Source organism: Carcharodon carcharias, chromosome 6 (genome assembly GCF_017639515.1).
Source record: "Carcharodon carcharias isolate sCarCar2 chromosome 6, sCarCar2.pri, whole genome shotgun sequence".
NCBI lineage: Eukaryota > Metazoa > Chordata > Chondrichthyes > Lamniformes > Lamnidae > Carcharodon > Carcharodon carcharias.
This window is the reverse complement of record NC_054472.1, coordinates 172,369,655-172,441,743: the sequence shown is the minus strand read 5'-3', so window position 1 is coordinate 172,441,743 and position 72,089 is coordinate 172,369,655. Positions and strand designations below refer to the sequence as shown.

General features: G+C 43.2%; 1 protein-coding gene across 1 annotated transcript; it reads left to right on the top strand.

The window, feature by feature from the left end:
• Positions 1–25,473: 25,473 nt before the first annotated feature.
• LOC121278705 (protein APCDD1-like) lies at positions 25,474–61,058 on the top strand. The gene is made up of 5 exons (XM_041189064.1): positions 25,474–26,116; positions 40,161–40,341; positions 44,343–44,874; positions 57,746–58,067; positions 59,684–61,058. The coding sequence occupies exons 1-5, from the start codon at positions 26,017–26,019 to the stop codon at positions 60,127–60,129; spliced, it is 1,581 nt and encodes a 526-aa protein (XP_041044998.1). The 5' UTR covers positions 25,474–26,016; the 3' UTR covers positions 60,130–61,058.
• The last annotated feature ends 11,031 nt before the right edge of the window (positions 61,059–72,089 follow it).

Below are 72,089 nucleotides of genomic sequence, written 5' to 3'. Positions count from 1 at the left end.
TGCTTTGCTGTTAATAGAAATTATTATAGTAGACAGGAATGAATCTGCAATGATTTTGCACTAAGTATTATAAATAGCTTGGCAACCGGCCCTTTTGACAATACAATTTATCCCTAATGGTGAATGGGGGAGGGCGGTGAAGGGGTATTTAAAACCAATATATTTAATATATTTTAATTTACTTAAGCAACTTTGGCCCTGGGCTAATGATACAGTTGATTTGAGTTTTAACTTATGACAGTTTTGAATGCCTATCACTTACACCCTTCAAGGAATGTTTTATTTGACGGACCCTCTATGGGTACAGAATAACAATATCACTCAGCAGTGCCGGGGATGGGGAATGTAATCATTATCAGTGCAAAGTATCAGAAGTGATATTTTCTATTCAGTATCCCAACCCTTCGAATTCCAAACAGTTTTCTAATAGAAATATAATGATATCAATGATGAGCGGGAAGTTTTGAGTTACAGTGTCAAATCGTAAGGAAGAAACTTGATTACAACGGCAGTATTTAACTTTCTGGAGCCGACCTAGCCAAATATAAAACAACAGCCACTGAAGCTGCATCCATGCCTTTGGGGCATTGGAAATAAAAGCTCTTCTTTCTAAACAGAGCGAAGTAACCTCAGCAGACCTAGAGTGCTGATAATTCTACCATTATAATGTACATCTGTAGCTATTTCAGTCATCCAGCTCTATTAAATAATGGAAACGTCTGGAGTTTTGAAGCAAAGGGAAACATTGCATTTGGATTCAATAAAGTAACTTAAATTTTGAAGATTATTCTTTTCATTATCTATCTTTCACGTATCATGTAACAGAAGAAAGCAATCCCACATTGTGTCGACTTACAGGGGGTTTTATTTATGGAAGGGAGTTTGTCCTGACAGCTTTCATGCAACTTTACCCCAATATCAGGTAAAGTGTTTCTCAGTGCTGGACCTGCATTTTACTCATAACATCTGCTTGATATCTTCATCATTTCCTTGAGTTAAATGCAGCCAGTCAGTGGCTGACCGTCCATTGAATTGGAATGTTTTAGACGGCACTGGTTTGAACAACTGCAGTACTGTAATATCTTACATCTGTTCAAACCAGAAGTGAATCCCTCTTGGCGCTGTACAAGGTAAATTAAAGCATAGATTTTATTTTAAGAATGGGAGAACTGCACCACGCAATGCACAATGGGGTTACATTTCGACAGGGCTTCTCACAACTTTCCACCTGAGCATTGACAGACCACAAAATTCCCATAGAAACGCTGTTCTTTGTAGCTTCCAAGGATCTTCTGACACAGTTATGGCAGACAATGGAAAATTCACCCCACTACCCCCATCCCACCCCCTCCTCTCAGGAAATACAATCCCATTGTGCATCACAATAACTGCCGGCCCTCATCCTCATGTTGCCAGGCAACTGTCTGCCTGAAATGGGTGGGAAGCAACAGCCCATTACTGGCAGAATGGGATACTAAGCAGCAGGAAAACTCTGGTCAGCGCCAAAGGAACTGTCACACAGTGGAGATGGTGGCATAGTGGTAATATCACTGGACTAGTAATCCTGCAGCCCAGGCTAATTCAGGCTAATTCTCTGGACCATGGGTTCAAATCCCAACATTGCAGCTGCTGGAATTTGAATTCAATTCATAAATCTGAAATTTAAAGCTAGTCCATAACATGTAGGAGCAGAAGTAGGCCATTCAGCCCATATTGTCTGTTCTACCATTCAATGAGATCATGGCTGATCTGATAATCCTCAACTCCACTTTCATGCCTTTGATTCCCTTACTGATTATAATCTGCCTTGAATATATTTAACGACCCAGCCTCTACAGCCCTGGTAAAGAATTACACAGATTCACTACCCTCAGAGAAAAAAATCCTCCTCATAAACCTCAGTAATGGTGACCATGAAACTATCAACAATTGTCATAAAGATACACCTGGTTTGCTAATGCACTTTAGGGAAGGAAATCTGCCATCTTTACCTGGTCTGGCCTCCATGTGATTCCTGATCCACAACAATATGGCTGACTCTTAGCTGCATTCTGAAATGTTCAGTTCAAGAGCAATTAGGGATGGGCAACAAATGCTGACTATGCCCACATCCCATGAAAGAATAAAGAAAAAAGTGACCTGGAAAAAGGATTTTGGGGAGAGTCTCACAGAAGAGAAAGAGAAGAGGTAACTTGAGGAGGAGAGGGGGACCTAAACCTTGTTTGGATGGGCTTGAGAAGCAATCCTGCTCCTCCTAACTCCACAAGAAATTGTAACAAAACAACTAAAGGAACAGAAACTACTGGAAAAACTCAGCAGGTCTGCCAGCATCTGTGGAGAGAGAAACAGAGTTAACATTTTGAGTCCAATATGACTCTTCTTCGGAACTGGTTCCAAAGTTGCTGCAGCCGTTTCTCTTACTGGAATATACAATCAGTGGATCTATCCCATCCAGATCAAGTTGAGCAGCTTCTGCAGATGTTTGCCATTTATGGTGAAGACCCACCAGTAAAACAAGGGTTGGTTGTATGCTACTGTCTGTTGGGGATCAGGAGCTGAAATTCTTTGTGAGGAAGATAGGCTTTGAAGGATTTTGCGACTGACTGTGGTGACTAAAATCTGAGTGGATTGCCACGCCAATTTGTATGTTCTGTCTTAGTTGTTTTGGCCATTTAACGTGCAATTCATGGTTTATACTCAGCCAAAATTTGCCTGTTAATTCATGTTTAACTCAAATTAATTCTGGCTGTTAGAGAATAGGATAGATAGCATTTAATGTTTTTTTTTCCTATGCAGAAGTCAACAAAAAATGTTCTGTTGTAAAGTTTGGAATGTTGTGGCTTTCATCCTTTTAGTAAATAACTGGAACTTTGAACTTTGTCTACCATTAAAATGGTTACTGATCTCTACCAAGATTGTAATAATCTGGTGACATTATCAGGTCCCAATGTCCAAGAGGGAACCCACAGGATTCAACCTGGTGCCTTCTTAATTTCTCTCAGGTGGGTAGAGTTAAAATGGCCACCTCAGCATTTTAAGATTGTTTTGTAACTAAAAGAATGAGATTTTTGGTGTTAGATATTTGCATTTTGTAGATGCATTGCTGAGGTCCCCAGCATCACAGACGCCTGTCCTCAGCCAATTCAATTCACTCCACGTGATATCAAGAAACGGCTGAAGGCACTGGATATTGCAAAGGCTATGGCCCTGACAACATCCCAGCAATAGTACTGAAGATGTGATGCAGAACTATCCATGCCCTTAGCCAAGCTGTTCCAGTACAGCTCCAACACTGGCATCTACCCAGCAATGTGGAACATTGTCCAAGTACGTCTTGCCCACAGAGAGCAGGACAAATCCAACCCGGCCAATTATCGCCCCATCAGTCTACTCTCAATCATCAGTAAATGAGTGAGAGTCATCAAAAGTGCTATCAGGCAGCACTTGCTCAGAAATAACCTGCTCAATAATGTTCAGTTTAGGTTCAGCCAGGGCCATTCAGCTCCTGACCTCATTACAGCCTTGGTTCAAACATGGCAAAAAGAGGTTAACTCAATAGGTGAGGTTTGAGTGGCTGCCCTTGACATCAAGGCAACATTTGACCAAGTGTGACATCAAGGAGCCCCAGAAAACTGGAGTCAATGGGAACCAGGGAAAACTTTCCACTGCACGGAGTCAACAAAGGAAGTAGCACAAAGGAAGATGATTATAATTTTTGTGGGTTAATCATCTCAGCCCCAGGACACCACTGCAGGAGTTCCTCAGAGTAGTGTCCTAGGCCCAACTATCTTCAGCTGCTCCATCAATGACCTTCCTTCCACTATAAAGTCAGAAGTGGGAATGTTCACTGGTGATAGCACAATGTTCAGCTCCGTTAGCGACTCCTCAGATACTGAAGCAGTCCATGCCCAAATGCAGCAAGGCCTGGACAACATTCAGGTTTGGGTTGATAAGTAGCAAGTAGCAATCGTGCCAGGCAATGACCATCTCCAACAAGAGAGAATCAGACCATCTCCTCTTGACATTCAACCGCATTACCATTGCTGAGTCCCCAACTATCAACATCCTGGGGGGTTACCATTGACCAGAAACTGAACTGGACCAGCCATGTAAATGGCTACAAGAGCAGGTCAGAAGCTAGGAATCTCGCAGCAAGTAATTCATCTCCTGACTCCCCAACACCTATCCACCATCTACAAGGCACAAGCCAGGAGTGTGATGGAATACTCTCCACTTGTCTGGATGAGTGCAGCTCCAACAACACTCCAAATTCCAGGACAAAGCAGCCCGCATGATTGGCACCCCTTCCACCACTTTCAACATTCACTCTCTCTACCACTGACACACAGTAGCAGCAGTGCATACCATCTACAAGATGCACTGCAGCAACTCACCAAGGCTCCTTTGACTGCACCTTCCAAACCTCTACTACACAGAGGGACAAGGACAGCAGATGGGAACACCACCACCTGCAAGATCCCCTCCAAGCCACACACCTTCCTGATTTGGAACAATATCAACGTTCCTTCACTGCCACTGGGTTAATATCCTGAAACTCTCTCCCTAACAGCTCTTATACAAACGGCAATAAGATAATCAGATAATCGGTTCTTAGCAAGGTTGTGGTATAAATGTTGGCCAGGAGGCTGGGGATAACTGTGTTCAAAATAGTGCTACAGGATCTTTTACATCCACCTGAGAGAGCAGACAGAGCCCCTGCGACTTTTAATGTTGCATTCAAAAGATTGCATCTCCGACAGTGCAATGCTCCAGGCCAGATTAATAATTAGATTATGTAACCATGCTCCAACTCAAACTACCACTGAGTAACACCACATGAGACCAGATCTATCTCTATACACACACACGAACAGTATATATGAATTTCTCCATATACAAGAACAAACACAATGAGCCTCCTTCTGCACTCTATCATTCTATGGTGTCACAGTTTTCACAATCTTCTAATGTAAGGATGTTCAAGAATGATTTAATTCTCAAATGTGCCCGCCAGGGCACCCGGCCTGCCCGCCAACCTTAAGGTTGGAATGATTTTAATTAGTTTCTCAATTGCCTCAATAGGCCGTTGACAGGTCGGCGGGCACACAGCTGATTTGACTGTGCCCCCCACCAACCTGAAAATGGAAATGACATGGGGTGATGTCGGAATTTCCACCCAACGTCATCCCGCGTCACTTTACGTGTCAGTGAGCAGGCTCCGCCCTTGCTCACCGACCGGAAGATCCTGCCCTATGTTTCTGGTTGGGTTCTGCAATCGTCTCTTTAAAAGGTTGCCTCTCTCTCCTCCTTTAAGATGCTCGTTAAAACTTATCTCTTTGACTAAGCTTTTGGTCCACGGGCCTAAAATCGCCCTGGTTAGTTGGTGTCAAAGTCCAAGTGCCTTCGAATGTTGTATAAAGATAAAGGCACTATATAAATGCAAGTTATTGTCAGAAACTACAGGGTGAATTTAATGTGAAACGGTAAGTTCTAAGGCATGATGCCCACTTTGGCAAACTGTCTCAAGTAGCATCTTCAGATGATGATTCAGAGGAAACCATTGCCAGACTTTTAGAAGCAAAAAAAATTATTGATTTTGAGCGATACTGAAATGTGAGAAAAGCCAACTGAATTCAAATGGATGGCTACTGAAGTTGAGACATGTTCTGCTGACACCAGTGGGGCAGGCTGTTGGGTAGTTTGACCCCCAGCCTTTTCACAGCCCTGATCTATTTCATATCCTCTAGCCCTTGAAATTCCATCCCTTCAAATGCCTGGAGACAAAATTTTAAAACTAAAACAAAAACATGTCAAGATTTGTCACATTTGAGAGCAAGCGAAGGAGCTGCCCATATCCAAACAAGCCTTTCCATAATTCAGGTTAAGTGGGGAGAGGGAGTTCGGGTGCTAATGTTAATTACCCTCGGACTGAATGGTCGGGAGTTAAAATAGCCTCATTGATCCCCACTCTCGCTTAGCAGTCATGGCACTTTCTACAAAGCAATCCAAGAGTGACCTGTGTGAGTCTGGGAAAGCAACACTTGGCATCGTTTGATAGAATTATTGTCACTATTAATGTGACTGAGGGAAACTGGACAAACTGGAACCTTGCTGGAAAACAACAGACCCGCAAATGGTGTCCACCTGGGAATTGTAGTCTCGCCTTGTGTTCCCTGTTAATTGTTATTACATTTGGGGCTTTCCAAACATTCAATCGCTGTAATAATTCTTTTGAATATCAGATCCTAAAAATAACAGTTTCCTAATCGCTCCGTGTCTTTCTGTAAATACAGGGAGCCTCGACAATCTTCATGTGTGTGTTTTTTTTTTCACAGTATTATTAGTACTTTATTTTTGAAACTGACTTTTTGGTGTTTAATCCAGTCAGAATTAACGGTTAGTATCTGCAGTCTCAGTTTACACTGCACTGCAGATTGGTGCGCAGTTCTGACTGTCCTTAAAATATGTTGTAGTTCAAGATGCCATTTTACAGCAACTTAATCCCTTGTTTGGAAGGAATGATAACACCTATCTTTAGACTGGCTCATTAAGTTATTAAATATTAGTCTGGCACACAATTAGAATATTAGCAACAGTAAGAAAGGAAGCGCATCAGACTTCCATATGCCGGCAATAACTTCACCATTCCTCATTTACTTCTCACTGGTGATACGAGGACTTTCATCGGCATATAATTCTTCTCACTACAGATACCATGTTCAAACTCCAAACTTGATCACTGTGCCTTAAATTCATATATATATAAAAACATAAAGCATTTTTAATACAGCAAAACCTTCCATTGTAAATTTGCACTCAGCTGGGCTGTTGGAAGGAGGTGAGAAGAGTCATTTACAGAAACAGGGGAACTTTAAGTAACACTACTTAAGTCCATCTCCTCCCCATTATACACAGGGAGGCAATGACAAGGGCAGGATTTGGGGATTTGGGCCAGGATCCCAACATTGGGGTCAAATAGATGAAGTCTGATGCGCTTCCTTTCTTGCCGTTGCCAATATTCTAATTGTGTGCCAGACTAATATTTAATAACTTAATGAGCCAGTCTAAAGATAGGTGTTATCATTCCTTCCAAACAAGGGATTAAGTTGCTGTAAAATAGCATCTTGAACTGCAACATATTTTGAGGACAGTCAGAACTGCGCACCAATCTGCAGTGTAGTGTAAACTGAGACTGCAGATACTAATCATATTAATTCTGACTGGATTAGACACCGAAAAGTCAGTTTCAAAAATAAAGTACTAATAATACTGTGGAGAAAAGTGCACTATCTGAGGAACAGTGAACTGACAGTGACTGTCCCCGAATTGGCCAGTTAGTGGCCTGAGGGCGCACTCGCTGCCCAATTAAAGGTGCAGGCGGGTTCCCGAAGCTGGAGGGCTAATGGAGCAGCAGCCTGCGTTTCAGGTAAGAGAGAGGGATTGTCTCCACAACTTCTGAAAATTTGAAATAAAAAATTTGGCCACAGCTCCCAGGCCACCCTTGTGAAAAGAGAATGCCTCCAGAGGGCAGACAGCGGCCACAGCTGTAGCTTGGTAGGCAAGGAGAGCCTCAAAACTTGCCTGGGGCACTGACCCCTGGTCTGCTGCTGGAACAGCCAGGGGAGGAGTGTGTCCCACAGGCCAACTGGAAAAATCCAGTCTGTCTCTGTTAATTGGCCATTAGCTTACTACCCACTACTTTCAGGTGGGTAGAAAGGGCTTCCTACCCCTCAATCCCTTCACCAGGAAAATGGTTCGGGGGCAGGATGGTGCCAGCAAACCAGCACACAACCAGCAGTGTGATTTTTTTGCACCCGCGCATCTCCATACGCGCATCCATATATGGGCAAAAATTCTGCCCCAAGTTTTTGACTGCAAGTTGGGAGTACAAGAGTAAGGAAATGCTGGCAGTGCAGGAATAAGGTAGTCGTGCTGCAATTGTATGGGGCTTTGCTGGGTCCACACCTGAAGTACTGCGTACAGTTTTGGTCTTCGTAGTTTTGAGGGAGAGCCACAAAGGTTTACAAGACTGATTGCTGGGGTGAAGGATTGTCCTATGAGGAGAGACTGAATAGAATAGGCTTATACTCTCTGGAGTTTAGAAGAAACAGAGATGATGAAACATATACGATCGTGAGAGGATTGTTAATGATGGCTGGAGAGTCTAGAACTAGGGGGTGTAATTTCACAATAAGCGGATGGTCATTTAGGACGGAGACGAGGAGAAAAATTTTCACTCAAAGAGCTGTGAATCTTTGTAATTCTCTACCCCAGAGAATTAAGGGATGTGGGGATTGGGCAGAGAAGGGACTCCTTTTGAGGTCGAGGATCAGCCTTGATGTTACTAAATGACGGAGGAGGCTTGAGGGGCCATATGGCCTACTGCTGCTCCTATTTCTTATTTTCTAAATGTAGCCTTCAATGAAGGGCAGTGGATAATTAGATCAAGGCATGCAGTAATGATTCATAACCTATTTTCAAGTCACAATTCCTGACCTCATATTTATATTTCCACTATAACAGATATGTTTCTAGATTTTGAGTGGAAACTTTATCTGTAAACATGATACTCAAAAATGACATCCTCCAGCCAGTACTGCTGCTGCAGTGCCTCCATCGGTGGGAGGGTGTAATTACAGGTTAAAAGGTTGGGTCAGTGCTTTCCATCATAAATATGGATACAGAAATGTAGATTGGAAAAATTGACAGCAAGCATGAGCAAACATACATGTTAAGGGCTTGGAGGGAGTGCAAAGGAGACTTACTGGGATGCCAGGGATGAGGGACATGAGGTAAACGGAGAGACAGCAGAAGCTGTGATTGTTCTCCTTAGAGAGAAAAGGAAAGATGATTTAACAGAGGTGTTCAAAACCATGAAGGGTTTTGTTAGAGTAAGGAAGGAAAAACTGTTTCCACTGGCAGAAGGACCTGTAAACAGAGGACATATTTAAAGTAATTGGCAAAAGAGCCAGAGGTGAGATGAGGATTTTTTTTTGAAGCAGTGAGTTGTTATAATCTGAAAAAAGCTGCTTGAAAGGCTGGTGGAAGCTGATGTAATAATAACTTTCGAATGGGAACTGGACTAACACTTGAAGGAAAGAAAATTGCAGGCTTTGAGGAAGAGCAGTGGATTTGCATTAATTTGATAGCACTTTCAAAGGATGAGTCAAATGGCTTCCTTCTGTGCTGCATGGTTCTATGATTCTACAGGGTCATGTTCCAACAAGTATGTTCCTTTTGATTTATCTCAGTCCCACTTCCTAAATCCCTGCTCGCCTCCCTCCTGAAACACAATTGCCCCTGTCCACTTCATTGTCCCATCATTTTTTGTGTAAATCTGTTCTTTCTCCTAGTTTCCCAATTTTTAACTTGTGTCCCCTGATGTTTGATGAAACTCAAGGAAAAGACAATGCCAGGTTGCTCCAAACGCCTCCAAACATGAGGGACCTTAAAGCATTCCCACCTGTCTTCTAAGTCAACATTTAACTGGCTGTAAAGTGCTTTGACATCCCGAGGTCATTAAATGGCAACACAGTGGTATTCAGTTGGGAAGGAGTTGCACTGGGAGTTCTCAACATCGACTCTGGACCCCATGAAGTCTCATGGCATCAGGTTAAACATGGAGAAGGAAACTTCCTGCTGATTACCACGTACCACCCTCCCTCAGCTGATGAATCAGTGCTCCTCCATGTTGAACATCACTTGGAGGAAGCACTGAAGATGGTAAGGGTGCAGAATGTACTCTGGGTGGGGGACTTCAATGTCCATCGCCAAGAGTAGCTTGGTAGCATCACTGCTGGCTGAGTCTGAAAGGACATAGCTGCTAGACTGGGTCTGCGGCAGGTGGTGAGAGAAAAACATACTTGACCTCATCCTCACCAGCCTGCCACAGATGCATCTGTCCATGACAGTACCGGTAGGAGTGACCACCACACAGTCATTTTGGAGACGAAGTCCTGCCTTCATATTGAAGATACCCCCATTCATGTTATGTGACACTACCACTGTGCTAAATAGGATAGATTTCGAGCAGATCTAGCAACTCAAGACTGGACATCCATGAGGCGCTGTGGGCCATCAACAGCAGCAGAATTGTACTCAAACACAATCTGTAACCTCATGGCCCGGCATATCCCCCACTCTACCATTACCATCAAGCCACGGGATCAACCCTGGTTCAATGAAGAATGCAGGAGGGCATGCCAGGAGCAGCACCAGGCATACCTAAAAATGAAGTGTCAACCTAGTTAAGCTATAAAATAGAACTACTTGCCTGCCAAACAGCATAAAAAGCAAGTGATAGACAGAGCTAAGTGATCCCACAACCAACACATCAGATCTAAGCTCTGCAGCCCTGCCACATCCAGTCATGAATGGCGGTGGACAATTAAGCAACTCACAGGAGGAGGTGGCTCCACAAATATTCCCATCCTCAATGATGAAGGAGCCCAGCATATCAGTGCAAAAGATAAGGCTGAAGCATTCACAACAATCTTCAGCCAGTAGTGCTGAGTGGATGATCCATCTTGGCCTCCTCCAGAGGTCCCCAGTATCACAGATGCCAGTCTTCAGCCAATTCAGTTCACTCACATGATATCAAGAAACAGCTGAAGGCACTGGATAATGCAAAGGCTATGGGCTCTGACAACATTCCGGCAATAACACTGAAGACTTGTACTCCAGAACTTGCCGTGCCCCTAACCAAACTGTTCCAGTCCAGCTACAACACTGGCATCTACCCAGCCATATGGAAAATTGCCCAGGTATGTCCTGTACACAAAAAGCAGGACAAATCGAACTCAGCCAATTACCGCCCCATCAGTCTATTCTCGATCATCAATAAAGTGATGGAAGGGGTCATCAACAGTGCTATCAAGCGGCACTTGCTTAGCAATAACCTGCTCACTGATGCCCAGTTTGGCTTCAGTCAGGTCCACTCAGCTCCTGACCTCATTACAGCCTTGATTCAAACATGGACAAAAGAGCTGAACTCCCGAGGTGAGGTGAGAGTGACTGTCCTTGACATCAAGGCCACATTTGACCAAGTGTGGCGTCAAAGAACCCTAGCAAAACCGGAGTCAATGGGAATCAGGGGGAAAACTCTCCGCTGGTTGGAGTCACACCTAGCACAAAGGAAGATGGTTGTGTTTGTTGGCAGTCAATCATCTCAGCTCCAGGACATCACTGCAGGAGTTCCTTTGGGTAGTGTCCTCGGCCCAACCATCTTCAGCTGCTTCATCAATGACCTTCCTTCCATCAGAAAGTCAGAAGTGGGGATGTTCGCTGATGATTGCACAATGTTCAGCACCATTCGAGACTCCTCAGATACTGAAGCAGACCATGTCCAAATGCAGCAAGACCTGGACAATATTCAGGCTTGAGCTGCCAAGTGGCAAGTAACATTCGCACCACACAAGTGTCAGGCAATGACCATCTGCAACAAGAGAGAATCCAACCATTGCCCCTTGACATTCAATGGCATTGACCAGAAACTGAACTGGACTAGCCATATAAGTACTGTGGCTCCAAGAGCAGGTCAGAGGCTAGAAATCGTGCGACGAGTAACTCAACTCCTGACGCCCCAAAGCCTGTGAATGCCCACATCTCGTGAATGAATAAAAAAAATGCAAATCTTGCTTTTTCCTCAATATTTTGCAATGCTAAAAGATAATTCAGTTTGTGGAGGGTGCAATTGGGAAGGGAGCGGAAAAGAATCCATTAGAATGGTAGAGGGTACTATTCTCAAATCCATTCCTTCCATATTGGTTCCCTGAACGTGTTTCAATTCTCTCATACATTTGATCTGCCTTTCTGTCTCTTCCCATATGATCATTTGTTACCACACATTCCAATGCATCCTAGCATCTGAGTAAACAGGGCAGCTGATACAAATCTGCTTACTGACACTTCAGTGCCTTAAAGGTACTCTCTAAATTGATGTTCTTAAATATATATATGGCTTTTTATTATCCCTTTCAAATAAAGCCTATAATGAAGTAAATGTTGAACAATAATGCCATTTGGCTATCAATCACCTCTACTGCCTCACATGCTGCTGAAGTTTAATATTACCATGAAATATGCATTGGAATAGTTGTGTTGCAGCAAATATAACATTAATAGCATCTGTTATTATAGATACCACATGTGCTTCAGCTTAAATGTTCCTCAGCATCTAACTTGGCTGCTCCAAATTAAACTTTTACAACGAGAGTTCTCCAGAATAAGGACTGCACGAAGAAAATCCCCCAAATCTGAGCAATGTGTCTTTAAAAGTTAAATACGTATTCTACTAAATTGTCACACGATTCTACGTGCCATGATCCACACTTTTACTGCCTTTCAGTGAACTTTTGTGACCATTTTAAAATTGCTGGCTTGAAGCAGGTTAGGAGCAGACATTTTGTGTAGAGCTCCCTCTAGTGTGACAATCATGAACTTCCATTCCACCAACAGGAACAGGGAGATTGTGAGCTGAAAGCCCACTGATTCCCAGTTGTGAAATCACTGGAATAGATGTGCAAGTACACACATAAAGTCCTTTATACTATTTTAAGTTTAAATAACAGTTCAGTGGAATTTGTGTCCTCTTTAACAATGAATCAGTTTTGGATCAGTGCAATAGACGATTATGCAGGGGTGTGGTTACATTACTGGTATAGAGATCAGAGATCTAGGAGCCTGGACTAATAATGCAGATGCCAGTTCAAATCTCCCTATGGCAGTTGAGGAAATTTGAATTCAGTTAGTTAAATAAATCTGGAATTTAAAAGAAAACAGCATTAGTAACCATGAACTGGATAGTCATTTTAAAAATACCCACCCATTTCATTGATGTCCTTTAGGGAAGGAAATTTGCTGTCCTTACCTGCTCTGGCATACATGTGGCTCCAGAACCACAGCAATGCGGTTGACTCTTAACTGCCCTCTAAAATGATCAAGCAAGTCTCCCAATTGTTAAGGTGGGTCGCCATTAAGGTCAATTAAGAATGGGAAATAAATGCTGGCCTTGCTAGCAACACCCACATCCTCTGAATTTTTTAAAAATTAGTTTATAGGACTAAATCCTCTCATAAATCAACTTTGTATTAGCAACATCAACTTGCATTTATATAGCAACCTTAAATGTTGCAAAACCATCCTAAGGCACATTATCAGACAAATATTGACAGTGGGCCACATAAAGAGATATTAGGACATGTTTCCAAAACATGCAGTTTTTAAGAAGAAACTCGAAGGAGTAGAGACAGAGGTAGAGAGGGAGAAAGGATTGGGAGTGTTTTAGAAACCAGCAAAAGGCCACCAAAAAGTTGATTAAAAAGGAAAAAAACTGAATATGAGAGTAAACTAGCCAGGAATATAATAACAGATTGTAAGATCTGTTGCAAGTATATCAAAAGGAAGAGAGTAGCTAAAGTAAAAGTTGGTCCCTTAGAAGCAGGGACGGGAGATATTATCATGAGGAATGAAGAAACATCAGAGGCATTGAACAAATATTTTGTGCCTGTCTTCACAGGAGAAGACACAAGTTCCATACCAGATATAGATGATAACCTCGTGGCTAAATAGAGTGAAGAAATTAGGGAAATTAATATCAGCAGAGAAATTCAAGGGACTAAAATTTGACAAAACCCAGGACATGATGGCCTACACCCTAGGGTTCTGAAAGAGATAGCTCCAGAAATAGTGGATGTTTTAGCTATGATTTTCCAAAATTCCTTAGATTCAAGGACGGTTCCACTAAATTGGAAGTTGGCAAATGTTACACCACTTTTCAAGAAAGGAGGGAGAGAGAGAATAGTGAACTACAGACCAGTTAGCCTAACATCAGTTGTTGGGAAAATGCTGGAATCTATTATTGAGGAAGCCTTAACAATACACTTAGAAAAGCACGGTGTGATTAGAACAAGTCGACATGGTTTTACTAAAGGGAAATCCTTTTTGACAAATTTATAGGAGTTTTTTGAGGATGTAGCTAGTAGGGTAGATAAAGGGGAATCTGTAGATATACCTGGATTTCAAAAAGGCATTCAATAAGGCACTACACAAAAGCTTATAATAGGCAAAATAAGGGCTCATGGAGTTGGAAATAATATATTAGCATGGATAGAGGATTGGTTAATGGATAGAAAACAGAGAGTGGGCACAAACAGGGCTTTTTCAAGCTGGCAGGCAATGAATAGTGGAGTGCCTCAAGGATCAGTGCTAGGGCCTCAGCTATTTACAATCTATATTAATGATTTAGATGAAGAGACAGAGAGTAATGTATCTAAGTTTGCTGATGATATCAAGCTAGGTGTGGGGGACACTGAGAGGCTGCAAAGAGATTCAGGCTTTTAAGTGAGTGGGCAAAACGATGGCAAATGGAATATACTATAGGAATGTATGAAGTTATTCACTTTGGTCGTTAGTATATAAAAAAAATCAGAATATTTTTAAACAGTAGGAAACTTGTAAGTGTGGATACCCAAAGAAACCTGGGTCTGCTTGTACAAGGAATGCAGAAAGTTAGCATATGGGTGCAGCAATCAATTAGGAAGGCAAATAGCTTGTTGGCCTTTATTGCAAGGGGATTGGAGTACAATAATAAAGAAGTCTTGCTACAATTGTACAAGGTCTTTGTGAGACTGCATCTGGAATAGTGTGTGCAGTTTTGGTCTCCACATCTAAGAAAGAATATACCCGTAGTGGAGGTGGTACAGTGAAGGTTCACTAAATTGATCCCTGGGATGAGGGGATTATCCTATGATGAGAGGCTGAGTAACTTGGGTTTATATCCTCTGGAGTTTAGAAGAATGAGAGGCGATCTCATTCACTTATCCAATCAAATCTTGAATTTTTAACATTGATTCTGCTTCAATCACTAACCCAGGAAGTGAATTCCACAACCTCGCTGCTCTGTGTAAAGGAGTTTCTCTTGCTCTTCATTCTAAATCTCTTACATTTGATCTTGTAACAATCGCCCTCATTCTAGGACCTCCACAACTATAGGGAACAATTTGATCTATCAACCCTGTCCCATCCTTTCATAAGTTTAAAGACTTCTATCATATCACCTCGCAACCAGCATTGTTTGACCAATAAAACGAGGTGAGTGAGGCCATAGAGAGATTTATAAATGAAGACAGGGATTTTGAATTTGGTGCTGTGGCATAGACTGCTTAGCAAACAGAAAGGCCTCCGGCAAGGAAGGGCTGCCCATCGAACTGCTCAAGCATGGAAAGTCCCATCTATTGCCGCACCTTTATGACTTTCTCTCTCTCTGCTGGAAAGTAATCTCTGTTCAACAGGAGATGGTGATGCAAAAATCATCACTCTATAAAAAAAACAAAGGTGACAGAGGAGACTGCAACTGCAGGGGTATCTCACTCCTTAGCACGGGGAAGGCCTTTGCTAGGATCATATTTAAAGGATTCCATCTATTTGCAAACCAAGTGTACCCTGAAGCAGGGTGCGTTCAGTTTCTGTGCTGGCAGATCAACTATGGACATGATCATCTCCATACATCAGCTGCAAGAGAAGTGCAGGGAACAGAGTATACCTCTTTACCTTACTTTCATAGATCTCACTAAGGCATTCGACACCGTCAGCAAGCAGGACTTGACAAGATTTTAGGGAAAATTTGCTGTTCACCAAAGCTCCTGTCTCTTCCACTCTTTCCATGACAACTATACAATTTGATGGCTTTACTTCTGACTGTTTCAGAGTGAAGAATGGAGTGAAACAAGGCTCTGTCCTAGCATGGCATCTTCTTCTGCCTTCCCTGCAGATACAGAAGGTGCCTACCTGCACACCAGGCCAGGTGGCAAGCTCTACCATCTATCAAGTCTGAAAGCAAAGGTAAAAACACATCGCACCTTGATCAGTGAAATCCTGTATGCTAATGATTCTGCACTAGTAACCCACACAGAAATTCAGCTACAAAGAATGGTGGATTGTCTCTCCCACACTTGTAACCTGTTCTCCCTGACTATATGTGTCAAGAAAACCGTGGGCATGGAACAATTGTTGCATCTCCAACCCGATCACTTAAATAACACCCCACTGGAAGTGGTTGGCAAATTCTGCTACCTCGGGTCCATGGTGACAGACAATCTGTCCCTTGATGCAGAACCTGATACATGCATAGGGAAGGCAGCTACCACCTTAGGCCAACTCACAAAACAGACATGGGATAACTGCAAGCTGATGGTTTATGGGGCCTGTGTTCTCAGTATCTTGTTGTATGGCTGTGATACATGGACAACTTACAGCAGCCAGGAAAAGAAGCTCAACAGTTTCCATCTTCGCTGTCTGCGGCGCATTATGGATTTATCATGGTCAAAATCATGAATGCAGCAGTTATCTCAAAGGCAGTGCTCCCAAGTTTGTTAGCACTTATTAAACAGAGGTGGCTTCATTGGCTCAGGCATGTCCATAGGATGGAAGATGGTCACATACCCAAGGACTTGCCATATGGTGAGGTAGCTGGAGGCAGATGACCCATATGACACCCAAAGCTCCACTTCTAGAAAGCTTGCAAGCATAATATGAAGGTCTTAGATTATCACACCTGTTGATGGCAGAAGAAAATAGCAACACCTGCTGTGGGCTGGCATGCACCACCACAATGACCAGTGCCTACAGCGACTTAGGCCAACATTGAAAACAACAACCCATAATGACACCTGGTAGCTTCATGTGCAGAACCTGCCTCTCAAAGATTCAGCCATCAGCAAAGGTGCACTATATGAAGACACCCCATCTAAAATGGATTGTTTGCTGCATGTCCATCATCTTTCATAGATGGAAGGATGCCAACAACAATTTTGGGAGAGAGTGGAAACCAATAAGCTAGAAGGGATGAACCTCCAGTCAAGCCAAAACTCAACACTTTCATCAGAGGAAAACACAAAAGGAAAAATACAGCAGTAAAATGAATGTGGAAAAAATCCTTATGAATGGGAAATACGTGGCATTCTGCTTTTCAACAAATGTACGTTCTGTTTATAACATTTACATATGGAAATGGGTGTTAAATACTTTATTATATTTTATGTTGAAAGATAAATACAGGAGTTAATCTGTTTTATAATATATTAGGATGTTGTTTTTGCATTATACAAACATAAGAAGTAAGAGCAGGAGTAAGCCATAGGGCCCCTCGAGCCTGCTCAATACGATCATGGCTGATCTTTTACCTCAACTTCACTTTCCCGCTCTACCCCCAAATCTCTTGATTATTGGGGTGTCCCAAATTTATTTGATTATGCAGGAAAAATTCAAGAATTGTACCTGTAAAAGGGTATTAACATAAATTGCAAAATTCACCATTGTTAAAAGGGAGGCAGTAGCATAGTGGTATTGTCACTGGACTGGTGACCTAGGGTAACTCTCTGGGGACCTAGGTTCAAATCCCATCATGGTAGATGGTGGAATTTAAATTCAATAAACATCTGGAATTAAATGTCTAATTATGGCCATGAAACTATTGCTGTAAAAACCCATCTGGTTCATGAATGTTCTTCAGGGAAGGAAATCTGCTATCCTCACCTGGTCTGGCCTATGTGTGACTCTAAACCCACAGCAATGTGGTTGACCCTTTAAATAAAGGGCAATAAATGCTGGCCTAGTCAGCAATGCCCACATCCTGTAAATGAATTTTTAAAAGTCCACTGAGCCAGGAATTGCAGTTTAAAAGGAAAAAGAAAAGTTTAATATTTTGCAAATGATCCACTCCTGGTTACACCGCCTTTTTATAAAATGATGAATATGCTAAAGTGAAGCTTAAATATATTTCTAACTGCTTTTGCACCACTTCAAACTGACTAATGCATCACACTCCATGCATGTCCCTCTGCAACCTATGATTTACAGAGACTAAGTTAGTTCAGTCATCAGCAACAAAAATTATAATTGCAACACTCTTGAGTAATACACCCTATTCTGCTCAGTTACTTTCTGTACTCCATGTATCCTTTCTGCACTAAAGGTATTTGATACGTTCTGGAACATCGAAATAATAGTTGCATATTCCAGTTCAACATGATATTTATTCGATGATGGGATTACAATATAACAGAACTATTTCTGCTCCCAGTGACTGTAAATTAGCATATCCAGGTGTTCTATATCTATATTACTGGATATGTGGAACTACAGAGGTAGGAATGGGTCTTCTTTGAATTAAAATGGCATTATTATTCAAACCATCTTCAGCTGCTTCACCAATAACCTTCCTTCCATCATAAGGTCAGAAGTGGGGATGTTTGCTGATGATTGCACAATGTTCAGCACCATTCACAACTCCTCAGATACTGAAGCAGTCCATGTCCAAATGCAGCAAGACCTGGACAATATCCAGGCTTGGGCTGACAAGTGGCAAGTAACATTCATGCCACACAAGTGCCAAGCAATGACCATCTCCAACAAAACAGAATCCAACCATCACCCCTTGACATTCAATAGGAATACCATCACTGAATCCCCAGTATCAACATCCTGGGGATCACCATTGACCAGAAACTGAACTGGGCTAGCCATATAAATACCATGGCTACAAGAACAGGTCAGAGGCTAGGAATCGTGTGGCGAGTAACTCACCTCCTGACTCCCCAGAGTCTGTCCATCATCTACAAGGCAGAAGTCAGGAGTGTAATGTAATACTCCGCATTTGCCTGGATGAGTGCAGCTCCCACAACACTCAAGAAGCTTGACACCACCCAGGACAAAGCAGCCCACTTGATTGGCATCACATCCACAAACCCTCTCTCCACCACCGACGCACAGTAGCAGCTGTGCGTACCACGTACAAGATGCACTGCAGAAACTCACCAAGGCTCCTTAGACAGCACCTTCCAAACCCACGACTGCTACCATCTAGAAGGACAAGGGTGGCAGATAGAAGGAACACCACCACCTGGAAGTTGCTCTCCAAGTCACTCCAAATCACTGTTCCTTCACTGTAGCTGGGTCAAAATCCTGGAATTCCCTCCTAACAGAACTGTGGGTGTATTCCCACCACATGGGCTGCAGCGGTTCAAGAAGGCAGCTCACCACTACATTCTCAAGGGCAATTAGGGATGAGCAATAAACGCTTGCCTAGCCAGCGACACCCACATCCCATGAATGAGTAAAAAAAAAATTCATAATGTTCATTTTGAGTATTGCTGTCATGCTATCAAGGCTTTGCAACTTGCACTCATCAGGATAGTTCACAAGAATTTTCCAATAATAACGGGGGAACAACAATTTATACTACATGAGAAGAGAGTGCTGATTGGTAGGCAAGTGGACTCTGATAGATGGAGGCATTGCCATGGAGAATGCAACATGGAACAGTTAACTGCCCAGTTAACATTCGTTTTCATTTAAAATGTTCATTTAAATTGTTCATTTTCTTTTCCATTCTAAATCTTGGGACTAAACATTCAGACTTGCTTCCTGGCATTTTAATGAAGGAAATATTATTTTCGGCTGGCAGTCTGTTAATCTGTTGAAGCGTATTTTTAACATAGTGATTTACATTGAAAGAAGTGAGAAGACACCCAAGTGCAGAACAGGTCATAATATAAAATTCCAAATTATAGGCTTACAACTGAGAGTAAGCATTAACTAGCAACATAGAAGAGTTCACTAATTCCTCTCGATCTCACATACTTACTTCATTGCAAAGACACATCAAGACAACACACACATAAATGTATATGTACTGAGTAGTATAATTAATTTTATCTGACCTGAATAATTTTATCAAGGTCCTCAAAAAGTATCCCATTAACAGTGAAGTGATTTGAACAGCGAAGAATGTCACCTGATCGCCATTTTCAATGAGAACTTTCAACTAAGACAAGCTTAAAGATTATATTTATTATAAATGCATTTTATATATTCTGTACCACAAAGAGACATTTCTCTTGTTACAAAATGAGAAATAAAAGGACCTATGTCAGTGCCTTAACTCAGTTAGAAAGCCCAATAAATTTTATGTAAAAAGGAAAATTGTGTATTACAAGAAATTTGAAATAAAATCAAAAGATGTTGGGAATATGTCCAAAACATTAAACTATCATTCTCCTTCAAGTGTTAATTTACTATCTATACTTTTTCAGCATTGTTTTCTCCTACTTTTTTTTTAATTCATTCTTGGGATATGGGCGTAACTAGCTAGACCAGCATTTATTGCCCATTCCTAATTGCCCTTGAGAAGGTAGTGGTGAGCTGCCTTCTTGAATCGCTGCAGTCCATGTGGTGTAGGTACACCCACAGCGCTGTTGGGAAGGCAGATCCAGGATTTTGACCCAGTGACTATAAAGGAACAGCGATATATTTCCAAGTCAGGTTGGTGAGTGGCTTGGAGGGAAACTTGCAAGTGGTGGTGTTACCATGCATCTGCTGCCCTTGTCCTTCTAGATGGTAGCAGTCATGGGTTTGGAAGGTGCTATCTAAGGAGGCTTGGTGAGTTCCTGCAGTGCATCTTGTAGATGGTACATACTGCTGTCACTGTTTGTCAGTGGTGGAGGGAGTGAATATTTGTGGATGGGGTGCCAATCTAGCAAGCTGCTTTGTCCTGGGTGGTGTCAAGCTTCTTGAGTGTTGCTGGAGCTGCACTCATCCAGGCAAGTGGCGAGTATACCATCACACTCATGACTTGTGCCTTGTTGATGGTGGGCAGGCTCTGGGGAGCCAGGAGGTGAGTTACTCATTGCAGAATTCCTTGCCTCTGACCTGTTCTTGTAGGCATAGTATTTATATGGCCAGTCCAGTTCAGTTCTGGTCAATGGTAACCACCACCCCCCCCCACTGCCCCCCCCCCCACCCCACCCCTCCCAGAATGTTGATACTGGGGGATTCAGCAATGGTAATGCTATTGAGTATCAAGGGGTGATGGTTAGATTCTCAATTTGCAAGTGCAGCCTAAATTTTCATTCAAAATGAAATGATCCAATACATATGATATGAGCAAATTGACAATGGTGAAAATTGAAATGGCCAATTCATTATACTGACAAGAAACGTTTTCATACATAACCATTGTCACTCACAAATTCTCTTCTCATTATTTAATAAACTAAGTATGCTCCTGTCTCCTCACTCTGGAGTGAGATTCTTCCTTTGGATGTTTTAGTTTTTCAGTAAAATTATCAACAAGAGAAATGTAAGTTCTTAAATATCCCATAATAATTACCCTTATCTGTGATATAACCCTTGCTATGATTGCTTGAGTTTTTCAAAGAAAAACAACAGCTTTATGAGAAATGTGAATTATTCTGGGAATGTAATTTTGTAATACGTACTAGGATGTTTTACGCAATTGAGGTAGATGTTTTCTTAATGGTGGCAATGGTAATGGGAAAAGATGGTTAGTTGGGAACATTCAGGGGCTGTCCTACATTGTCTTTAGCTAATGTTGGGTCAAGTAAATGCTACTGAAGTGGATGTGGCAGAAGTGGTAGTGTTCCCATCTTCTCTGTCACTCCTGCCAGTCCCTCCTTGAAGCCGTGCTAAAATGTGTGCAGATGTGTGCGTGTGACTGTAAATATTACATCAGTGAAATGAAGAATGAAAAAGTTGCATTGACACGATGCTTGTCGTAACCTCAGGATATCCCAAATCACCTTACAGCCAATGAAGTACTTTTGGAGTGCAGTCTCTTTTGTAATGTAGAAAACATAACCACGAATTTGTGCACACACAATGACGAGATAATAACCAGATAAGATGTTTAGGTAATGTTCATTGAGGGATAAATATTGGACAGTGCAACAGAATTCCTTTATTCTTCTTTAACCAGTACCATGGGTTTTTTTTATGTTTACCTGAGAGGGTAGACAACCCTGGTTTAACATCAGTTATGGTTCATTGGTAGTACTCTTGTCTCTGATATCACAAGGTTCTGAGTTCAAGTCCTGCTCCAGGACTTGAGAACAAAAATCAAAGCAGATATTCCAGTGCTGGACTGAGGGAACACTGCACTGTTGAAGGTGCTGTGTTAGAGATGTTAAACTGAGGCCTAATCTACCTGCTTGGATAGATGTAAAGGACCCCATAATATTATTTCAAAAAGCAGGGGAGTTATCCCTGGTGTCCTGGCCAATATTTATCCCTCAATTAAAAACAGATAACATGGTTGTTATTACGTAGCTGTCTGTGGGAGTTTGCTGTCACCAATGTTTCCTATGCTGCAATAGCGACTACACTTCAAAAAGTATGTACTTGGCTGTAAAGAGCTTTGAGACCTCCAGTGGTTGTGAAAAGCATTATATAAATGCAAGTCTTTCATTTTTCTTTCTTTATCTCATCCACAGAGAGAATCTCACAATATCAAAATGGGAATAGTTTTAGTGCATTCTTTGTGCTCACAAAATGGTGTCCATGACAGATTTTTTTTTTTATACCTCTTGCCAGGATCATGATTTTAGCATAACTTAAAAAAAACTCACAGAAATGGAGAAGCATTTCAGGTTTTGGAGTTGTCACTGCTGTAAACCAAGATCGGAAATAGTAAGTAAGCGTGTAGGCTGATTGAACAGCAGGATAGTTCAGCTGATTAAGTCAGGACCCTGACAGTTGACTTCTTCATGAAGACTGATTACAATATTTAGACTGACATGTAAAAAAGCTGCAGTGCTTGAGAACCCAACTGTAGGGAAATTCAGGATAATTTGGACAACAACTGTCAGTCAAACCCATACTATCAGGTTAGGTTGTCAGTGAGGTGAATTCATGCAACATCTCCCTATCTTTTACAGTACAGTATAAGCTTGCCTCCAATAACAAACTCATGTTAGAGGCAACATCCTGGCAGAAATAACATGGCAGAGAAAGCTCTGAGGAAGGGTCATACAAACTCGAAATGTTAACTCTGTTTCTCTCTCCGCAGATGCTGCCAGACCTGCTAAGTTTTTCCAGCATTTTCTGTTTTTGTGACAGAGAAACCCTCCTCAGTGGTGGACTGTATGCCTCAAAAAGACAAATGCTATTCGCAGGATTTCTAACATGGTAGCATCAAGTTCTAGGAACATAGGGACATAGGTTTTAGGAGCAGGAGTAGGCCATTCAGCCCATTGATCCTGCTGCACTATTCAATAAGATCATGGCTGACCTTGTTGTGGTCTCAGCTTCACTTCCCGGTCTGCTCCCCACCCACCCTCCCCATAAATCTTGACTTCCTTGTCTAACAAAAATCCATCTAACTCAGCCTTGAATAAATTTAAAGACCCAGCCTCCACTACCTGCTGGGGAAGAGAGTTCCAAAGACTAACCACCCTCTGAGGGGAAAAAATTCTCCTCACCTCTGTTTTAAAAGGGAGACCTCTTATTCTGAAACCATGTTCCCAAGTTCTGGTCTCCCCCACAAGAAGAAACATCCCCCCGCTACCCAGTCCCCTCAGGGTCTTACATGTTTCAATCAGGTCACCTCTCATTCTTCTAAACACCAATGGGTATACCTATTCAAGCTTTCTCCATCATTCCAGGGATGAGTTGAGTGAACCTTCTGTGACTACTTCTAAAGCAATTATGTCTTTTGGCAAATAAGGAGAACAAAACTGTACAAAGTACTTTAGGTGTGATCTCACCTGTACAGCTGCAGTAAAACTTCCCACCTTTATATCCATTCCTCTTGAAATAAATACCAACATCCCATTTGCCTTCCTACTCACATGCTGTACCTGCATACTAACTTCATGTGATTAATGACTCAAGAAGTTTGACACCATCCAGGACAAAGCAGCCCACTTGACTGGCACCACATCCACAAACATTCACTCCCTCCACCACTAACACACAGCAGCAGCAGTGTGTATCATCTACCAGATGCACTGCAGGAATTCACCAAGGCTCCTTCAACAGCACCTTCCAAACCCATGACCACTGCCATCTAGAAGGACAATGGCAGCGGACACATGGGAACACCACCAACTGGAAGTTCCCCTCCAAGCCACTCACCATCCTGACTTGGAAATATATCACTGTTCCTTCACTGTCGTTGGGTCAAAACCTGGAACTCCCTTTCTAGCAGCACTGTGGGTATTCCTACACCACATGGACTGCAGCAGTTCAAGTAAGGAGCTCTCCACCAGCTTCTCAAGGGCAATTATGGGTTGGTAATAAATGCCCACATGCCATGAATGAATAAAAAAAGTACCAGGGCACCCAGATCCTTCTGTAACACCGAGTTCTGCAATCTCTCTCCATTTAAATAGTATACTGGTTTACTATTCTTCCTGCCTAAGTGGTCAAGTTCATTTCTTCATCTGATGGATTTGTCAGGTTACTTGTGTGTTCTGGCATATGAATATATGAAATAGGAGCAGGAGTAGGCCATTTGGCCCCTCGAGTCTGCTCTACCATTCAACTAGATCATGGCTGATCTTTTACCTCAGTGCCATTTTCCCACACTATCCCCATTCCTCTTGATATTTTTAATAACTAGAAATCTGTGATCGCAGGCTTGAACATACTGGATGAACTGAGCCTCTGGAGCAGAGAATTCCAAAGATTCACCACCCTCTGAGTGAAGAAATTCCTCCTCAACTCAGTCCTAGGTGGCCTGTTTCTTATTCTGAGACTGTGTCCCCTGATTCTAGACCCTCCAACCAGGGGAGAAACCCTTCCTACATTCACCCTGCAAGAAATTTCTGTGTCTACTTTGTAACCGAAGCTCTGCCTTCACCCGGTTAAACGGGTGAGAGATTCCGTCCTGGAATGAGCGTTCTCATTTCCTGGTCTCATTTTGAGGGGAGTCAGGTCAGAACGTGAATCCTGAATTATACTGACATCAGTGGCGAGCAGTTGCGGGTGCGCATCAACATGAAAGTGGCGGTATAACTGTGTCTTGAACGTAGTTTGAAATTGGCTCCAAGTCTCAGATATTATCCTTATCACTGCTGCCACCTAGCCTTTTATGGAGATATGTGTTATAATATGGATTGAATTGAAATTACCTTTTCAGTAATAACGAAGCAATGTGTGTTTGTGTGGGGTGAAAGGGGAATTGGTTGTTCTACTCCGAATGTGTTGGAGGCAGGCACCTGAAGAGAACATTGCAGGTCTCCGGGGTGAAAGCGGCAGAGTGGGACTAGGTGGGGGTTGCTTTCTGCAGAGAGCGATGGGCCGGACGGCCTCCTTCTGTACTCTGGCTATTCTGTGATTTTGAGTGACTTGCCACCTGGTGCCTTTCGCCAAATATTGCTGTGGGGACGGAAGAACCTGCTTTGAGAAGCGATTCGATTCATCGGAGGTTAGAGGGGACGTTTGGGAAAGCGGTGGCACATCGTGAGGGGTTAGGATTTAGACCTGGGGGGAAAAAAAATGAAAGAACGCTTCATGGAGAGGTGACTTGATAGAGAAAAAAGGAGCCCCTTTCTCAGTGTGCCACAAGGATGATCGTCATAAAGCCAAGCCTTTGATGCAGCGCTGAAGAGGCAGAGTCTCCACCTCCTGACCCTGAGCCAGTGCTGATGTGCTTGGGAACTGAGAGGCCTCTCATCAGAGAGAGAGAGAGAGACACACACACACACAAACTCAAAGCAGCTGAGCGGGGCAATAACTGGAGCAAGTCTGGGAGCGAACACTCTTCAGCCACGACTCCAGCTACTCTGGATGCGCTCTCTCAGACGCAAGGGCTCTTCCAGACAAAACAACCAGTTTGTTTTCACAAACACTCCGATTTCTTGAAAACTTGAAAATATATATATGTACACACACACAGTGAGGGACTTGTGCAGTTTATCTGATCGAGTTCAGCCGGTCGTTTACTGAACCACAACCGGCTGGAAGTTGAAGAGCAGCAGAGCGAGAGAGACGAGACAGCCACGGAGTCCAGAATATAGTCGCAGTGTGAAGACGCCCACACACCCAGTGACAAATATCATCCTCTTGATTTCACCCCCCTCCCCTCCCTTCCTTCCCTCCGACCTCTCTCCCTCCAGTCCGGGTTTGCTAGGTCTAAAGCACAGGAGGAGGGACTTTTCAGTACAATTCACAACGGTCTTTTTGGACGGAGCAACATCTCGGGACCTTTGCGAGCACCGAATGCCGAATTCTGCTGAACTGCACCACAACAGGAAAGCCATGTATTCACACCGCCTCCCATCGGTCTTCAGATACCTGCTGCTGACACTGATCCTCCCGGGTGAGTTCTCAGTAAATCTTTTGTTTCCTGGTCTATGTTTGTGTGTGTGTGTGTGTGTGTGTGTGTGTGTATATATATATATATGTGCGTGTGTATGTATGTATATGAGCATGTTACACACACTGATGCTCCTTGCAATTGGCACTGTCGCTTTTACCTTGTCTTCAGATGGTTCCGTTTAATGGTATGTGTGGCAAGTGCCTTTGCCAACACTGGCCAGGGTGAATCTGTATTTCTTAATGGCTAACCCATTTTTCCAGTGACACTTTTTCTCTCTCTCTGTCAGCGGCGACCCGCAGTTGGCGCTGGATTAAACTTCAACTGCCTGTCCTTTAGCGAAAGTTGCGCCGCTTCTCAGTGGTGAACCGGAATTGCCCCCGAACTGTCAAAAAAATGGTGTCAACACTGAAATGTGTCCTCCAGGGTGTGGTGGATAAATGCATGGCCGTGTGTGGAGGTATTTTTAAAAGTGTATGGAACAAATACTGGGGTTTTTTTTCAGTGGTGGAGATTATTAATCGTGATTTTTTTTGACCGTTCCGGGCTCTCTATGAAATTCAAACATGCCTTAATTCTTTCATTTTACAAAGTGCAATTAGACAGCAGGTAAGGCGGCGGAGTTTGAAATGTCCCTGTTTTGTGTTGGTGGGCTGCCTTTCACAAAGTTGAAGAGCTGATTGGCTTTAAACCTCAGGATGGCTTTCTCCCCGTTTGTCAATATCGCGTCAGTTCCATTGCTTGAAGAGCCGCTGACCTTTGCCTTGGGTCTGTACTTCCCTCCGCAACCAACAAAGTAACCCTCCAGTAAGTGTCAGAGAGAGAATTGTACATCTCCCCGCGGAGTTAGGGAAATTCACCCAGGATGTAACTAGTCTGGAGCTGTGAACCATTGAAGGGCTGATTATAGACAGAGGAGGAGGCGGGGGGGGGGGGGGGGGGGGGAGAACATCTGTTTGAAATTATAGAGCAACTTTTAAAAAAAATCTCGTTCATACCAGTGAATTAAATTAAGGCTGATGAAGAGAATGAGCTGCCTCTGACGTGAAGATGATTGCCCTAACAAGTTAAAGCAAAGCAGATCATTGCACAATTATTTTCCACCCCTTTCTGATTTTAACCAACTTCAAACCTTAACGGAATTTTTCACTCTGATACTTGCCATAGTTAATTGGACTATTATCATTGTGGAAAATTGGCAGTTTTCTGTTTTGTATAAGTAAGTGGGCAGAGGGCTTCGGTACTGGTGGATATGTTAGTAATGCAGGAAAACAGCTTCTTGTCGAGTCCCGTTAACTGCATTTCAATTAGCATTTGAATTCAGTTTGCCGCATCTTGTTCCCTTTCTTAAAGCAGTTTATTTGTTCACAATGTCAACAAACTGGACTGGTGCCATAGTAAAGGCTTATCTCCCAGGATCCCACTTTTTAAAAAGATGTTTATTCTTTAATTATTTATTGATCTTTTTACACATAATTTAAGGTTTATTAATTTTATTTATTTAAATTTAGTTTATTAGTTTTAAAAAGGCTGATCATTTCTCCCCAAACCCACCCCACCCCCCCCCCCCCCCCCCCCCCCCCCCACGCATTTTCTCTCCAGGGCTCATTACTGGAGGAGCGTGTGTATACAGATATCGTGCAGTTTTGTCTGACCGCATTTGGGGTGTGAAGGAGAGAGACTTGGTGGACTTTTTCCCCCTCACCATGTGTGGGAATAAGTGGTGGAGCCTCTGCTAGATTGTCCCGGGCCTGAGGAGGGAATCGGCTGGATGAGTGGATTAGTGGCTACTGATTCTATGCTCTCCTATGCTCTCTAACTCATCTGTTATATTCTGTATTTTCTGTGCTTTATGCCCTCATCTCTGTCTTTGTTCTGTCTTGAGTTTTTCTTTCTATCCCCATAACCTCCTAGCTCTATTATCCAATTCCAGTCTGTGGCCTCACGCCCTCTAACTTTGACCATATCTCCTCAGCACAAGCTTTGCTTTCAAAGCTCCTGCAACAGCCTGTACTTCTGTGTACAAAAACAGAATTACCTGGAAAAACCGCATCGGCGGAGAAGAAAAGAGTTGACGTTTCGACTCCTCATGACCCTTCAGCGATGCTGCCAGACCTGCTGAGTTTTTCCAGGTAATTCTGTTTTTGTTTTGGATTTCCAGCATCCGTAGTTTTTTGTTTTTATCTCTGTACTTCTGTGTAGCACATGTAGAGTGAAAATCACAATCTTAGGCACTTGACAGAAATGCATGCTAAGCCAAAAAAAAAATTACAAAACATGACCAATAGCTCGATAAAATAAATGTATTTTAAGGAGTGCTTTTGCAAGTCATTATAATAGTCAAGTTAATGAAGGCATGGATGCTTATTTCAAATATAATAGAATGACTGAGCCACATCATATTCAGCAAGACAGCATTACCTACTGAGAGATAATATGTCTTTCTTTATCCTCTGGTTGGGAAGTCAACAACAAGGGGTCATCAATTTAAAAGTGTTGCTAAGGAGAGAGGTTGGACGAAATGTCTTTACAAGGTAGTTTCCTGGAGCACGTAATGCTTTGCCACAGGGAGTAGTTATATCTTCTATGGGGAAAAATAAATATTTGAAGCTGAGCGCTTTATGGAGAGAGCAGGGCAGTGCAATTAGTTCTAGGCTGTGTATACTTGTTCTTTGCTGGAACAAAGAGGGCTGGAAATATTTTAAGGCTCAAAATTAAATCTTTAATGATGCACTTAATGAATCTGAGATTGCTACTTACAGTGCATCAGGTTAAGGCTGCAAAAATGCTAATGATAGGGTTTATTGCAAGATGTAGAATATAAAAGGCAATGACAAACCTCTATAAAACCTTAAAAAGACCTCAGTTGAGAGTTCTCTGAGTATATTCTACACTGTAGAAAGGATATTGGGACATTAAAGAAGCATTCAACACATTCAGTAGCATGCTGGGATAAAAGCAAAATACTGCGGATGCTGGAAATCTGAAACAAAAATAAAAATAGCTGGAAAAACTCAGCAGGTCTGACAGAATCTGCGGAGAGGAATGCAGTTAATGTTTCGAGTCCGTATGACTCTTCATCAGAACTGAGGAAAAATAGAAAAGAGGTGAAATATAAGCTGGTGGAGGGGTGTGGGATAGGCAGAGCTGGATAGAGGGCCAGTGATAGGTGGAGGCAAAGAAGAGATTGTCAAAGATGTCATAGACTAAAGGACAAAGGGCTGTTGATGGTGGTGATATTATCTAAGAATGGTGCTAATGGGGACATTAAGGGTAGAAAGCAGGACGAGCAAGTGTCAGATGGCCCTAGTGGGGGTGGGGTGGGGTTGGGGGAAGGGGTCAAAATAGGCTAAAGGGTGGAGATGAAACAATAGATGGGAATACATTTAAAAATAATGGAAATAGGTAGGAAAAGAAAAATATGTTTAAAAAATATAAATAATTAGAAAAAGGGGGATCGGAAATGAGGGGGATGGATGAGAGAGTTCATGATCTGAAGTTGTTGAACTCAACATTAAGTCCAGCAGGCTGTAAAGTGCCTAGTAAAGTGCCAGTGAAGAGCTCAATGCAAACTGGAGGAGCAGCACCTCATCTTCCGACTAGGCACTTTACAGCCTGCTGGACTTAATATTGAGTCCTCAACATGGACTCTGGACCTACTAAATTCTCATGGCATCAGATCAAACATGGGTAAGGAAACATCCTGCTGATTACCACATACCACCACTCCACCTGCTCTGCCTCAGATGATGAGGGTGGCAAGGGTGCAGAATGTACTCTGGTTGGGGGACTTCAGTGTCCATCACCAAGAGTGGCTCGGTAGCACCACTACTGGCCAAGTCCGAAAGGACACATCTGCTAGACTGGGTCTGCAGCAGGTGGTGGGGGAATCAACAAGAGGGAAAACCATACTTTGCCTCATCCTCAGCAACCTGCCTGCCGCAGATGCATCTGTCCATGACAGTATTGGTAGGAGTGACCACCGCACAGTCCTTGTGGAGATGAAGTACCGCCTTCACAATGAGGATACCCTCCATCATATTGTGTGGCACTACCACTGTGCTAAATAGGATAGATTTTGAACAGATCCAGCAACTCAAGACAGGGCATCCATAAGGTGCTGTGGGACATCAGCAGCAGCAGAATCATACTCAACCACAACCTGTAAACTCATATCCCCCACTCTATCATTACCATCAAGCCAGGGGATCAACCCTGGTTCAATGAGTGCCTGAGGGCATGCCAGGAGCAGTGTCAGGCATACCTAAAAATGAGGTGTCAACCTGGTGAAGCTGCAACACAAGATTACTTGCATGCAAAACAGCATAAGCAGCAAGTGATTGTGCAATTGCTTAGCTCTATCATGAGATCAGATCTAAGCTCTGCAGTCCTGCCACGTCCAATCATGAATGCTGGTGGACAAGTAAACAACTCACTGGAGGAAGAGGCTCCACAAATATCCCCACCCTCAATAATGGGGGAAGCCAGAGCATCACTACAAAAGATAAGGCTGAAGCATTTGCTACAATCTTCAGCGAGAAGTGCCAAGTGGATGATCCATCCCTGCCTCCTCCAGAGGTTCCCAGCATCTCAGATGCCAGTTTTGAGTTAATTTGGTTCACTCCACCAGATGAAAAGAAATGGCTGAGGGCACTGGATACTGCAAAGGCTGTGGGCCCTGAAAATATTCCGGCAATAGTACTGAAGACTTGTGCTCCAGAACTTGCCGCACCCCTGGCCAAGCTGTTCCAGTACAGCTACAAAACTGGCATCTACCCGGCTGTGTGGAAAATTGTCCAAGAATGTCCTGTACACAAAAAGCGGGACAAATTCAACCCGGCCAATTACCGCCCCATCAGTCTACTCCCAATCATCAGTAGTGATGGAAGGGGTCATCAACAGTGCTATCAAGTGACGCTTGCTTAGCAATAACCTGCTCAATAACGTTCAGTTTGGGTTCCGCCAGGGCCACTCAGCTCCTGACCTCATTAAAACTTTGCCTCAAACACGAACAAATGAGCTGATCTCCAGAGATGAGGTGAGGATGACTGCCCTTGACATCAAGGCAGCATGTGACCGAATGTGGCATCAAGGAGCCCTAGCAAAACTGGAGTCAGTGGGAATAAGGGAGAAAACTCTCCACTGGTTGGAGTGCTACCTAGCACAAAAGAAGATGGTTGTTGGAGGTCCATCATCTCAGCTCCAGGATATCACTGCAAGTGTTCCTCAGGATAGTGTCCTAAGCCCAGCCATTTCAGCTGCTTCATCAATGGCCTTCCTTCCATCATAAGGTCAGAAGTGGGAATGTTCGCTGATGATTGCACAATGTTCAGCACCATTTGCGACTCCTCAAATACTGAAGCAGTCCGTGTCCAAATGCAGCAAGACCTGGAAGATATGCAGGGTTGGGCTGACAAGTGGCAAGTAACATTCGCACCACACAAGTACCGGGCAATTACTATATCCAACAAGAGAGAATCTAACCATCGCCCCTTGATGTTCAATCGATGGCATTAACATTGTTGAATCCTCACTATCAATATCGTGGGGGCTACTGAATTGGACTAGCCATATGAATACTGTGGCTACAAGAGCAGGTCAGAGGCTAGGAATCCTACAGCAAGTAACTCACCTCCTGACGCCCCAAAGCCTGTCCACCATCTACAAGGAACAAATCAGGAGTGTAATGGAATACTCTCCACTTGCTTGTATGAGTGCAGCTCCAACAACATTCAAGAAGTTTGGCATCATCCAGGAGAAAGCAGCCTGCTTGATTGACATCCTATCCACTAACATTCACCCCCCTCCTCCACCAGTGCACAGTACCATCTCCAAGATGTGCTGCAGAAACTCACCAAGCCTCCACTAACAGCACCTTCCAAACCCACAACCGCCACCATCAAGAAGGACAAGGGCAGCAGCTGTACGGGAGCACCACCATCTGGAAATTCCTCTCCTAGTCACTCACCATCGCGACTTGGAAATATATCGCCGTTCCTTCACTGTTGCTGGGTCGAAATCCTAGAACTCCCTCCCTAACAGCACTGTGGGTGTACCTACACCACATGGACTGCAGTGGTTCAAGAAGGCAGCTCACCACCACCTTTTCAGGGCAATCAGCGATGGGCAATAAATGCTGGCCCAGCCAGCAATGCTCACATCCCATGAATGAATTTCAAAGACAAGCTCCAATCTCCAGTGGGAGTCCTCCTGTCTGGAGAAGGTAATGTCTTGCCCTGTATTGCATGTCACTTTAATAAGAGCTGAAGCCACTAAAAGTGCTGGACCTGAAGTTTTTAATTGGTTCTGAATGAACCCAACTGAAAAGGAACAGGCATTTTGAAGTATTAGGAGTATACACGGAAAGGAGATCTACCTTTTGAGTCAGAGAATCGTTTAGCTTTGCTCTCGCCGCCATTGCCCCCAGCCCCAATGTCACTACCTCCCATCTCTCTGACCTTCTCCATCAGTAATGCAGTGGCAGGGAAGTCCTGAGTCCTGTTCTCTCATCTTCATTTACAGGCACGTAGTAATTCAGAATGGAGGAAAATCTCAGCTGATAAGCTTAGGGGTGAGGATTTGGAGGGAGGACGTTATCTTACAATTTCCCCACTTCTTCACCCAGCAACAGGCTCAGCAACTGGAAGAATCTGAGAGCAATCCTTCCTATGGTATTGTGTTAAGTATGCATTAGGCACAACTTGTATTATTTCAGCAAGGAGCTGAGCTAAATAGTTTACCATGTTATCAGTGTTGCTTCAGCCTGAGAGAACCATGCTGCCTTGAAACAGTCTGCTTTGTTGGTGTTTAAAGGGTTAACATTAATTACATATCTTTATGACTTTCTGCTTTTTCTTTTTGGCGGCCGGGAATAAGTGCCACAGCAGCAGTGATGCACTATTGGCTCGTACAATCAAATAACTTGAATTGAACAGAAGAGGCATTGTATTGCATGATCTGAAGAGCAGCAAATTCAGAATTATTCCACTGCATATTGTAAAAGAACACGATAGCAGAGATAAATGTTATGTCATTGCAAAATACTGTATTCCAGCTGTGAACTAACCAAGATTAATTAAAGAATTATCAGATATATCTTTTTTGTGATAAGAATTGTTCTGAGAGACTATGACCTGCTCCAATGCAAGTCTAAACTTCTCGTATTAATAGTAGGAATATGCTACAAGAGTTCACTACAATCAATGAGCCCCTTTTAACTTTTCACTATTTTGCTGAAAGAAATACTAATAACAAAAAAACAAAACAAATCAAATATAAGAAGTAAACAGATTTTCCTCTACCGCTCTCAACAGCTTCTCAGTGCTAATGGTTTCCAGATTCAGATTCCTCCAGCTGCAGTCAAAGACAGCTACCAAATGGTGGTTGACCTGGTATCCTTTGCTGGCCTACAGAAGCCTCCAGTTCAGTGGTGCTCGGAAGGAACTAGGTGCAACCCACATTGCTCATTATCATTGTGTGATGTTAACTAGTGTTTACTCACCTTGGAGAGACCCAATGGCTTTTCCCTCTCTGACAGAGGCCCAGGAAAATGCCAGAGGTTGTACTGTCACAACCCCTGCATCATTAATATGTACTATACTCCCATAAATGCATGTGGGATGTGGCTCGGTGACTTGGCATGATAGATCTCTGCACCTGCTTTCCTGCATTTCGCCTTGGAAATTGCTATTGACCAGGTGCAAAGCCGAGGGAAATCAGCCCCAAATAGCTCAAATTTCCTTAGAGCTAGAAAGAAATAGACGACAAAGTGGCCGGACAGTCAAACCTTCCGCGGAGAATGTTGCATGGGTTTCTGAGTGAATAGTTAGGTGAGGATATTTGTGATCAGCTGAGCAGTGAGAATATTAACCAATTATCAGTGCTGCCTTTGAGAAGTAGTAACTAGCAAGTTCTTCTAGGAGGGCGGTTGTTTGCACAACAATTTTTTATGAATCTCAACAGAAAGTCAATGTGTGAAATAGTGTTTCTGAAACTACTTGGATTCTGTAGTTCGGTGTGCTTAAAGGCAGGTTGTGGTTTCCCTGGTGAAGTAAAGTGACCTATTTGTTTTATCCAAAATGATTGAGTCAACCAGCAAGTTGAAACAACAGAACATAACTAAATTGCAAAATATCAATCATATCAGGCAATCCAATTTTTAATATCAACATTATATGTGTGCACAGGATAGAGGAGCTAGTGTAGGCCCGATGTGTGCAGAGAGTGACTAGAACTACCTCCAGGGTATATCCCCATCATTGGAAACCATGGGCAGAATTTTATACTTGGTGTGCGGGCACGTGTGTGAAATAAAGCGCATTGACGTCAAATAAGTGTCCCGATGTCAATGCGCACTCTCGCAACATTTTGCTAGGTGGGTGCGTGATGAAGATAGAGGTGTGCCCGCCATTAATTAAGTGACCAGTTAAGGTCCTTGAGAGACCAATTGACTCCAAGTTTACGTACCCTGTGCGATTTTCAGGCCATCGCATGGGCAAAACGGGCAGGCTATAATTTGCAAAACCTCATCCATGGGCGGGATAAGAGGTGTCAGTGGGCTTCACAAAGCGAATCATGAGTAATTTTAGTTATCACTAGCTGCTGCTTGCTTCTGTGAACAGGACAGCTTCATTTCGTTTCAGAGCTGCATTCAGAGCATTTAGAAGCTGCAGTTCAGGACTCAGTGTTGTCTTCCAGGCCCCCGGAGGTTTCACACCACGTGGGACCTTTCAGGTATCAGACAGCCTCCTGTTACCCTGGTAATAGGGATTGTGGGGTCCGCTGGAGGCAGCTCGTCTGAGGAAGAGAGGGCCAGAAGGCCAGGTGTCCCTATTCAGCTTCCAGGGGAGCGGCCTTTGGGAGGAGAGGCACACTCACAAGGGGTGAAGGGCCAACAGAAAGGCCAAGGCGGAAGACATCACTATCCTGCTGCCAGGGTTTACAGGCGGCGATGCAACTGCCTCAATATGTCTGAGGTGCAATGCCGAAGGAGGGTCCGTCTCTCAAGGGAGACAGTCACCTCCATCTGTCAGAGGATCGGCCCTGAGATTAGCTCTGACTGTATGGGTGGACAGTCCATGCCAATTGCTCTGAAGGTCATGGTGGCCCTAAACTTCTATGCCTCAGGCTCTTTCCAGAGCTCAGTGGGGGATCTGTGTGGAATTTCACAATCAGTTGTCCACGCTTGCATCAAACTGGTGACAGAATCTCTGTTCAGGCGGGCATTGACTTTCATTCATTACCGTATGGATAAGGCCAGCCAGACAGAACGAGCCAGAGACTTCGCGGCCATTGCTGGCTTCCCCCGTGTCCAGGGTGCAATAGACTGGACACATGTGGCCATCAAGGCACCAGCAAGTGAGTCCGGTGCCTTCGTCAACAGGAAGGGCTTCCATTCCATGAATGCTCAGTGTGTGATCACAGGATGCAGATTCTACAAGACTATGCAAGGTACCTTGGCAGCTCCCATGAAACCTACATCCTGAGACATTCACTGGTGCCGGGTTTCTTCAGTGCTCCAGCCTGGTTGGATGAATGGCTGCTGGGTGATAAGGGCTATCCCCTCAAAAGGTGGCTCATGACGCCTCTCCGCCATTCACGAACAGGAGCTGAGCAGCGGTATAATAGGAGCCACGCCTCCACAAGGGCATTGGCAGAGAGAACCATCGGTCTTCTCAAGATGCGCTTCCGATGCCTGGACCGCTCAGGGGGCGCACTCCAATACCTTCAGATCGTGTGTTGGTGATAGTGGTTGCATGCTGCACTCTCCACAATCTGGCACTGGAAAGGGGGGATGTAGTAGAGGAAGAAGATCTTGATGCAGCTGCTCTGGCAACAGACGATGAGTCCAGTAGTGAGTCAGAGGACGAGCACAGTTAGGAGAATGTTGAGGGCATAGATGCTGTCCTGGGCAACCTCCAGGGAGGCAAGTACACCCAGGATGCTTTGATTCAACACTTCTTCAGCTAGCCTACCAAATAAGAGCCACCACCACATTCCAGGGCTGCAGGCTCCATACTCAATACCTGACAGGAGCAAATAAAAGAAAAATATTGCGGATGCTGGAAATCAAACAAAAACAAAAATTGCTGGAAAAACTCAGCAGTCTAGCAGCATCTGTGGAGAGAAAGACAGAGTTAACGTTTCGAATCCGTATGACTCTTCTTCAGAGCTACAGAGAAGTAAAAATGTGATGAAATATATACTGTTTAAGGGAGGTGGGACAGGTGAACCTGGATAGAAGGCCAGTGATAGGTGGAGGCAAAGGAGAGATTGTGAAAGATGTCATAAGCAAAAGGTCGAAGGGGTATTGATGATGGTGATACTGGCTAAAGGAGGTGCTAATGGTGACATTAAGAGTAGAAACAGGATGAGCAAGCAACAGATGGCCCTGGTGGGGTGGGGGGGAGGGGATGGTGTGAGACAAAAGATCAAAATAGGCTAAAAGGTGGGGATAAAATAATGAATGGAAATAAATTTTTAAAAAATAATAATAGAAATAGGTGGGAAAATATATATATAAAAATTAAAAAATAAATATATGAAAAAAGGGGATCAAAAAGGGGTGAGGATGGAGGTGAGAGTTCATATTCTGAAGTTGCTGAACTTGATGTTAAGTCCGGAAGGCTGTAAAGTGCCTGGTCGGAAGATGAGGTGCTGTTCCTCCAGTTTGCGTTGAGCTTCACTGGAACATTGCAGCAGGCCAAGGACGGACATGTGGGCATGAGAGCAGGGTGGAGTGTTTAAGTGGCAAGCAACAGGGAGATCTGGGTAATGCTTGTGGACAGACCGAAGGTGTTCTGCAAAACGGTCACCCAGTCTGCGTTTGGTCTCTCCAATGTAGAGGAAACCGCATTGGGAGCAGAGAATGCAGTAGACTAAGTTGGGGGAAGTGCAAGGGAAATGCTGCTTCACTTGAAAGGAGTGTTTGGGCCCTTGGACGATGAGGAGGGGGGAAGTAAAGGGGCAGGTATTGCACCTTATGCAATAGCATGGGAAGAGGTTGAGGTGTAGGGGATGATGGAGGAGTGGACCAGGGTGTCCCGGAGGGAATAACCCCTTCGGAATGCTGATGGGGGATGAAGGGAAGATGTGTTTGGTAGTGGCATCATGCTGGAGTTGGCGGAAATGGTGGAGGATGATCCTTTGAATGCGGAGGCTGGTGGGATGATAAGTGAGGACAATGGGGACCCTATCATGGTTCTGGGAGAGAGCGGAAGTTGTGAGTGCGGATGTGCGGGAGATGGGCCGGACACAGTTGAGGGCTCTGTCAATCACCGTGGGTGGGAAACCTCAGTTAGGGAAGAAGGAGCTCATGTCAGAGGAACTGTTTTGGAAAGTGGCATCATTGGAACAGGTGCAATGGATGCGAAGGAACTGAGAGAATGGGATGGAGTCCTTACAGGAAGCGGGGTGTGAGGAGTTATAGCTGAGGTAGCTGTGGGAGTTGGTAGGCTTGTAATGAATATTGGTGGACAGTCTATCACCAGAAAGTGAGACAGAGAGGTCAAGGGAGGGGAGGGAAGTGTCAGTGATGGACCATTTAAAAAAAAAAACAGAAAAATGGGGGAAACTAATGTCACCTGCGATCAGGCCAATGTGCATTTAAGGTGCTTTAAGTTTTTGCTTGCGAGTGCTATGTCTAGGTGCTCCCCCCTCGCCGGCAGTGGTATTGGAGACAACCTGCTCACTCTGCTGTCCTGTTGGCCTTGATGAACTTGGCGGGCGTCCTCTGGCTCGTAGAACCTGTGCTGGTCCCGCCTGGGAGGGAGCAGCCAGTGCCGTGGCTGGCATCTCCCAGTTGCCGCAGTCTCGTCAGATGCCACGGTCACTGGCAGAGGGGTGGAGGAACTGCTGCCATCATGAGAGGAGCCTGTAGAGATGACAAGCAGCGAGTGTGCCAATGTCAGGTCGCTCGGGACCTCCCTGCTCACCATTGATGGGCGGGCGCCTAGCTGGGATACTAGGTGACCAACCCATTTCCCACACTGACATTGACCAGCTAAGGTCATTGCCAGTGGGAGACCTTGCAGGTTCGAGCACATCCCCAGGAACCCCTGATTGAGTCCCTGGAGGAGCCTGTCCACAAGAGTCGCCACTCTCTCCATGGAGGAGGCATTGCACTCGGCCATGAGGGTCAACACAGTGTTAATGCTCTGCAGGGACTCCTCTACAATGGACGCCATGGCAGGCATTCCCTCATGTATCGCCACCAGATCCTCACACACACCCTGCTGGACTTCCAGCATCTGCTGTCTCAGGGGCGACTCCAGAGGCCCATCATCAGCCATCGACTGAGCATCGTCCTGTTCTTCAGCAGTCCTCCGACTGCTGGTGCCCTGGGCACTCTCTGCCTCTGCCTGCACCTCAAGCGAGTGTGAAGTGCCCTCACCAATGTGCACTGAGATACTAGACTCCAATCTTATGGCCGCCAAGGTGCTGGTATCTGCACTGGTACCTGCTTGATAGAGGGTGTGATGCTGGTGTATGCTCAGCATGCTGGTCGTCAGGGTCGGGGTGGGCCTTCAGGCTCCTCACAACAAGGGGCTGCTGGTGAGTCTAAAAGGGAGAAGAAGGACATGTCATTAGTTAAGTTCATTAGACTGTCAGTGTGCATGCCTGGCACCCTGATGAGACAGAGATCTGCATGATGGTGCCCTCGTCTTTCCATTATCAATGGGTTTTCCAAGTTCGAGGCTCACATCAATATACAGACTACACTGCAATGGTTGCAAAAAGCCACAACCTCACCTCAGTGAACTGAACTCTTACCTCCCTCTGGCACCCCAACCTCACCGCGGCTGCTTGACCGAGGTGCATGGCGCTTCTCCAGCTCAAGTGTCTCCTGCTCGTATCTACTGAGGAGGAGGAGGAGGTATGGGGGTCCCCCGCCAGTCCGTGACCTCTCTGCATTGTTTTGGGGCATTTTCTCCTGTAAGGACAGAGGAGCATTGATTAGTGCCCCCTGTACCTGCAGCGCCCTTGCAGCCTGGCCAATCGCACCTGAGGAACACCTCAGCTGATTCCTGACCCTGGAGCCACAAGACACTCAGTCCAAGCAGCCAGGGCTCACCCCCTTGGACAGATCCTGCCTCATTGACTTTTGCCGCTCACATTGTAACATGTCTGAGGACCATGGGTGGGAAGGGCAGCTCTTAACTGTTCTGCAAAGTGACCCATGTCAACACGGTACTCACCCTTCCCGATCGCAGATCATTGAAGCGCTTCTGGCACTGCACCCATGTGTGCCTCACCATGTTGTGGCTGCTGACCCTGGATGCCACCTCCTCCCAGGCCTTTTTGGTGGGGCCGTGGGCCTCCTCCTCCTGTCACTGGGGATAAGTGTTTCTCTCCTTGCTCCAGGAGGGCAGCGAGGCACTCATCTGAGAAACGTGGGGCTGACTGCCCCGCCAACCTGCCCTCCCGCCTACTGTGTCCACCCGCTGGGGCATCCAGGCGCACGACTTTCGCATCCTTCGGTGGCAACTTTCCAGGGGCTGCCGAGGCTGCGTTTGAATTGGCCGCTGGGTCGCCATTGGTCCCAGTGGACATTAAACCCCTGCCCCTGTGCACTCATTCAAAGGCCACGTCTTACGCTGGGCAGGCCTTACTTGGCTCGCCCGTGTAAAATCGCAGTACGCTGCCGATTGCAGGCGGCAGTCTGCTTCCCACCCACCCCCGCTGAGCACCCCCACCAAGGGTAAAATTCTGCCCCATGCCTTTTAACATACTGAAAATTATCAAAGCATATTCAGAAGACAAGGCAAGCTTTCCAGGTCCCTTCATTACAAAAAGACAAACATAAATTTAATTTGAAATTGTAGATGCAGAAAATTGGATAAAAAAGGACGTTAATACACAACTTAAATTTAACCATTTTATTTCTGAAAAGTCATGCTAAGTTCCTTTTTTAAATATTCATAAATCTGAAATCATTCCTATTAATCTCTAATAGCCTATATTGAAGAGTTCAATTATTAGGACTGTACTTTAGGTTCACTTATGTTTATATGTTATAAATTAAGTCACATGTGTCTTTTAATTCCAGGACTAGGTGGCGCTTCATCTCTCCACTACTCAGAGGGAACATCAAGCAGGTCCATCGAGAAGATCCTGGGCAAATTTAGCAAAGATTTTCAATGCCATCACATGTTGAAACACCTGTACAATGGAGCCAGGATCACTGTCCAAATGCCACCTCAGGTGGAGAGCCATTGGGTCTCTACGAGGTCAGTAAACAACAGTCAACTCCACTTATATAGTAACTGATAAGCAGATAATTCTATTGTGTGAGTACAAATTGAAAATTCAAGGCCATTTTGTATTTATATCTATTCTGCTCCACCTCAAGATGCAAGAAAACATTATCCTTCTCTTCCAACCTCCCTTCGTTGCAATCTTTCTCTAATTAATCAATCCTTTTATGATAAATGCTTCTCTCAGCTTTCTTCTCTTGTTCCTCCTTTACACCTTCACTGTTTTGAAATGAAGGCACTTTGTGCCATTTCATACTCCTCATACTTTCATTCACAGGATCGCTAAGCTCTGAACTTCTATTTCTTGATCTTCTATTCCTCTTACAATCTACCAGTTTTTAAAACATCCCATCACCTACTTGCTACTCCCTGACTGATTCAGTCTTTTCACCTACTCTTTTCATACTTGGTCACTTCCTCATAACTCCCTCAATAACAAAAATAATTCAGAACAATTTCAGCTCCACCCAGTGTTAAATGAATATAGTTCATGGGATCCCTCATTGTTGATCATGCAGCTCACATTATACACAGTTATCTGTGGCATGACTTATATTACATCAACAATTTACTTAACGCACGAATATCAAGAACAGCAGTCCGAACAATTTGAACCTTCTTGATGTTCCTTCTGCGTAGTGGAGAGATGAAGCACTACTCAGTCCTGGAATTAAAGGACATATGTAACTTAATTTATAACATATGAACATAAGTTAACCTAGGCTAAACAACTGTCAGTTAATTATTGCACATGCACTTAACAGTACTGTCCCAAATTTATCTCTGCCCTATTTCATCAGAGCCGTTAACCCATGGGGAGAGAAATTTGGAATGGGCATGTTAGTTGTTCGTACAATACGTTACAGTCAGTATCTTCTATCATTTTAATGTGCCCACAGCATGTTTAGCTGACAATTAAATGTAAAAAAATCGTGCTACAGACAACACCACAAATATATAAAACAGAGACACTTCAGTGAGTAAATAAAATGCAGAACATAGGCTACTCATTTTAACAGGATTTAACCAAACTTGGAATGGCAATATAATCAAAATAAAATGCACCCTAACTATTCTGTGATTCTGAAAAGAGGCAGCTCAGGAATTGGAGAATGAATTTGATAAAATATGTAAAGAGTGCTGCACAATTTCAGATTAAGTTTAATGCAGACAAATGTAACCTGTTGCATTTAGATAGGATGAAAAAATAGATGTCTTCTGTACTCCAGAAATGATGTTGGAATAGTCAAGGATGAAGTATAAAGAGGGCTAGGATGCTTAGTACGCTCAACACTAAACATATCGAACCAAAGGCAGAGCAGCAATTGACAAAAATAGTCGAATATATTTGAGAAAGTTATAATTAAACTGTACAATGCTCTGGTCAGAACAGATCTTGTTCTGGTCATCAAGACACAATTTCTAGAAGCATTGTAGATGTGTTTGATCCCTAGTGCCAAGTCTGGTTAATGTGGAAGGACTGAAGTGACTTGGGCTTTTCAACTAGTCTGAAAAGTGATCTTATGTACAAAATGGTTAAGGGAAAGGAAGAAGTAAACTAAGAAAACTGCTTAAAAATTCAATTGTTGGATAAGGAGTCACAGATTCAAACTAGTAAAAGTAATTTTAGGGTTGTCATCAGGATTTTTTTCAGAATAGCAAAGGGAAAAACATTGGAATTGTTTAAGAAACAGGGGAGTGCTCTAGGACGTCTGAATTCAGTAGAACCAAATGGTCTTCGCTATCTATAACCATTGTAATCTCGTAAAAATCCTCCAGCTAACTCACCTAAACATGTTTCTTTGTTCAGTTAATGTGTTCGTTAGTACTCTCTAGATGACCTTTTGTTGGGCTAGGGATTGTGAACTTCACGCTGTAGAGAATGGAAGGTTTTCCTATGTTCTGTACAGTAACAGTATGAGTTACTTAGGGTCAGGTATAACACAGGCATCATTCAGATTAATTGCACTCAAGCTGACTGTTGGGTTTGGGTCTTCTTGGCGACTGCAACAAGTGCAGTGTAAAGCTTGACTTCAACGATATTAAGGAGACTGTCTCAAAAGGACTTTTGTTGAACTCATTGCTATTCTGCAATATAACAATCTGACACGAGGGTCACCACAAGTTTCATTTATATAGCACCGTTAATATCATAAAATATGCCAAGGTGCTTCACAGGAGCATTGTCAAACAAGATTTGACACTGAGCTGCAGTATATTTGGTTGGATGACCGATAGCTTGATCAAAAAGGTAGGTTTTAAGGTTTATTTTATAGAAGCAGAACAAAGTAGTGAAGTGGAGAGATTTCGGGAAGGAATTCCAGGACTTAGGGCCTAGGCAGCCGAAGGCACAGCCACCATTGCTGGAGCAACTAAAATCGGGGATGTGCAAGAGCTCTGAATTGGAGGAGCTCTGAGTTCTCAGAGGGCTGTAGGGCTGGAACGCATCAACTGAACAAAGAAATATGTTTAGGTGAGCTAGCTGGAGGATTTTTACGAGATTGCAATGATTATAGATAGCAAAGACCATTTGGTTCTACTGAATTCAGCCGTCCTAGAGCATTCCACTGTTTCTTAAACAATTCCAATGTTTTTCCCTTTGCTTTTCTACCTGGGTATCCAGTCTTTGTTTTTTTTAAAAAAAAATCCTGATGACAATCCTAAAATAGATAGAAAGGGGTGAGGCCATGATGGAATTTGAAAAGATGAGAATTTTAAAATCGAGGTATTGCCAGACCAAAACCCAATATAGGTCAGCAAACACAGGGGTGCCGAATAAATGGGACTTGGTGTGAGTTAGGATATGAGAAGCTTGTTTTTTAATTCATTCATGGGATGTGGGTGTTGCTGGCTAGGCCAGCATTTATTGCCCTAATTTATTGTCCTTGTTCAGAGGGCTTTTAAGAGTCAACCACATTGCTGTGGGTCTGGAGTCGCATGTAGGCCAGACCGGTGAGGACAGCACTAAGGCCCTTTAGGGAAGGAAACCAGATTTTTTTTAAAAAAACGGGGTTTTTAATGACAATTGGCAATGGTTCTTTAATTCCAGATTTTATTTTTATTGAATTCAAACTCCACCACCTGCCCTGGTGATGAGCTAAAATTTATGTAGAGTGGAAGATGGGAGGCCAGCCAGCTGAGTGTTGGAATAGCCAAGTCTAGAGGGTTTCAGCATCAGCTGAGCTGAGGCAGGGACAGGATTGGATGATGGAACAGAGGGAAGTAGGCGGTCTTGGTGATGAGGCAGACTTGTGTCAGAAGCTATTCCAAGTCCATTACAACACCAAGTTTACAATTGTTTTGGTTCGTCTTCAAAGAGTTGCCAGGGAGAGGGATAGAGATGGTTCATTTTAGTCAGTGATAATTTATTGTTTGTGAATATAAACTGTTTTACCACTCCATTTGGTATTAAGTGAAGAGAATTCATTGTATTATTGGCCCCATTCAATTAGTCAGACCTAGACATGCAATATAGATGACCAGGACTGTGCTCTCTAGATGCTTCATGTAACTGAAGTATAAAGCTTCTTTCATCTGCACAATCCATGAGTGTTTTTAAACTACCCTCTCCTTCCATACTCTTCTATGGCAAAATAGAATACAGCTCTGTACTGAGTCAGCTGCTGACTGCATTGTTGGTAGGACAAGTGAGTAGGGGCTTGGGTAATCTCAAAAAGGAGTGTAAAGTCATCTGGAGCTTTGTCGCAGATTCCTCCAATTAACCAGTTAGTGAAACACTAAAGAAACAGGAACAGATTTTACTCTCAAACTCATGACTGATGTAGATGGACAATGTAGGTGAAGACCTTAAAAGAGAGAAAATGTAACTTTGATTCTCAAGGCTCATGCTGAAAATACTGTCTATGGTTCAAGCAACTATCTATGGTTCAAACAACTATTAAACTTTATATATTATGCTAAAACCAAATATTATTGCCTTGCTGGTTGTGAAGCTAATTATCATCTCTTTACAGTTGCGAGGTGAGACCAGGTCCTGAGTTCGTCACCAGATCCTACAAATTTTACTCCAATAACACATTCAAAGCTTATCAGTTTAATTATGGAGACAATCATTGTACACACCCCACCTACACCTTAGTGATCAAAGGGAAACTCCGCTTGCGCCAGGCTTCCTGGATCATTCGAGGAGGGACCGAGGCTGAATACCATCTTCACAAGGTTCAGATCATCTGTCATAACAAGGTGATAGCTGAGGAGATGAGCCTGAAATTGAACAGGTCGTGCCCCGGGTTTGTGCCAGGACAGAAGATGTGGGAGCCTAACGTAAAGTACGACATATGGAGTGACGAGACAGGCTGCAACTGTTTCCGGGCTCTGAATTTTGCCATGCACGAATTGCAGCTCCTCAGGGTCGAAAAACAGCACCTGCACCACAATCCTGAGCATGTGGTACAAGAGCTCTTCCTGGGGGATATCCACACAGATTGGTCCCAGAGGATGTATTACAGACCTTCCAGCTATCAACCTGCACTGCAGAATGCTAAGGTAACTCTAATATTCTGACTAATATTATTGAAAGCAGTTGATGATGGAATTGTCCTCTGTTACCCTAAGTATAATTTCTTTATTGGCACACAAAGAGATTCCTCTGCAGTTAGCCATCTTTATCATTTATTTGTTACTGTTGTTCTTAATTATTGAGCTTTGGCACAAAAGAAATCATGAAAGCCAACAGTAAGGCATTAACATGTGGTAGTGTGCAGACATGTCTGACACTGACATTATCAGCCCAACCCCCATATCTCAAATTACCCAGAACCTCCAGAAGTAATCATTTGGATCCAAAAGCTACTGTGTAACATTCAATTGTTATTTATAACTTTGGATAAAAACCTGAAAGGAAAAACATTACAGGGCTGTGGGGAAAGAGCAGGATAGTGAGATTAATTGGATAGCTATCTCTACATTGGCACAAACATGATGGGCCAAATGGCCTCCTGTGCTATGATCCTCTATGATTCTATCATCTTACTTTGTTTCTTCCTTGTGGGGCAGGTAGGAGATGACAGGAGTGGGGCAAGTAGGAGATGGCAGGAGCGTGACAGAGAGAAATGGCAGGAAAGAGGCAGAGTAGGAGATAGCAGGAGAGGGGGGAAGCACAGGAAATACAAGATACAGGCAAGGTAGGAGATGGCAGAAGTGGTGCAGGAAAATGTTGGGATCATCACTTAGAAGTTGTGAAATGAGTTGAAGCCCAATAATTCCATGATACAGAGCGAATAAAATATTGGATTTTTATTTGAAATACCTGGACTTTTGATGTCTCTGAATTGCATGGTAGAAATTCAAAGACAATTCATCAAAAACTGAACTGGCTTCAAAATCAGGCCTAAACCCAATACAGATTTGTGTCAGAGGCAGCCAGCGGCCACTTAACTTTTGTTTGGGTGTAGAAATAAATTATGTATTGTTCATCAACCATGCACCATGTCTCGAAATATAATTTGGGTTCAGATTTGTCAAGTCAGTTGTGACTACACACACACATATGTATCACATATAGACCATGTAATCTTTATTTGTGACAAGCTTTTAAGTATATCAGTAAATCAGGGGGAGTTTAAATGTGAAACTGCGGCATAGATGTAATGTCGCTAGGCTAGTAATCTAGAGGCCTAGGCTAATGTTCTGGGGCACGGGTTCAAATCTCACCATGGCAGCTGGTGGAATTTAAATTAAATTCATAAAAATCTGGAATTTTAAAAAAAGCTAGTCTCAGTAATGTTGACAATGGCAGGAGGGGTGCAGGTAGTGATGGCAGGATACAGGCAGAGTAGGAGAGGGCAGTCCTTCAGGGAAGGAAACCTGCCATCCTTACCTCCTACATGTGACACTAAATCCACAGCAATGTGGTTGGCTCTTAAATACCTCCTGAAATGGCCACTCAGTTGAAGGGCAATTAGGATGGGCAACAAATGCTGGCCCTGCCAGCGATGCCCACATCCATGAGAGAATAAAGAAAAAAAACACAAACCTCATTCGGTATGAGGTAACCTTATCAATCAGGACAAGTGATTATCTCTGGTATAAGAGCTGCACCAACTGAAGTTTCTTCTACTATGAAGGGTTCATCATAGCTCCAAGTCTAGGTGCAAACCACCTCCCTTTATATCCTTTCTCGCCATTATTACGTCACATTCAGTATCATGCTCCTACTATAATTTTCTTTTGCCTCTAAAACTTTATATAAACTTAATTGCCTGACAACAGGTTGCCATATTTTACCCAAATGGTTTTATCTACTGCTTTAACACCCTGGTACCCTTACAAGTTGTGTCAGTAAGTACCGGTTATCCCATGGCATAGCATATGTGTCATGCAGTTCAAGCAGCTAAATCTGTTGTATATAAGTCTGGTTACTATTTGGCTTGGGAACTTGTCAACTTCCAAGTTTGCCTGTATTATCCCCTGTAATTTCAATACAGATACATAACCTTCTTGTTTTACCAACCTCAACAATTATATCATCTCTGAACCACACACTTCATTTCCGTATCCATTTATCCACTCCACAATGAGCTGCTTAAACATTTCCTTACACAAATGGCAAAACCCTAATCAGGCACTTATTTGTTACTTGAAGACATTGTGGCTTAAGTTAGTCAATAAAATTTACTTTTGAAACAGAGCAATGTTAAACTAGCAGATTCCCTCATCCGTCAGCCACAGGATTTGCTGTTACTGTTTCAGATACCCACTTCCAAATTGGTCTCTCACATTGTCAGAGCTTATTATCCATCCTGCATGCAGCCAAAGAATTTTAGCAACTTCTGCAATTAAAAATGGATCAATACAACAAGCAGAATTGTCACTAATTCAGCTGAGGGATGATAGAGGTAGCAGGAAAGGTGATTGTTTTTTTCATATATGGCCAGTTAGAGCTCCCAGATACTTAATGAAATTTTATTCTCTTGGCCCAGATACAAAAAACTGAAATCATAGGGGAAGTTAACATTTTATTTCCATGGTGCCTCATTTTTAACTTTTGTATGTCCTGATTAAGCCTTTCCATTTACGTGTCCCAATATAAGTTAGATGGACATGCTTAGAGGCAAATTTCTAAAGGAGCCTTTGTCAAACCTAAATATTCCTAAGAGGAGACATTCCCAGTAATTAACTGAGATGCATTTCCCCATCATATTGAAAGAACAATGGGCTCTCTCAATGGCTCAAGGAATGAATGCACCATGTAGTACGGAATAGGAAAGTCCAGATTCCATGCATGGTGCATGCCGAATTAGTTGAACTAATCCTGAGTTACAATTGGAATATAAGACCTAGCCTTAGAAGCCCAGGTTGTGAGAGAAAAAAAATGAAAATAATTTAAGACTTATGCTTTTACTTATTACTGACTGACCATTAATCGGGAATTGGATTCAGTTTGAGGACAAAATCAGCCTCGGCTGCAAATTCACATCTGCAGCCTTCCACATCTTAAAAGATGCTTCAAAGAAAAGCAAATAAATAGTAAAGGAGATTCGGCTGAGTAAGTCTCTTGTTCAGGCTGGCTATGGCTGTATCAATTAATGGAAGAAACAAATCTTGATTAAATCTCTCCTCCGGGCATTTGACAGTATCATCTGGACATTCATAGTCAAGCATTACTTTATTCCCACCGCTTCTCTCTTCAGGAAATGTTATCTCCCTGTCCATCTGACCTACGATCTCAGTGCAGAAATATGAGCTGATGCAAAACCCATTTTCTCTAGACAAATTACATAAAGTTAAGCAGACAACGAGACATGCAAGGAAGGGTCCTGAAGAGATCCTTCATGCACGGCTTCATGCCTTTGATGAACCCAGCCTGCCCTTTTACTGAACTGCATAAATTATCAGTACTTTGAGACCATCATGCACTTCATTAATTTAAAGCACTTTAGCGTTTTTAATACAGCATTTCCAGCATGTGCCTGACAGTCACTTAACAGAAGGTTGGGTAAGTTACTGTTTGAGTACGGACCAACAATGCATGGAAGTACTGAAGATATGTTGTATCACATCAAAAAATGTCATGGACAATTTAGTAACTATCAAAACAACTGAATTCAGTATATGACTACTGCTGGGCTTTATTTTGTCATTGTCCAGCATGCTTTGCTGTGCACCCTGCTTTTTGCCTTTCATATAGTTTCAAGTGTCATATCCCTGTCCTCTGCCATCCACAGTGTTGACTAGGATTGGAGGAAGCTCGTGTGGAGCATAAAGCTGGCACAGACCTGTTGGGTCGAATGGCCTGGTTGTGTCCTGTAAAGCCACGTAATTCTACTTAGTTAAGCTCCTCAAGGTAACCGGAAAAGATATGACATGGTGCCTCACCGCTCATCACCTCAACAGCATTGAAAAGTTAACTCTTTTTCTCTTTCCACAGATGCTGCCTGAACTGCTGAGTATTTCCAGCAATTTCTGTTTTTATTTCAGGTGTCAAAGTGGGCAATATTTTGGTTTTGTAATCACTTTTTGGTGTTGGTTGAGAGATGAATTTTGGCCAAGACACTAGGAGAACTCCCTGCTGGTTTTCAAATAGTTTCATAGAACCCTTAACATCTACCTGATCAAACAGTTGGGACCTTGTTTTAATAGATCATCTAAATTTATATTTAAATATATATATAAGCAATATCTACACTGTATTCATGAAAGACATCACTGCATTCTGGACATGATGCGTTGAGCATAAAAAGATCCAGTAGCACTGCCTGGTATGCATTTTAACTCAGTTATATGACTCTTTTATCTGTTTTTAATATATACATTGTCACATGAAATATATTTCCAGGTTAAAAAACAATCTTCTCTCCCCATAGCTATGTAACACCCCATGCTTCAAATTTAACAATGTGTACTACGAATGGGAATGGTAGCATACTGGTTATATTAGTGGCCTAGTAATCCTTAGGACTGGACTATTGCATAAGAGTCATGAGCTCAAATCCAACCAAGGCAGCTGCAGGAATTTAAATTCAATTCATTAAATTTATATGGAATAAAAATCTAACACAGTAATAATGGCCATGAAGCTACTGGATTATCATTAAAAAAGCATTTAGTTCACTTATGTCCTTCAGGGAAGGAAATCTGCCATCCTTACCTAGTCTGGCCTACTTTGTGACTCAAGACCCCCACAGCAAACTGGTTGACTCTCAATTGCCCTCTGAAATGGCCTGGAACCAATGTGGTTATATCAAACTGCTGTGAAAAAGCCTATAAAAAATAGCTCCCTATCTCGTACCATTACACCATAAACTCACCAGTATCTTCTTGCTAGCGTTTATGGATGGCCAATAAATGCTGGCCTTGCTAGCTATGTCCACATCCCAAGAACTGAATAAAATGATATTTTTATGTTTGATATTGGAATGATGCAGAATAGAGTAAAAGAGTGAAGAAACACCTTACTTCACTGCTTTGTGCAAAGCATCTATGATACATCTATGGTATAGATTAAACAGTGTCAATGTTCATGGATATAGAAAGCTTTTAGTGAGACAGTTAAAAGATTTGAAGAACCTGAACAACAACAACTTATATTTATATAGCACCTTTAATGTAATGAAACGGCCCAAGGCACTTTACAGGAATATTATAAAAAAAAAGTATTACACTGAGCCACATAAGGAGATATTAGGTGTCAGATGATCAAAAGCTTGGTCAAAGCTGTAGACTTTCAAGAGTGTCTTAAAGGAGAACAATGATGTAAAGAGGCAGAGAGGTGCAGGGAGGATATTTCAGAGTTTAGGGCCTAGGTATAACTGAAAGCACAGCCATCAATGATGGAAAAATTAAAATTGGGGATGTACAATAGGCCAGAATTTGAGGAGCTCTGATATCTCGGTGGGTTGTGGGGCTGGAGGAGATTGCAGAGAAAGGGAGGGGTGAAGTCATGGAGAGATTTAAAAACAAGGATGAGAATTTTAAAATCAAGATGTTGCTTGACTGGGGGCCAGTGTAGGTCAGTGAGCACAGGGGTGACTGGGGAACAGAACTTGCTGAATGGCTTATTGACAAGCAAAGCCACATACACTACTTATCCTGTACTTTCCCAGACGCTGAATTCTTAATCTCAAGACCATCAGGGGAAATGCCGTACTCTCCAGCAGAGACTCTTGAAGAGTGGAAAGCCAGGATAGTTTGCCTGTCCATTTATTTGGTTGCTGTGCGATTTGCAGTTTGATTACCGGAATTGGGGGGGGAAAATGCATTTAAAAAGTCAAGTGGAATGGAAATTTAATCAATTGAACTAATCCGATCACTACCGACCTAGGGGCAGGATTTTTACCTTGTCAGGTGGACGTGGTGGGCGGGCCCAAGAGCGGCCATGAAAACAACCGCTGCCCGTGGTTGGGGCCTGACCACGATTTCGCACTGGCCAGTTAATGTCCAGCCAGCATGAAAGGCGCACTCAGAGCCTCAGCGCTGCCGGGGTGGGAGCTGAAGTGTACTTATACGCCGGGGTGCGCTCAGTGAAAGCTCCCTGAAGGGAGTTTGAAGATTTTTAACATTACAAATAAAGAGTTGAAAAATAAGGAAAACATGTCCCCCGTCATGTAACTCTGTCACATGAGCAGGGACATGTTCAAAATGCGTTTTAAAAATTTTTTATTTGTTTTTAATCACTGGTGGAAACCTCAACCAGCCCATGGATGAGGTTTCACAAAAAATGTAAGGGCTGTTTGGCGGGCAGTGAAAAATTTGATTTAATTGATTGATTAAGGGCCTTCATAGGCCTCTTAATTGTCAGCGGGAGTGAGGACGTCATCGCGCACTATTTTACTCCTGTTCGGGTCGGGCATGTGTCTGCCCAACGAGGCAAAAATTCTGTCCCTAGTGTTACCGGCCACTTTCACAGAATTCCCAGAGAGTGGAGGCTTGATGCTAAAATAGTAACAACTGGGACCTGGCACCTAATATCTCATAGTTCCCAGGCACTGGTCAGACATTCGAAATGAAATACTAAATGGTTTTCGGAAAGGAGGTATTTCCTACACTGCAAGCAGATGTACCACATCTACAGAATGACTGCTGGCAGTGTCTAAGATTTAAACAAAGACCATCCCCATAGCAACCCAGTATTTTCATCTGCAGCAAAAGAAATAAATGTGACGTAGATGCTCTTTGGTGACGGGAAAGCATGGGGCTTCACACTTTTGCCTGCAGTTTTTCATTCTATGAATCAATGGGGTCTATGACCCAAGCAATGAATTAAAACCTCAGGTCCTCTCAACGCACAATGACGGCTTCATTTAGCTAGCTCGTTCCTCTCACATCAGAGAGGATTCTTGAACTTGCTTGTTACATGTATCATCTGCTTGGCAAGTTCGTGAATGAAAAAATACACAGGCGGTTTGCTTTCCCATTATCTTCAGCGCACTTCAGAAGTCATGAATCTTGCTTTAGAAATTAACTGTCTGACCCATTCCTAATCACCATGGAAAATATGGACACCGCATGAGGACAGGATTAGATGTGAGTCCCATGGCACGCACACAATGAGGGTGATGCCTGTGGAACTATGCTCTGAAAATGAATCGACTGTCTATTTACTCGTAAAACAGTGGCAGTGAAAAGCAATCCCATTTGCTTCCTGCCATTGCTGAGAAGTGAGTTTTATCAATGTCAGTTAGAGATAGCATTGGCTGATAATCATTGGCGACGGGAGGAACGCGAGTACTGAAGTGTGTGCATGCACAGGGGGGGTACGCTGATAATCTTCATGTTTGAATATTTTTAAAAATTCATTCATGGGATATGGGCATCACTGGCTAGGCCAGCATTTATTACCCTTGTTCAGAGGGCATTTTGGTAGGCCTGGAGTCACATGTAGGCCAGACTGGGTGAGGACAGCAGATTTCCTTCCCTAAAGGGCATTTGTGAACTCGATGGGTCTTTATAACATTCAGCAATGGTTTCATGGTCACCATCAGGCTTTTTAAATTCCAGATGTTTATTGAATTGAAATTTCACCATCTGCCATTGTGGGATTCGAACCCAGAGCATTACCCTAGGTCTCCTGGATTACCAGTCTAGTGATGATACCACTACGCCATCACCTCCACGCAGAGTCACCCAACACTCCACGCCCTAGGATCATGCACTTGAACTTCAGGAGAGAAGGGCAGAAAAATAGAGGCTGCAACCTGCTCACAGGGAGATGGCTGGGGACTAGAGGTGAAAACCTGTCAGTTGGCAAGCATTGTTTGTTTCCTGTCAAAGAGTGTCAAAGCAATATTCTAAGAACCTCCAAGTTTTCATGTATATTGGCCATAAAAACAGAAAATGCTGGAAAAACTCAACAAGTCTGTCAGCATCTGTGGAGAGAGAAACAGAGCTAATGTTTCGAGTCCACACGACTGGAGATTCAGAGCTGCAAATTGGCCAGTTGGGTTCTATAGGGGATTAAGATTTTAGGGAAAAAGAAATCTTTGACTTGGAAAAGGAAACTTTGGCTCTTTTGGAGGCAGTTTTGTGGAGATGTGGATGCTCCACTTGGGGTCTGGTGAGATAATAAGATCAAGAACACCGGTAGGTGAAGAGGATAAGGTAAGGGGTGACAGCTGTAAGTTACACTTTAGCAATGTTCAAGTGGATGTGTTTTAAATGGGCTAGATTCTCATCCCATGGCTCTGAAATTATCCCACAAAGTACTAGCAATCAAACCTAATACATTCATCCAAAATTCCTCTCTGCTTTCTCAGTGGAAGAATTAACTCCTATTTTAAACATATTAGCACCTTTGTTGTTATAGGAAGGGATTTCAGATGAACATATGTTTTTAACATCATACAATATAACCTTAAAGTCTAGTATAGAAAGAAATTAGATCTTAGGGCTACTGTTTTTTTTGTAATTACTTAACTCAAATTACTGAATAATTCAAATTTTTTGCTGACCCCATTCAAGGGTAAGTAAGATCAAAATTTGCTGAATGTTGTGAGGAATGCACTATGTAGAAGATGAATGAAGTTGCTGAATGTTTAGTGAGCCGGGTTGGATTAGCACCACAGATCGTGGGTAGAAGAAAATAGAGTTGGAGAGAAGGCAAACTGATGGGAAACCCAGAGTTAATCAAAGGAAAGGGAGAGAATGAACCAGCTGGCATCATAAATTCTCATGTGAATCTAGTGACATTCTCTGGCGCACAAGCTTGAAAATCCTGCCATTAATGAGCCTGGTCTTTAGCAAAGTGGCTTACGTACATGGAATACTAACTCGCTCCCAGATCTAGTTTTGAGACAGGCTCTGTGATAAAGTGCTTCGTATAAACATAAGTGCAGAAGAAAAGGTCTTTACTCTGAAGTAAAGATAAGAGAAAGGACTCTTTAAAGTCTGATATTCTTGCTTTTTCCCACAGCCTATCTCCAAGGAAGGGAGCAGGGTGGGTGGTTGTTGGTGGATGATTCAGCAACAGCTAGTTTTGGTACACCATCTACTTCTGTTAATTCAAAAGCTTAATTTGAATTACTGAACAATTTGAAGCTGAATTGTGTTTATAAGGGCTACTTGTACTGGTTTACTATAATTGCTTAATTCAGATTATCTGGGTAATTCAAATTTTAGGGTAAAAAAATCTGTTTTGAATTAAGAGTAAACTGGATTGTTTTTTTTTGCTCTTTTTTTTTAAGTCCTGCCTGTGCTTATAAATGCAAGTTTTTATTTTTATTTAGCACCTTTCACAACCACTAGACATCTCAAAGCGCTTTACTTTTGAAGTACTTTTGAAGCATAGGTACTGTTACAATCCCCATAGAGACCAATAAACGTTTAAAAAGAGATTTGAATTCCCAGTGACTGACTGAAAATCCCTATGACAAGATTTTATATTTTAAGACTCTTACTGTAAGAAAATAACTAAAAGCAACAATAATTAAACATTATTTAGGATGCAGCTAATACTTTAAACTACAGAAAAGATATCCCGCCTTAACTTAGTAACAGAACTGAAAATCCCACACCACATTTATACATTACAATTCTGTGGAAGGTGTGGTGTAGCCTTTACAGGAAAAAATCCAAGTTACTCCCCCAGCTTCCAACGGACTCACTTTCCCCATTACACCGCATTATATCATCCAGAGCTCATCAGAAGTCATTTCCCTCTGTCTTCTGTGAATCCCTGAACTGACTTCCAGCAGCAAGACCCAGTCTGATGATTCCTTCTCCCAGCTATCCCAGGGCTATTCTTTCAGTGTGCTTAAATTTCCACAGGTTCCATCTCTTTGACCAGAGAATATGCTCTCGCACATATTCCACCTGATGGCTAACAGAGAACATCGCTTTCCCTGCTTTTTCCAATGGTTGCTGTTCCTGTCTCTCTATCTGGGACATTCTCTCTGTGCGTACAGTGTTTCTGAGTCAGTACAAAGAACAAAGAAAAGAACAGCACAAGAACAGGCCCTTCGGCCCTCCAAGCCTGCGACGATCATATTGCCCATCAACTAAAATATTTTGCACTTCCAGGGTCCGTATCCCTCTATTCCCATCCTATTCATGTATTTGTCAAGCTGCCTCTTAAACACCGCTATCGTACCTGCTTCCACCACCACCTCTGGCAGCGAATTTCGACACTCACTACCCTCTGTGTAAAAAAACTTGCCCTGCAATTTCCTTTATAGTTTTCTCCTCTCACCTTAAATCTATGTCCCCTAGTAATTGACTCTTCCACCATAGGAAAAAGCTTCTGACCATCTACTCTGTCCATGCCACTCATCATTTTGTAAACTTCTATCAAGTCGCCCCTCAATCTCCGTCGCTCTAGTGAGAACAATCCGAGTTTCTCCAACCTCTCCTCATAGCTAATAACCTCCAGACCAGGCAGCATCCTGGTAAACCTCCTCTGCACCCTCTCCAATGCCTCCGTATCCTTCTGGTAATGTGGCGACCAGAATTGCACACAATATTTCAAGTGTGGCCTAACCAAGGTTCTATACAGCTGCAGCATGACTTCCCAGCTTTTATACTCAATACTCCTGCCAATGAAGGTAAGCATGCCATATGCCTTCCTGACTACCTTATCCACCTGCGTTACCACTTTCAGTGACCTGTGGACCTGTACACCCAGATCCCTCTGCCCGTCAATGCACTTAAGGGTTCTGCCATTTACTGTATAATTCCTGCCTGTATTAGGCCTTCCAAAATGCATTACCTCACATTTGTCCGGATTAAACTCCATCTGCCATTTCTCCGCCCAAGTCTCCAACCGGTCTATATCCCGTTGTATCCTTTGACAATCCTCTTCACTATCTGCAACTCCTCCAACCTTAGTGTCATCTGCAAACTTACTAATTAGCCCAGTTACATTTTCCTCCAAACTATACTAAAACAGCAAAGGTCCCAGCACTGATCCCTGCGGAACTCCACTAGTCACAGCTCTCCATTCAGAAAAGCACACTTCCACTGCTACCTTTGTCTTCTATGACCAAGCCAATTCTGTATCCATCTTGCCAGCTCACCTCTGATCCCATGTGACTTTACCTTCTGTACCAGTCTGCCATGAGAGACCTTGTCAAAGACCTTACTGAATTCCATGTATATAATATCCACTGCCCTTCCATCATCAATCATCTTTGTCACTTCCTCGAAAAACCCCATCAAGTTAGTGAGACACGACCTTCTCTTCACAAAACCACGCTGCCTCTCACTAATGCGCCCATTTGCTTCCAGTAAGTTTGCAGTAGTGAACAGCTGCCTCTCCCTTGTGTCCAGGTGTTAAATCGGGCACTTGGGTTTCAATCGGACTTGACCTAGGCCTCCAGTCCCATGGCAACCAGGTCACATCGACTTATAGCCAGGCAGAACTAGGAGGAGGTCACATTCTCCATTTTACCTTCAATTAAAAGAAACAGTTTAAAACATGACCACCTTATAAAACTTCTCATTCGTATTGCTATTGTGGTAATGCAGGAAATGCAACAGCCAATTTGCACACAGCAAACTCCCACAAACAGCAATGTGATAACCAGATAATCCGTTTTTATGATGTTGATTGAGGGATAAACATTGGCCAGGACACTGGGAATAATTCTCTGCTGTTCTTCACAATAGTGCCATGGGATCTTTAACATTTACCAGACCAGGCAGATGAGGCCTTGGTTTAATGCCTCAGGCCAAAATATGGCAACCTGTAAAAAAAATTAGGGTCTTTAATAAATAGGTATTTCGTGCATTTTATGAGATTAGCTAAACAGCATTGATTCTCTCGCTGGAAAGAGGATGTTGACATTCCTAAGCCGATACAATGGCGTTCTGAGCACCCCTTTATCTTCCAAGTATTTAGAAAGGACCAGGATATGACCCTCAGCAAGATGTAAACTCAAAAGTTGACCTCGAGTGGGGTGACGCACAAGATGAGTGGTAACCACCCTGATGTTTTAAGTACTTGTCCTGTACCCATTGGTCAGAATAGTTAGATGATTGACACTGGGTAAGCTACCAGCCCCCCAAAAAGAGGGTACAGGTTGGCTGAGCTGCTGAGGCTGAGGTCGAGAGGAGGTGCTGGAGAGGTCCTGCTGAGGGATTGTAAACTGCTGAGGTGTTGGGAGGTTACAGTATTCATCGGTAGCCACCTTCTTCAGGTGGGTGAGGAGGAGGAGGAGGATGGTGAGATCAACACATTCTATGCCATCTACTTGTCTGCCTTCTGGAACCAGTAAACCAACACTGTCACAGATCATATACTTTTCCTGTCTAATTAGTTAACGTATCATATCTAAACTGTTGTTTCTTCATTAGCTCAATAAACCATCTTAACATTACTTATGACTAGTCGACTGCCTATTTAGGCATCCAAAATTCTTACACTCCGACAGTGCAGCACTCCTTCAGTACTGAGCTGGAGTGTCAGCCCTGATTTTTATGCCCAGTGGTATGAATTAGGTCAATCTTTTTGGGTCAATTTGTGTAAGAGAATTGATATAGATTCTCCAAGGTGAGTTGTGGGGCAAATATTTCATATCTACCTCAACTGCACATTCAATAAAAATTGTGGTCCGACAGCTTCATAACTAATCATCATATGTAGTCAAATAAATATAGCCAGACTATTTTGCAAGAATTAAGGAAAATTTATCAGGCTGGGTGCTGCAGTGTAAATTTGAGAGTAATACAGAATAACAGAAAACAAGAATTAGATGTGCCGAGCATTTTATTGTATCCCTCCTTGGTTAACATTACAGATGTATGAACTTTATTTAGAGATCATCAAGCTGAGTGTTACATTTGAAGCATATTTTGCTCTGTAGATTTTTATAAGTCTGCTTAAGTTCACAGAACAGTAGTCGAAATATGCATTGACCAAAGTTAAATCGTAACACTATCTAGTTCCATAATTTATCACTTAGAATTTCTACTTCTGCCGTTTCAGAGTCACGATCATTCCTGCATGGCCTGTCGGATAATCTACCGATCAGACGAGCATCATCCTCCCATTCTACCTCCAAAGGCAGACTTGACTGTAGGACTGCACGGCCAATGGGCGAGCCAGCGGTGTGAGGTGCGACCGGAGGTGCTCTTTCTCACTCGGCACTTCATATTCCATGACAACAACAACACTTGGGAAGGACATTACTACCATTTCTCGGACCCCGTGTGCAAGCACCCAACTTTCACCATCTACGCCAAGGGCCGTTACAGCCGAGGAATCCCCTCAACTAAAGTAATGGGAGGAACAGAGTTTGTATTTAAAGGTAATATCAAATTGATCAATTAATATTTTTGGCTGTGAGCCATCATAGAGGTCATAAGAATCATTACTTGACCCACTAGGAGCAATGTCATCATCTGAGTCTCTGAGGCAATCCACTCCTAGTACCTATACTCGCACTATTTGATGTAGCCATGAACTGCTCAGCTCTTTGGCAATGTAGTCATGAAGAGGTTAAACAGATTAAGAAAATCCTTGCAGTGTGCACATGATATGTGCTGCTGGAAGGGCTACCATATTCATATGGCATTCTGTCTTCAACTGCCCTGCCCCAGTGCTCCTGCCACTGGTCACCCACATGTCCATCCTCAAAGTACGTTGACTCCCCATGCATATGTGGAAGCCTTTTGGGTGATTCTTGAATGTCAGTCAAAACAACATTTCTTTCTCAGTTTCAATATTTTTATAACCAATATACAAAGTAGCCAAAGAACATGTTAAGCCTTTTCTTTTTCAATAACTCTTGTGATTATTTTATCCCCCTGGGCTGCTTGATGCAATGCCGTGAAGGGTAATCCTCAATTTCTGGGGACTCCAGGACAGTCCTGGAGAGTTGGTAACCCTAGCTGCTGGCAAGTGAGGCTCCCTGGCAGCTGTGCAGGCTCATAAATTACCCCGTGTGAGTTATTCTTTCACTTCAAGCAAGGAGACTGCAGAAAACCAAAGGCTGCTATAATGGGAAAAGTGCACCTGTCACAAACACCAGTGTATGCACCTAGCATGTTCACATCAACAGTAAAGCCATCATATCACTGTTCCTGTGTCCAAGAGTGCAAAATTGAATATGGCACAATCCCACAACAATGCTAATATTGCGTTATGAATGATTAAGTGCACATGATCAGCATACACAGAGTTGCCAAAAATGTACTACACTTGCTGGCATTCAACCTACTATAGCACTGGAATGACTGAATGTTACTTTATCATACAATGCAGGCATTCAAATACTGGAAGCAAAATCATTAGATATGTTCATAGGTTGTGATGTGTCCGAGTGACTCTTTCCAGAGTTACCTGAGCTAATCAGAACAAAAATCACTGAAGGTGTGCACATATTAACCAAGTTTTCAAGATTTTGGTTTTTTAGTGTGCTGTTAGCTGCTTGACAAATGGCTGAACAAGGTATTCTTTCTTGCCCCATCAGTTGTATGTTAGCTGTAAAACTGTACATGTGCAGAGTAAAAACATACATTCCTGAGCATATGTTAATATAATGACAGAAAAAAATTAACTCCCATTTTAAGAGTACTCTTGCTGCACTGAACAACTTAATTTCGATTGTTGGAGTAGAGTAGAGAGATCTTTAATCTGCATCTAAATCATATATATGGCCTGCGGCTTTTTCAGGCTGATACTGGATGCCAAAAATCAGAAGTTTTCCATTTCCGACTGTTACAATACAGTTGATAAGCACAAAACTGAACTAAGAAAACAAAAAACACATCAAAACCTGCAAACATTCCCAACATTAATAAAGCTATATGAAATGTCTTCCCTTAGAACAGTTGCAGCCCAGTGCAGTTTGAGCAGAAGTGAATATAGATGGTACAATTTAATATTGATCGTTTGGCATGATCTTTTCAAATTTTGTTTTAGTGAACCACATGAAGGTAACGCCAATGGATACTGCTACTGCATCACTCTTAAATGTCTTCAATGGCAATGCATGTGGAGCTGAGGGGTCATGGCATGTAGGAGTGGAGCAGGATGTCACTCACACCAATGGCTGTGTGGCTCTGGGGATACGTCTCCCTCACACCGAGTATGAGCTCTTTAAGATGGAACAGGACTCTAAAGGTCGATACCTTCTGTTCAACGGACAAAGGCCTAGTGATGGATCCAGTCCAGACAGGCCAGAGAAGAGGGCTACATCTTATCAGGCTCCTTTAGTCCAGTGTGCTGCATCTGCAATAGGACTGGATGAGTCAATGGAAGATGGCAAACAAGACAAATCAACCAATAATGGATCCGAGAGAAAGCACCACTCTGGTGGTGCTTTTGTATTACTGTTTATCTGTGTGATCAAACAAGTCTTCAGCTAAGCACAGCCTCGTCTTGCAATGGTTTCTATGATGGAAAACTCTGTAACTAGAATTGCTTTCTTCATCCAGACAGTTTATTGACTTGATGCAATTCAATGCTGAAATACTGTTCCTCTATTTGAAGGCATCAGTATAATTTTTCCACTTTGAACTCCCTCCAGTCAACTTCAGACATGGAACAAGTAGCATCTACTGCACAACAGTAACAGCACTTTATTACGATGGAAGATTTTATCTGGCAAGCACTGTAAAAATGTACATAATTCGCCAAGCATATTCAAGCTAATGTCATCTGTAGTATTCTGCTCCCAATTACTATATGCTTCAGGTAATTCCAGAGGGTATTTTTAATTGGCAAAATGAACTAGTTTTTGTATATTTGAATCAAGAATTTCAATGTGTAAAATCTGGAGCTGTTAAAACGAATTATGGTTAACAGATAGAAAGGAGCTACTGTCTTCCATAAACAAGAACACCAGTTAAAAATTAATTAAGGTATTAATTAATTAAGGTATCAAGAAATACTATTTCTACATTTTATTTTTCCTTACATGAATACAAGTAATTATTTGTATCATTTATATAAAAGTTAACAATATTTCTGCTGTGGGTTTTGTGTGGCACTTGTTTATCAGTTACTTTGTTAAAAATTTAGGTATAGGTTTGATATTATTTATATACCAAGGCACCAGATTTGTTTTTACTGGTCTTGTTTTTTTAACTCTTGGCATCATTCATTTTCTTCTGATTTTAGAAATCACATTAAGCACGTATTTTTGAAAAGTGCATTTGGCAATTATATAAGTAAATCATTATAATGTTGTTTACTATTTTCTGATTTTAATGTGTTGTCTGTTGTTCCTTCTTTCTTAATCATTTCTATAGAAAGCACAAAGGCTTCAGATTAAATAAAGCTGATTGATAGTTTTCTTAAATTGCAAATGATATTCCATAGTTGTGCCTATGTGCCAGTTGCATGTTCTTCAAATCATGTCCTAACATTTAATTAAGACCATAAGACATAGGAGCAGAAGTAGGCTATTCGGCCCATCAATTCTGCTCCGCCATTCAATGAGATCATGGCTGATCTGATAATCCTCAACTCCACTTTCCTGCCTTGTCCCCATAACCCTTGATTCCCTTACTGATTAAAAATCTGTCTATCTCAGCCTTGAATTTACTTATCGACCCAGCCTCTACAGCTCTCTGCGGTAAAGAATTCCACAGACTGACGACCCTCTAAGAGAAGAAATTCCTCCTCATCTCTGTTTTAAATGGGCGCCCCCTTACTCTGAGGTTATGCCCTCTGTTCCTGGACTCTCTCACGAGGGGAAACAACCTCTCAGCCTCTACCCTGTCAAGCTCCCTAAGAATCTTAGATGTTTCAATAAGATCGCCTCTCATTCTTCTAAACTCCAATGAATACAGGCCCAACCTACTCAACCTCTCCTCATTAAAAAATCCCTCCATACTCGGGATCATTGCGTCCAATGCCAGTATATCTTTCCTTAGATAAGGGGACCAAACCTGTTCACAGTATTCTAGGTGTGGTGTAACTAGTGCTTTGTATAATTTTAGCAAGACTTCCTTATTTTTATACTCCATTCCTTTTGAAATAAAGGCCAACATTCCATTTGCCTTCCCTATTACCTGTTGAACTGGTATGTTAGCTTTTTGGGATTCATGCACAAGGACCCCCAAATCCCTCTGTGCTGCAGCTTTCTTCAGTCTTTCTCCATTTAAATAATATTCAGCTCCTCTATTCTTCCTGCCAAAGTGCATACCCTCACATTTTCTCACATTATATTCCATCTGCCAAGTTTTTGCCCAGTCACTTAACCTGTCTATATCCCCCTGTAGACTCCTTATACTTAACAAGCTATCATTTAGAAAAAAAAGATTAGAGATCTAAACACAAACTAAGACCTTACTTTTACTTTAAAGACTAGAAACACTCAACAATCCTACTCACCAATCAGGTGCTCTCTGCACTCTTTTCCCTCTCGTGCTCTTGAATGGTCCTACACTCTTCTCACGGTGTTAAAGACCGTGGTCTTCTCTCACTCGCTCCCTGTAAATGACCATGCAGCTTCTCTCACACTCTCTCCCTGTAAGTGGCCTTGCTGTTTCTCTCTCACTCTCTCACTGTAAATGACCACGCTGTTTCTCTCAGGCTTTCTCACTGTAAAATAGTGTCAGGCTATTACACAAATCATTTGAACACATTGTGATGAGGTCATGAGAATATAAGAAAGAGGTGTGGGAAAAAGCTATGCTGCCCTTCAAACCTGTTTTGCTATTCACTGAGATCTTCTACCTCAGTGCATCTTCCTTCACAATCCCCATTATCCCTGAGTATCCAAAAATCTACTGATCTCTGTCTTAATTATACTCATTGACTGAGCATCCATAGCTCACCAGGATAGAAAATTGTAAAGAAGTTTCTCCTTATCTCAATCCCAAATGGCAACCACTTATTCGGAGACTATGGTGCTTAGCTCTAGACTCTGCATTCAGGGGTGTATCCTCCCAGAATTTAACCTGTCAAACTCATTAAGAAGTTTGTGTGTTTTATTGAGATCACCTCTTATTCTTCTAAACTCTTGGAAGTAAGAGCCTCATGTCCGATGCAACTCTCCAAGGCTCCTTCGACAGCACCTTCCAAACTTCTATCACCTAGAAGGACAAGGACAGCAGCTGCATGGGAACACCAACACTAGCAAGCTCCCCACCAAGTCACAAATTTGGAACTATGTCTCTGTTCCTTCACTGTCGCTGGGTCAAAATCTTGGAACTCCCTTCCTAACAGCACTGTGCGTGTACCTACACCACATGGATTGCAGCAGTTCAAGATGGTGGCTTACCACCACCTTCTCAGGGGCAATTAGGGATGGGTAATAAGAATAAATGGCCGAGCCTTGTCCTGTGAAAAAATAAAAATAAAACCTGTCTTTTTATTTACTCACAGGTTGTGGGTTTCGATGGCTAGACCAGTATTTATTGCCCATCCCTAGTTGCCCTTGAGAAGGTGGTGATGAGCTGTTTTCTTGAACCGCTGTTGCCCATGTGGTGTAGGTACACCCAATGGTATCCAGGATAATCCCCTCATTCCAGAATTCACTCCAGTGAACCCATATCTAACAAACTATAAATGAAAATAGTAACCTATATTTTTCAGGAAAATTACAAGAGCAAAATGTTGATGAATGCATGTTTTACCTTTCAATCTTAGAATGTAGTTGCTTACTTTCAATGCTGCTTTAATGATTTCAGTATTATCCCAAGAACCAATACCAAATAATGGAATAAAAACAGAAAATGCTGGCAGCATCTGTAGAGTAAGAAACAAGAGTTAACATTTCAAGTGTGTGATCTATGCATCAGAATTGGGAAAAGATAGAAATGTAAATGATTTTGAGCAAACAAAAGCGGGTTGATTGGTAAGAAGAACAAAAGGGAAGATCTGTGATAGAGCGGAGGACAGGAGAAATTAAATATCAAAGTTTCATGGTGCAAGGCCAAGGGGAGTGGAAATGGAACAAAAAACGAAAGATGTGTCTAGAGAAAGTGTGAATGCAGGGTCCTGAAAGCTGCACTCTGAAAGCAAATTAAGGAAAATGAGAGAGAAATGAGAGGGGAAAGAATGTCAGTCAGTCCAAAGAAAAATGAAATGGTGCAGACTCGATGGGCCTCTTCTGCACTCTGTGATTCTGTGAAAATGGGGGCAGAGGTTACAATCTAAAATTGTTGAACTCAATTTTGAGCTCAGAAGGCTGTAAAGTTCCTAAGTAAAAGCTGAGGTGCTGTACCTTGAGCTTACACTGAGCTTCATTGGAACATTACAGCAGGTCAAGGACAAAGGCCAGAGGAAACAAGGTGGAGAATTCAAATGGAAAAATTCAGCAGGTCTGGCAGCATCGGCGGAGAAGAATAAAGTTGATGTTTCGAGTCCTCATGACCCTTCGACAGAACTGAGTAAAATTAGGAGAGGGGTGAAATATAAGCTGGTTTAAGGTGGGGGGGGAGCTGGGGGGAGAGAAGTGTGGGGGGGGGGGTGGTTGTAGGGACAAGCAAGCAGTGATAGGAGCAGATAATCAAAAGATGTCACAGACAAAAGAACAAAGAGGTGTTGAAGGTGGTGATGTTATCTAAGAGAATGTGCTAATTAAGAATGGATGGCAGGGCATTCAAGGTCCAGCTCTAGTGGGGGGTGGGGTGAAATAAGACTAACAGGGCATAAAAGGTATAGATTTAAAAATAACGGAAATAGGTGGGATAAGAAAAATCTATATAAATTATTGGAAGTCTTATTTCACCCCACCCCCACTAGAGCTGTAACTCTTTTGAGTACAAACACGTTTCCATCTGTTTCAGATGAAGTTACATTGTTTCATAGTTAGCCATTGTGAAATCTGAACTCTTGATCTTGGGGTTACAAACCCAGTACCGTAACCACTAGGCTATTTAGGCCAAGCCCCCACTAGAGCTGTTCCTGTGTGTCCTGCCATCCATTCTTAATTAGCACATTCTCAGATAATATCACCACCTTCACCACCTCTTTGTTCTTTTGTCTGTGACATCTTTTGATTATCTGCTCCTATCACTGTTTGCTTGTCCCGACAACTACCCCACACCCCCACCCCCCCCCACTTCTCTACCCCCCGCCCCCCCCACCCCACCTTAAACCAGCTTATATTTCACCCCTCTCCTAATTTTACTCAGTTCTGTTGAAGGGTCATGCGGACTCAAAACGGCAACTCTTTTCTTCTCCGCCGATGCTGCCAGACCTGCTGAGTTTTTCCAGCTAATTCTGTTTTTGTTTTGTATTTCCAGCATCCGCAGTTTTTTGTTTTTATCTCTGAAGAATTAAAATGAGTGGCAACTGAAAGCTCAGAGTCAATCTTGTGGACTGAGTGAAGGTGTTCTGCAAAACGGACACCCAGTCTGCGTTTGGTCTCCCCAATGCAGAGAAGGCCACACCGTGAGCAATGAACATGGTATACTAAATAGAAAGAAGTACTAGTAAATCACTGTTTCAACTGGAACAACTGTTTGGAGTCTTAGATGGTGAGGAGGTAAAAGGGCAAGTGTTGTATCTCTTGCACTTGCATGGAAAGGTACCATAGGAAAATGAGGGGGTGACTGAGGACCAGGATATCATGGAGCAGACAGTCCCTTCGGAATGCTGAAAGGAGAGGGAATTGGAAGGTGCTTGGTTTTAGCATCACGCTGGTAGTGACGGAAATGGCGAAAGATGATCCATTATATACAGTGGGGTCAAGAGGAGAGAGGGAGGGGAAGGGGTGAGAGTGGATGCATATGAAATAGAATGGGTACAGTCGAGGGCACCATCAACAAGATTAAGGGGGGATCTTTAATTGAGGAGAAAGGAATCCAAAACGGAAGCGCTCATAAGCAAGGTTGCATCTTCCAAATAAATGCAACAGGGATGGAAAAACTGGGAGAAAGGAATATGGTCCTTACGGGAAACAGGGCGCGAGGAAGTGTCGTCAAAGTAGCTGAGGGAATCAGTGGACTTCTGATGAATATAAATTGATAGCCTATCCCCCAGCTTAGAAGAAGAAGTCAAGGAATAGTTGAAATGTGTGGAGATAGATCATGTGAACTAAGATAAGTGTTGAGATTAAAAGCAAAGACAATGATATTTTCCAGATCAGGGCGAAAGCATGAAATGGCACCAATGCAGTTGTCAATTTGCCAGAAAGAGGTGAGGGAGGGGACCTGAGTACAATTGAAACAAACAATATTCTTCATATTCCACAAAAAGGCAGGAATAACTAGGACCCATGCAGTGCCCATTGCATCACCTTTACTTAGAGTAAGTGAGTAGGACTGAAGGGGAATTTATGTGCTTGTCATCAGCTACCTCAGTCTTTGGAAATAAGCTATCTGATGCAGATTTGTCGATCCCTATCTTAAGTTATACCAAATAATGTTCCATTTGCCAGATCACAGCCTGCTTTCATTCCTAAACTAGGAGCTAAGGGGAAATAATTGTGTTGCTGAGGCGCTGTGATAAAATACAAAATTATTTTCATATAATGTGATTCAATTCATTTTTCTGAAAAAAAGCTGAACAAATTTGGATTACAATAAAGAATGTATTGTTAGAATAAACCAAAGCACAGATGATGAACTGGCCTATGATTATTATGGCATTGACCCTGTTAGGACTGAAGAATGTTACCTGGAATACAGCTGTCAGAGCTAAACAATGTTAGCTTTATATTTTGGAATTTTAAGCTCAATTACTTTTGCGAGTCAGGCAAAATGCTTTCCTTCTTGGAAGTATTATTTGGAAGCATTGCATCCATCATTGGATTGATGTAAACGAGGGCAGTGGAAATACAGTGAAATTTTCTGTTATCTGGCATTCTACCACCTGGAATTCTGGGATGGGGTCTGTTTTTTGATTGGAGATGTCAAACACACTAATAGTTGTTATCGACAGCTGATCCTCACTCCAGTCTCAGCATCCCATTGCTCTGCTGCACCTATCTCCCCTCAGTGTCGCTCACTCAATTCAGACATTTCTGCACCTCTCGCAAGACCTCAACACTCCCGTGATCACCCCGGAGCTTTCTGATTCAATGATAACACAGAACTCACCTTACATCTCAGTTAACCAGAATATTTGATTAATCGGCACCTCCCACTTCCGGGGCATGCCGGATAACAGAGGTTTTTCTCCTGCGCTTAAATACTTATGAAAGGCATCTATATTTTGATATATAACATACACAAGCTCACATAGTATATAGTTGACTAACATATGCATACTCATCAACTTTCACAAATTGCACAAGGCAGAATGGTAATTTTGACTTTGTGAGGTAGAGTAAAATGGGTGATAACAAATCGGCAGCTTAATTTACTTCTCTCCTGATTTTTATTTCTGTTGACTGGAATGCAAATAATAATCAGGGGAGATGTAGAGCATCTGGTGATTCACTATCGCCCATTTTACACTATCGCCCATTTTACACTGTCGCCCATTTTGCACAAATTCAAAAGCACACGGCCAAGCACAATCTTCAGGCGGAGTACGGTTAGACAGCAGGGGTAACTGGTCCAGGGTGTGCAAACCTGATGCAACTTTAAACATGTACATTCTGTCCTTATATTCATATTTGCATTATAAATAACTACATTAATCACCTCTGATAGAAACTCCTAACGTAAATTTGTAACGTCTAATCGTGCCCTCCTACCGCAGATCAGAGAGGTGGGAGCAGTGCAATTAGACAGAAAGAACTTGGATTTATACAATGCCTTTTACAATCACAGAACATTCCAAAGCACTTTAAGCCAATGAATTACTTTTGAAGTATCGTCACTGTTGTAATAAAGAACAAAGCATCAACCAAATTTCACACAGCAAGCTCCTCCAATCAGTAATGTAATAATGGCCAGATAATCTGTGACACTTGAGCGATGTTGGTGGAGGGGTAAATATTGGCCAGGACAGCAGGGGGAACGCTCCCACTCCACTTCAAAACAGTGCCATGGGACCTTTTACAGCCACCTGAGAGTGAAGATGAGGCTTTGGTTTCATGTTGCATTTGGAAGGCAGCACTTCTGACAGTGCAGCTCTCCCTCAGTGCTGAAACACATGGAGTGGGTGAGAGTACCACCGAGGCAAGACTTGACACCTTAAACACAGCCTGAGAACTGAGCAGTTTCCATTATAAATGAGGACACAAGAATTCATAATGGAAAAATGTAATAGTAAATTTGCATAGGCCTAAGACTGTAATTATGTTATTAACCAATCACCCATAGCATGGTATACTGGGGTTAAGACCAAGTGTAGTCTTTGGGTGCAGTGGGTGTAAGAGGCCAGAAAGTATTCGGACCAGACAAAATTCAGTCCCTATTTTATAGTCATACATTTTGTACTTACCTTTATATTTCCATTGTTGATGCCTTCTGTGAGCATTTATAATGGAAAATGCCTATGCAAACAAATCATGCTATAATGGTGCTGGTTTGGCAGTTTAATTGGATCATTGAACTACATTTTAAAGTTATTCAATAGCAGTTTGAGGGGACTGAGGTAATGAGCTCAGGCACTTTTCCAGGGTAAGGAATGGGGAAAAATGAACAGGATGTCAAGCCAGGCTGGTGCTGCACATTTGCTCGTTTTCCAATAGACCTGGGATAGATCAAAGAGGTTCGCAAGGGAAAATCCCTAAACAAAGTGCATTGAGGTACAAGCCAGAACAGAAAGTTTGAACATTCATATCTATTAAAAATTCATGAGCCCCAACATTTGCATTCAATAAGAATTTCATTTCGGACAGAATTAGAAAACTGTTAAAAACAAAAAAACTGCGGATGCTGGAAATCCAAAGCAAAAACAGAATTACCTGGAAAAACTCAGCAGGTCTGGCAGCATCGGCGGAGAAGAAAAGAGTTGACGTTTCGAGTCCTCATGACCCTTCGACAGAACTTGAGTTCGAGTCCAAGAAAGAGTTGAAAAATAAGCTGGTTTAAGGTGTGTGTGGGGGGTGCGGAAAGATAGAGAGAGAGAGGTGGTGGGGGGGGGATGTGGTTGTAGGGACAAACAAGCAGTGATAGAAGCAGATCATCAAAAGATGTCAACGACAATAGTACAATAGAACACATAGGTGTTAAAGTTAAAGTTGGTGATATTATCTAAACGAATGCGCTAATTAAGAATGGATGGTAGGGCACTCAAGGTGTAGCTCTAGTGGGTTTTTTTTTTATATAATGGAAATAGGTGGGAAAAGGAAAATCTTTATAATTTATTGGAAAAAAAAGGAAGGGGGAAACAGAAAGGGGGGTGGGGATGGGGGAGGGAGCTCACGACCTAAAGTTGTTGAATTCAATATTCAGTCCGGAAGGCTGTAAAGTCCCTAGTCGGAAGATGAGGTGTTGTTCCTCCAGTTTACGTTGGGCTTCACTGGAACAATGCAGCAAGCCAAGGACAGACATGTGGGCAAGAGAGCAGGGTGGAGTGTTAAAATGGCAAGCGACAGGGAGGTTTGGGTCATTCTTGCGGACAGACCGCAGGTGTTCTGCAAAACGGTCGCCCAGTTTATGTTTGGTCTCTCCAATGTAGAGGAGACCACATTGGGAGCAACGAATGCAATAGACTAAGTTGGGGGAAATGCAAGTGAAATGCTGCTTCACTTGAAAGGAGTGTTTGGGTCCTTGGACGGTGAGGAGAGAGGAAGTGAAGGGACAGGTGTTGCATCTTTTGCGTGGGCATGGGGTGGTGCCATAGGAGGGGGTTGAGGAGTAGGGGGTGATGGAGGAGTGGACCAGGGTGTCCCGGAGGGAGCGATCCCTACGGAATGCCGATAAGGGGGGTGAAGGGAAAATGTGTTTGGTGGTGGCATCATGCTGGAGTTGGCGGAAATGGCGGAGGATGATCCTTTGAATGTGGAGGCTGGTGGGGTGATAAGTGAGGACAAGGGGGACCCTATCATGTTTCTGGGAGGGAGGAGAAGGCGTGAGGGCGGATGCGCGGGAGATGGGCTGGATACAGTTGAGGGCCCTGTCAACGACCGTGGGTGGAAAACCTCGGTTAAGGAAGAAGGAGGACATGTCAGAGGAACTGTTTTTGAATGTAGCATCATCGGAACAGATACGACGGAGACGAAGGAACTGAGAGAATGGGATGGAGTCCTTACAGGAAGCGGGGTGTGAGGAGCTGTAGTCGAGATAGCTGTGGGAGTCGGTGGGTTTGTAATGGATATTGGTGGACAGTCTATCACCAGAGATTGAGACAGAGAGGTCAAGGAAGGGAAGGGAAATGTCAGAGATGGACCACGTGAAAATGATGGAGGGGTGGAGATTGGAAGCAAAATTAATAAATTTTTCCAAGTCCCGACGAGAGCATGAAGCGGCACCGAAGTAATCATCGATGTACCGGAGAAAGAGTTGTGGAAGGGGGCCGGAGTAGGACTGCAACAAGGAATGTTCCACATACCCCATAAAGAGACAGGCATAGCTGGGGCCCATGCTGGTACCCATTGCCACACCTTTTATTTGGAGGAAGTGAGAGGAGTTGAAGGAGAAATTGTTCAGCGTGAGAACAAGTTCAGCCAGACGGAGGAGAGTAGTGGTGGATGGGGATTGTTCGGGCCTCTGTTCGAGGAAGAAGCTATGGGCCCTCAGACCATCCTGGTGAGGGATGGAGGTGTAGAGGGATTGGACGTCCATGGTGAAGAGGAAGCGGTTGGGGCCAGGGAACTGGAAATTGTTGATGTGACGTAAGGTGTCAGAGGAATCACGGATGTAGGTGGGAATGGACTGGACAAGGGGAGAGAGAAGGGAGTCAAGATAACGAGAAATGAGTTCTGTGGGGCAGGAGCAAGCAGAGACGATCGGTCTACCGGGGCAGTTCTGTTTGTGGATTTTGGGTAGGAGATAGAAGCGGGCCATCCGAGGTTGGGCGACTATCAGGTTGGAAGCTGTGGGAGGGAGATCCCCAGAGGAGATGAGGTCAGTGACAGTCCTGGAAACAATGGCTTGATGTTCAGTGGTGGGGTCATGGTCCAGGGACAGGTAGGAGGAAGTGTCTGCGAGTTGACGCCTGATAATCGCCCAACCTCGGACGGCCCGCTTCTATCTCCTACCCAAAATCCACAAACAGAACTGCCCCGGTAGACCGATCGTCTCAGCTTGCTCCTGCCCCACAGAACTCATTTCTCGTTATCTTGACTCCCTTCTCTCTCCCCTTGTCCTGTCCATTCCCACCTACATCCGTGATTCCTCTGACACCTTACGTCACATCAACAATTTCCAGTTCCCTGGCCCCAACCGCTTCCTCTTCACCATGGACGTCCAATCCCTCTACACCTCCATCCCTCACCAGGATGGTCTGAGGGCCCTTAGCTTCTTCCTCGAACAGAGGCCCGAAAAATCCCCATCCACCACTACTCTCCTCCGTCTGGCTGAACTTGTTCTCACGCTGAACAATTTCTCCTTCAACTCCTCTCACTTCCTCCAAATAAAAGGTGTGGCTATGGGTACCCGCATGGGCCCCAGCTATGCCTGTCTCTTTATGGGGTATGTGGAACATTCCTTGTTGCAGTCCTACTCCGGCCCCCTTCCACAACTCTTTCTCCGGTACATCGATGATTACTTCGGTGCCGCTTCATGCTCTCGTCGGGACTTGGAAAAGTTTATTAATTTTGCTTCCAATCTCCACCCCTCCATCATTTTCACATGGTCCATCTCTGACATTTCCCTTCCCTTCCTTGACCTTTCTGTCTCAATCTCTGGTGATAGACTGTCCACCAATATCCATTACAAACCCACCGACTCCCACAGCTATCTCGACTACAGCTCCTCACACCCCGCTTCCTGTAAGGACTCCATCCCATTCTCTCAGTTCCTTTGCCTCCGTCGCATCTGTTCCGATGATGCTACATTCAAAAACAGTTCCTCTGACATGTCTTCCTTCTTCCTTAACCGAGGTTTTCCACCCACGGTCGTTGACAGGGCCTTCAACCGTGTCCGGCCCATCTCCCGCGCATCCGCCCTCACGCCTTCTCCTCCCTCCCAGAAACATGATAGGGTCCCCCTTGTCCTCACTTATCACCCCACCAGCCTCCGCATTCAAAGGATCATCCTCCGCCATTTCCGCCAACTCCAGCATGATGCCACCACCAAACACATTTTCCCTTCACCCCCCTTATCGGCATTCCGTAGGGATCGCTCCCTCCGGGACACCCTGGTCCATTCCTCCATCACCCCCTACTCCTCAACCCCCTCCTATGGCACCACCCCATGCCCACGCAAAAGATGCAACACCTGCCCCTTCACTTCCTCTCTCCTCACTGTCCAAGGACCCAAACACTCCTTTCAAGTGAAGCAGCATTTCACTTGCATTTCCCCCAACTTAGTCTATTGCATTCGTTGCTCCCAATGTGGTCTCCTCTACATTGGAGAGACCAAACGTAAAC

What these genes read in the sequence shown, in the direction of transcription:
- LOC121278705 (XM_041189064.1), top strand. Translation starts at nt 26,017, where the DNA reads ATGCCGAATTCTGCTGAACTGCACCACAACAGGAAAGCCATGTATTCA. An exon ending in AGCCATTGGGTCTCTACGAG is followed by an intron (nt 40,342 to 44,342) that starts GTCAGTAAACAA and finishes ATCTCTTTACAG; the next exon opens with TTGCGAGGTGAGACCAGGTC. An exon ending in CTGCACTGCAGAATGCTAAG is followed by an intron (nt 44,875 to 57,745) that starts GTAACTCTAATA and finishes CTGCCGTTTCAG; the next exon opens with AGTCACGATCATTCCTGCAT.